Below are 72,089 nucleotides of genomic sequence, written 5' to 3' on the forward strand. Positions count from 1 at the left end.
GTAATAGTTTACTTTGGTGTGTGCAAATGCCATGGTTGTAGTAGCCACCTATGTAAGTGGATGTTTAATTTGGTTATACAACCATGTCCTTATAAGTGTGTATATAATGTTGTTGTTCTGTATGCAATCCCATCGCACAACACACATGTCTTATTAGCAGCAACCATCTGTGTTATTAGTGGTCTTCGCACACATTTCTGATTACAGACCTGTTTGCCACGTATCACACACATCTTGTTATATTGAACCGTTTCTGTTCTCTTGTCTCAACAAAAACAGTTCATCAGTGTGAACCGCATGCCGTATATCGCACACACCCTGAATCTGGCTGACCGTTTATTTTGTTATGCCTAATCACAAACAGTTCATCCGAGTGAACCGTATGCTGTATATCGCACACACCTTCATCTGGCTGCCCGTTTCTTTTGTTCCTCCTCATCGCAAATAGTTAAGTGGACTGAACCGTATGCCCTGCATCGCACACACAAATTAAATCTGAACCATGTTTGATGCATCCTCCATCGCAAACGTTTTGCACCTTTTTTGACGGTTTTTTACACCACCGTTTGCGATTATGGCATCACACACAGTTTCGTCGAAGGGTCTCTGATCGTAGTGTCGCGTTAGCAGCATCCTGCAGTAGTGTTTATCATCAGAATAGCATCTCTCGAAAGAAGATCTCATTGGAGCACCCAAACTTTTCTGCTGCCGCCACCTTAGGTTTCAGAATTTATTGCCTTTTCTGAACTGCCGTAGATCCAAAATTATAGCTCTAGTCTTTGAAATTTATTTGTCCCTTACTTAGCAAAAAATTCACTTCTAAATTTGAAACACCACAACTGCCATGGCGGCTTATATCATGAACCATGACCCGCCATATGACATTAGACCCCGTTGTAAGCCACAATCATACGCTTCATCATTTGTATAATCCGGCAATGCTCTCCGGCTTAACCATGCTTACTTATTTGTCTCCATAACTTAGTTCTGCACAATGTACCTTGATTTTTAAACTCTGGCCGGCTTAACAGCATAAAGTTAACCCAGCTAGCATCATTAGTCCCCGTTAAGCCGCAAATATGGATATCCACATAGTTCAGTATTCATCTTCCGGCTTAACACATCAACCATTCAAAGCATTTTACTTTTTGAACCATTGGTCCGGTCTAACATTATAGTTTTAAACCAGTAATGTTTCTTTGTCTTAGGCTTTCAATCTCCAAATGGGCAAAACTATCACTGCTTGCAATTGGGTTGTTTCCTGGGTCACCGAGGAAGACTTGAACGAATATGTTCAGACAGGTGTCCTTGGCCGAAAAGGACGTCATCCATTGGAGGGTCCCAGGCACCGAAACTCCTCCTGAGCCCAAATATGGTGAAGTAGTTGTCTTTATTGATCATATGCTTCGTGGCTTCAGCCCTAAACAACAAAAACAACAAAGCCTTTAGTCCCAAACAAGTTGGGGTAGGCTAGAGGTGAAACCCATAAGATCTCGCAACCAACTCATGGCTCTGGCACATGGATAGCAAGCTTCCACGCACCCCTGTCCATAGCTAGCTCTTTGGTGATACTCCAATCCTTCAGGTCTCTCTTAACGGACTCCTCCCATGTCAAATTTGGTCTACCCCGCCCTCCCTTGACATTCTCCACACGCTTTAGCCATCCACTATGCACCGGAGCTTCTGGAGGCCTACGCTGAATATGCCCAAACCATCTCAGACGATGTTGGACAAGCTTCTCTTCAATTGGTGCTACCCCAACTCTATCTCGTATATCATCATTCCGGACTCGATCCTTCCTCGTGTGGACACACATCCATCTCAACATATGCATCTCCGCCACACCTAACTGTTGAACATGTCGCCTTTTAGTCGGCCAACACTCAGCGCCATACAACATTGCGGGTCGAACCGCCGTCCTGTAGAACTGGCCTTTTAGCTTTTGTGGCACTCTCTTGTCACAGAGAATGCCAGAAGCTTGGCGCCACTTCATCCATCCGGCTTTGATTCGATGGTTCACATCTTCATCAATACCCCCATCCTCCTGCAGCATTGACCCCAAATACCGAGAGGTGTCCTTCTGAGGTACCACCTGGCCATCAAGGCTAACCTCCTCCTTACACCTAGTAGTACTGAAACCGCACATCATGTACTCGGTTTTAGTTCTACTAAGCCTAAACCCTTTCGATTCCAAGGTTTGTCTCCATAACTCTAACTTCCTATTTACCCCCATCCGACTATCGTCAACTAGCACCACATCATCCGCAAAGAGCATGCACCATGGGTATCTCCTTGTATATCCCTTGTGACCTCATCCATCACCAATGCAAACAGATAAGGGCTCAAAGCTGACCCCTGATGCAGTCCTATCTTAATCGGGAAGTCATCAGTGTTGACATCACTTGTTCGAACACTTGTCACAACATTATCATACATGTCCTTGATGAGGGTAATGTACTTTGCTGGGACTTCGTGTTTCTCCAAGGCCCACCACATGACATTCCGCGGTATCTTATCATAGGCCTTCTCCAAGTCAATGAACACCATATGCAAGTCCTTCTTTTACTCCCTATATCTCTCCATAAGTTGTCGTACCAAGAAAATGGCTTCCATGGTCGACCTCCTAGGCATGAAACCAAACTGATTTTTGGTCACGCTTGTCATTCTTCTTAAGCGGTGCTCAATGACTCTCTCCCATAGCTTCATTGTATGGCTCATCAGCTTAATTCCACAGTAATTAGTACAACTCTGAACATCCCCCTTGTTCTTGAAGATTGGTACTAATATACTCCGTCTCCATTCTTCTGGCATCTTGTTTGCCCGAAAAATGAGGTTGAAAAGCTTGGTTAGCCATACTATCGCTATGTCCCCGAGACCTTTCCACACCTCAATGGGGATACAATCAGGGCCCATCACCTTGCCTCCTTTCATCCTTTTTAAAGCCTCCTTGACCTCAGACTCCTGGATTCGCCGCACAAAACGCATGCTGGTCTCATCAAAGGAGTCATCCAGTTCAATGGTAGAACTCTCATTCTCCCCATTGAACAGCTTGTCGAAGTACTCCCGCCATCTATGCTTAATCTCCTCATCCTTCACCAAGAGTTGGCCTGCTCCGTCCTTGATGCATTTGACTTGGCCAATATCCCTCGTCTTCCTCTCTCGGATCTTGGCCATCTTATAGATGTCCCTTTCACCTTCCTTCGTGCCTAACTGTTGGTAGAGATCCTCATATGCCCGATCCCTTGCTTCACCAACAGCTCGCTTTGCGGCCTTCTTCGCCATCTTGTACTTCTCTATGTTGTCTGCACTCCTATCCAGGTATAGGCGTTTGAAGCAATCTTTATTCTCTTTAATCGCCTTCTAGACATCATCATTCCACTACCAGGTATCCTTATCTTCGCTTCTCCTTCCCCTGGACACTCCAAGCTCCTCCGCGGCCACCTTACGAATGCAAGTCGCCATCTTCGTCCACACATTGTTCGCATCTCCTCCTTCCTCCCAAGGGCCCTCCTTAATGACCCTCTCCTTGAACGCTAGAGCTACCTCCCCCTTGAGCTTCCACCACTTCGTTCTAGCGACTTTGGAACGCTTATCCCGCTGGACACGAATCCGAAAGCGGAAGTCAGCAACCACCAGCTTATGCTGGGGTACAACACTCTCTCCAGGTATCACCTTACAGTCTAGGCACGCACGCCTATCTTCTCTTCTCGAGAGGATGAAATCAATCTGGCTAGAGTGTTGGCCACTACTAAAAGTCACCAGATGTGATTCTCTCTTTCTAAAGAGGGTGTTAGCTACAATCATGTTGTAGGCTAGAGCAAAGCTTAAGACATCTTCTCCTTCTTGATTCCTGATGCCATAGCCAAAGCCCCCGTGCGCCCCTTTAAAACATGTGTTAGATGTACCCACGTGGCCATTGAGGTCTCCTCATATGAAGAGCTTCTCACCAATCGGTACACTCCTAACCATGTCTTCCAGGCCTTCCCAGAACTCCCTCTTGGTGTTCTCATTGTGGCCTACTTGCGGGGCATACGCGCTGATAACATTGAGAAGCAAGTCCTCAACTACCAGCTTGACCAGGATAATCCGGTCCCCACGTCTCTTGATGTCTACCACTCCATACTTGAGGCTCTTGTTGATCAAGATGCCTATGCCATTTCTGTTTGCAGCCGTCCCTGTGTACCACAGCTTGAAGCCGGTATCCTCCACCTCCTTCGCCTTCTGTCCTCTCCATTTGGTTTCTTGGACGCAAAGGATATCAACACCTCTCCTCACCGCTGCGTCAACTAGCTCCCGAAGCTTCCCTGTCAGAGACCCTACGTTCCAGCTACCTAAGCGAATCCTCCTAGGCTCGGCTAGCTTCCTTACCCTTCGCACTCGTCAAGTCAAATGCGAAGACCCTTGCCCATTTTCCACTACATCCGGGCGCCGATGTAGCGCGCCACCAAGGATGCGACGACCCGATCCTCGCTGACTTGCCACCGTATCCGGATCAAGATACAGCGAGCCACCTTGGGGGTGACAGCCCGGCCCTTGCCCATTTTCCACCACACTCGGGTTCCGATGTAGCGCGTCGCTGAGAGGGTTACGCCCCAACGGAATTCTTTTGGGTTTCATCTCCATAAGAGTGGCTGAGTTTTTACGTTGGCTCGCCAAGCCTATCACAACCCTCCTCCTTTACCCGGGCTTGGGACCGGCTATGTTGAGACAACATAGGCGGAGTTGAGGCTCTTGTTGATCAAGATGCCTACGCCATTTCTGTTTGCAGCCGTCCCTGTGTACCACAGCTTGAAGCCGGTATCCTCCACCTCCTTCGCCTTCTGTCCTCTCCATTTGGTTTCTTGGACGCAAAGGATATCAACACGCAAAGGATATCAACACCTCTCCTCACCGCTGCATCAACTAGCTCCCGTTCGTGGCTTCAGCCCTCTCGGCTCAAAATTCTCTCGCGGCGTGTTGCATTTCTTCAAGCTCCATCCACAAGAGATCGGCCCAAACTCCGTTTCAAACATTTGCAACTTCCAAGTATTCTACGAGGTATAACTTCAACAGGAGCCTACCGTAGAATTATTCAGGGAGTTTTATTATTTAAACCGGCAAAACGAATTAACAGATGGGCCCAGCCTAGAGCTAGGTAGCATTTCCATGCAGCGACGGAAATAAGCCACTTTCCCAGCCGCCACCTTGCCCAGTCATCCCAAAGACTGGAACCAGACTTGGTTTTATTGCAAGGACACTTCTCCTGAAGAGGAAAATCCTCTGTCGGGTTATCGCGCCAGCCGACTTAGCAACAGGCATCCCCTTCCAGATCGCATCAGTACATCAGAGCGAAAGAAGTATATACCAGTTTTTTCAAAGATCTGGGCCATGATGGCCAACGTCTTGACTAGAATTGATCTGGTTCGATGCTGGGTCGCCTGGAGAGTATTACCTCTAAGCCACCGTCCCGGTTTAATGCATGAATATACCGGCGAGTTATCAGATCCTCAATGCCACTGTCAAATTGAATTGACCGATGAAGACATCAATGACATGACCAAGTCTCGGCTAAATGAGAGCTTGGAAGATTGCAGTAAAGTCGGATTAAAACCCTTCTGCATTCTGAACAAGCCGCCAGCTGTAAGCTTTTAATCAAGTTCACACCGGAATCATGTTTTTCACTTGTACTGCCTGTTCATAATCATTCAATTTTTGCAGGTCGATTCACCTTTTTGGACCAAGAAGCTGCAGGATAAACTAGTCAAGAAGACCCGGACAAAGAGAAAGGCTATCAAAAAGCCTGCCAAGAAGAAAGCCAATCATCTCAAGTTATTTAACTTGGACGATCATGAAGATGATGAGTCAGAGGTAGAACTTGATTCCCTTGGATCATTCTTTGTACATCTTATTGACAATGACCATTATCAGGATGACACGGAGGCTAGCCGTGCAGATGATGAAGAGGTAATTACTCTTTCCTCCGGCTCAGACTCTCTGCCAACACAGAAAACCCGACAAGCAAGCCGAAAAGTAAGATTTTCTCACCCTTTAGCTTACTTGGATCCCAACTTTATTTTGAAGAAGCAGCAACATGAAGCATGCCACACAACCCGAAACAATGGTGGTGGAGTTTTATCCTCCGGCTTACCGAACACCCCAGCACCTCACAAACGTCGACAGGAGGTTTCAACCATTTTTGACTTATCTTATCCAAAGGCGGGTCTTTTTCGACAACCTCTTAACCCGTCTAATTCAAACTATCAGGGAACGTCTCATTCCTCCTCCGACGAATCAACTGGGACTCAAATCCCGACCTTCAAAACTGTGCCTGGGTGAGAACATTAAATCTTACCCACTTTTGAATTATGCACTTAATTGTCATATTAACTCTGTCTCATGCTTCTTTTTCAGCGCTATGGCCAAGCCCAGCAAGAAGCAGGAAATCAAGAAACCGGCTGAAGAGCCCAAGACTGTTGAACCTGAGCAACATGCCAGAACGGAGACTTTACAATAGGTGTCAGAAGCTGCCATGGACGACACTTCTCCAGAAGACCACCCCGTCACTCAAGACGCCATGGACGCTAATCCAGAAAACGATAAGCCGCCCAGTCCTCCTCAGCTGGCTCATGAGACTGATGATATGATGATTACTGGGATGTCTTATCAGGCCCCAGGCAACCCCATCGCCCTGTCTAATCACAATGCCAAAGAAGAATTCTCTGTTGTTGACAAAGGACAATGGAAAGTTGATTTGGAAGGCTATGCTCAATTTAGCGCTTAAGAAATTCACTCTGGTTATTTGAACCACCTTCACACCAGCCGTGATTTTGAAGCCGGCTTGGTCAACTTGATGAAGGAGCGCTTTGAGGTAATCCGGCACACTCCTCTTCACAAATATATTACTATTAGCCACCAAGTCTATAGAATATGATAGAATCGAATATACTGTAGACTTTTAGATAGCCACAAATAGATGAACATCATCACTACTAGCCCCTAAAGGCCGGCTTAAACTATCAAGCTAAGCCGGGACTTCAATTAGCAGTGATCAAATTTGCATCTGTAGCCCCCAAGGGCCGGCTTAATCAGTATGAATAAACCGGTACTTATCAGCATGGCTGAAACCAATATCCCAATATGTAGCCTTTATAAGCCGGATCATATCATTTTGCCCGGCTCATTAGATAAATTTTTCTTGAAAAGAGCAATAGGCATTAGCCCCCAAGTGCCAAGGAAAATACTTGTATTGTGCTTGGGACTTCAAAAATAATCATGATCATCATACCTTCCATGTTTGTCCATGTCCCAGGCCGAACTAACTGAAAAGGATTCGCAAATCAACGATCTGAGGGCCAATATTAAAACTCAGAAATCTGAGACGTCCAAGGCCAAGTCAGAACTGAAGACTACGTTGGAAAACATTGGGCAGTTGAAACAAAGCTTCAGCGCTGATAAAACCGTCTGGAAGACCGAGAAGGCAGCTCTATTAGAGAGAGCAAAGGATGCAGAGGCAGCTCTTAAACCGGTGACTGACGAGTTGTCCGGTTTAAAGCATCAGATCAATAGCATGACATCAGCCATCTTCGGTAAGTAGTAAAAATGAATCCTTTACCTCGGCAGGCATATCATAATCATGTGTCGGTCTATCAATAACTTTACTGATACATGCTCCCGAAGTGTCAAGTTGGGCTCAGACATGCACATCAAGCTTAAGGCTGTCTATACCCTTGTAGAACAGCTATACACTGGCGCTCAACGGACCATTGTTGTTGCTATTCATAAGAAACATCTGCCCACCCTCATCAAGGAAACATTGGAGAGATTATCGGTGCTGCCCCAAAGGTTCAACGATTTAAAGCGAGCATCTGCTAGAGCCGGCGCCTTGACTGCCTTAAGCCGGGCAAAGGCGTGGCAAGCAGATCTTGATCCAGAAGACTTGGCCAATGGTTTCCCGAGTGTAAAAGAAGATGGGTCTCCCTTCAGCACTGATGAATTTGCAGAAATAACAAGAGAAATGCATTAGTTAGTGAGAAAGCTGGCTGAAGAGACCAATCTATCGCAATACCAGGCGGCTTATGATATTGAGAACAAGAAGATGAAGGCGCCGGTTCATCAAGAGGTGGATCTCATCCCACCAACACGTAAGCACACCTTCGCTCCTCACATTCATCCATCAAATCTTATTGATGATGAGGCTGTGTTTAGAGCTTTGACTGGTATCAACTAGGCTACGTCTGACTTCTAGCCAATGGATAATCAAGGAGCTGAAGAAGAAGAAGAAATGCAGGATGATCCGGAGACTTCAACCCGCCAGGAGTAGAAATCTTAATTCATGAGCCAGTTTACCAACCATAGGATATGGATGCTATGTCTTCAAAAACACTTATCCTTTTGGGCCGTCAGATGCGATCTGTCGTGCCATCGTGCATGTTTTATTTACATAACACTGCCGATCCATCATTTGAAGATCTGCCACTTATGCTGATTCATATCATCAATTATGCAGACCATGTTTATCAATTTTCCTGCACGTAAACAGATAATGGGTGCCCTAGCGGTTTACCCCAGTGCGGGTCACAATACACCATATAAAAACCACTAATGACTAAATAGTCCATAACTAGGACCGGTTTATCAAAACCTCATATAATCATAACAAAATAAATACCATACCTGTGATATTTGTTTCATACTACCGGCTTATCATACACCGTGCAGTAAGGGTCGCAGCCCAAAGATGAGAGCACAATGCCCTCTTCACTTTATTCATACCGCCGGCTTATCACGCCATATGCAGCAAGGGTAACATCCTAAAGCTTGGAGCCAGAACTCCAAGCACAAAATCATCATATACTAGTGACTGAAAGTCCAAAGCCAGGCCGGGTCAACAAAATTCCGGATAGATTCATATATGAACCGTAAGGCAACATGGCCCAAATAAGTTTTGACCATATAATAGTGTGGCAACAAAAGATAAACATCAGAAAATATTTAGAGCCAAATAAATCAGAAAAATCAAGGTATTTCATAGGCTGCCAAGCCTCAAAGTCAAGTGCTATTCAAGGGACGCACAGCCACTGAGTTAAACCTTAATTCAAACCCGTAAGTCGGACCTCAGATGACCAATTTAACTTTGAAAATTTAGGGTCTTTATAAGATTGATTGTCAAGAGTACGATGAGTCATTCCAGGATTACCTGGTCGGGGTGGCAGGCAAACAAAGGCAGGATAACCCAGATTTTTGGTGAATACACCTAGCGTCCAAGCCTATTACAAGGGACAATAAATCTCTGTTCATTAACAAAGATCCCCCGAGTAATATTTCAGTCCAGGCACATAAGCCGAATCGATAGGGTAGTCATAGCTATGCTCAATAAGCAGGAAGCCCCCAATTATTTGATTATCATGGCGTACAAGCCGGATCAAGAGGGTAGTCATGGCTATGCTCAATAAGCAGGAAGCCCCCAAGTGATCGTATGGAGTGACAATAAAGACTCATATTCTCAGAAATGAAATGACAGAGGCCCTGAATTATCAGGGATGCCAGCTTTATTATATTCATCATAATATATACATTGACAAAATATGTACATCACAAGAGCCGGTGGCTCAGGTGTAATAAGGCCGAAGATGAGCAATATTCCATGGCCGGCGGGTCTCCTCCTCCGACGTGCGTGAGTCCTTGTGGTCTCGAACATCGATAAGGTAGTATGACCTATTGTTCAGATTTTTATTGACCACAAAGGGCCCTTCCCAAGGTGGGGATAACTTATGCATGTCAGTTTGATCCTGGATGAGCCAGAGCACCAAATCTCCTTCTTGAAAGGTCCTGGTTTTAACCCGGCGGCTATGATAACAACATAGATCTTGCTGGTAAATCGTCGAACAAGCCGCCGCACGGTCACGCTCCTCATCCAACAGGTCAAGAGCATCCTAACATGTGTTTTCATTATCAGCTTCAACATAAGCCGCCACACGGGGTGAGTCGTGATGGATGTCACTAGGGAGAACCGCCTCTTCTCCATAAACCATGAAGCAAGGCGTGTAACCCGTAGATCTGTTGGGGGTAGTATTGATGCTCCATAGCACTGAAGGCAATTCCTCCACCCAACAACCTGGCGTCCTCTGCAAAGGGACCATAAGCCGGGGCTTAATGACTCTCAAAATTTCTTGATTGGCTCTTTCAGCTTGGCCAGACTGGGGGTGAGCCACGGATGACACATCAAGACGAATATGCTCTCGTTGACAAAATTCTTTCATAGCACCTTTGGACAGGTGCTACCTCTTGAGCACTGCGTTCGTTTTCCCTTGAGGAGGAAAGGGTGATGCAGCAAAGTAGCGTAAGTATTTCCCTCAGTTTTTGAGAACCAAGGTATCAATCCAGTAGGAGGCCACACGCAAGTCCCTCGTACCTACACAAACAAATCAGAACCTCGCAACCAACACGATAAAGGGGTTGTCAATCCCTTCACGGTCACTTACGAGAGTGAGATCTGATAGAGATAATAATAATAAGATAAATATTTTTGGTATTTTTATGATATAGATTGAAAGTAAAGATTGCAAAATAAAATAGATTGGAAACTTATATGACAGAAAATAGACCCGGGGGCCATAGGTTTCACTAGTAGCTTTTCACAAGATAGCATAAGTATTACGGTGGGTGAACGAATTACTGTCGAGCAATTGATAGAAAAGCGAATAATTATGAGAATATCTAGGCATGATCATGTATATAGGCATCACGTCCATGACAAGTAGACCGACTCCTGCCTGCATCTACTACTATTACTCCACACATCGACCGCTATCCAGCATGCATCTAGAGTATTAAGTTCATAAGAACAGAGTAACGCATTAGGTAAGATGACATGATGTAGAGGGATAAACTCAAGCAATATGATATAAACCCCATATTTTTATCCTTGATGGCAACAATACTATAAGTGTCATTTCCCTTTCTGTCACTGGGATCGAGCACCGCAAGATTGAACCCAAAGCTAAGCACTTCTCCCATTGCAAGAAAGATCAATCTAGTAGGCCAAACCAAACTGATAATTCGAAGAGACTTGCAAAGATAACCAATCATGCATAATAGATTTCAGAGAGGAATCAAATATTGTTCATAGGTAGACTTGATCATAAACCCACAATTCATCGGATCTTGACAAACACATCGCAAAAAGAGTTACATCGAATAGATCTCTAAGAAGATCGAGGAGAAGTTTGTATTGAGATCCAAAGAGAGAGAAGAAGCCATCTAGCTAATAACTATGGACCCGAAGGTCTGAAGTAAACTAGTCACGCATCATCGGAGGGGCCTTGGAGTTGATGTAGAGGCCCTCCGTGATCATTGCCCCCTCCGGCGAAGTTGCGGAAAAGGCCCCAAGATGGGATCTCTTGGATACAGAACATTGCGGCGGTGGAAATAGGGTTTCATGGTGCTCCTCAATGTTTTCAGGGTATATGAGTATAGATAGGAGGAAGAAGTAGGTCGGTTGATCCACGAGGGGCCCATGAGGGGGAGGGCGCGTGATAGTGCATTTCCTCATATAATCTTTTTAGCCTTTTTGCACCACATTGTAATCATATTTTCACATTATTTACTTGAGAAATATTCAAATACCCCCATTATGCTACATTTACAACACTCCTCCATGTTTTGCAGAAAAGGGCGAAAAGGCCCAAAATCCTTCTATAATGGAGAGTGTCAAGAAACAGTGGTTGTTGTAACTTACGGAGGGACCCGGACGTGAAGAAAAGACACTAGTAGAAAAAGGGGCTTTGGTCCAGCCAGAAAAGAGCATTAATCCCGATTGCATTACGAACCGGGACTAATATGAGCATTAGTCCCGGTTCAAGCGGCGAGGGCACCATACAGGCATTACTCCCGGTTCAAATGGGACCTTTAGTCCCGGTTCGTGGCACGAACCGGTACTAAAGGGTGCGATGCCCATTAGTACCGGTTCGTGGCATGAATCGGTACTAAATGTCTCAACCCCATTAGCCTTTAGTACCGGTTCGTGCCACGAACCGGTACTAATGGTGCAATTTTCAAATCCTACCCCCCCCCTCGGTGCATCGCCTTTTCAGTTTTGTAAAAAGCAAAAGAAAATGATAGAAACTTCAAAATTTAAAATCCTTCGAGATGTAGTTATGTTACTACATCTACTAGTTAGGAAAATTTTAAAACTTAAATTTGGACATGTTTTGCAAAAAGTGTAGGGAAAATGTAAAACGGCTATAACTTTTGCATACGATGTCGGAAAAAAACGTATAATATATCAAAATGTTCGGAACGAAAATCCGCATCCGATGGAGACCTCCTATGGCCTGTTTGCAAATTTTTAGAATCCTCAAATTCTAAAAGGAAAAAAAGTTATGCTCAAATTTCAGTTTTTTTTGAATTTTTGTTAAATCTGGTCAAACTATGGTCAAACTACTTATTCAAGAAGTATTAGTGTTACTAAATAATTATTCAAGAATATTAGTGTTACTAAATAATTATTCAAGAATATTACTAAATAATTGTTTCAGTTTTTCTGAATTTTGGTCAACTATGGTCAAACTGTGGTCAAACTACTTATTCAAGAAATATTAGTGTTAGTAAATAAGTATTGATTTTTAGAACAATAGTTTCAAACTCAAATAGTGAAATGTGTGACTTCATGCTAAAGCTAAATTCCTGAGGGTTAATAGGATTGACATCTCACTATTGTCAGGAAAACAACAAGTGCAGACTTGGAAACGAGGGAGAATAGAACCCGGAAGTTAAGCGTGCTCAGGCTGGAGTAGTGAGAGGATGGGTGAACGTTCGGGAAGTTAGATGATTTGGAATGATGAGGGGTGATTAGAGATTAAAGGTTAAATTGAGCAGTGATGAGGGGTGATTAGAGATTAGAGGTTAAAATAATTTAGAAATTTGAAATTAAAAAAATCAAAAAAAATCATAAAATTTCCTTTAGTACCGGTTGGTGTTACCAACCGGGACTAAAGGTGGACCTCCATGCAGCGGCCACGTGGAGGGCCTTTAGTCCCGGTTCCAGTTAGAACCGGGACTAAAGGGGGAGGCTTTAGTACCGACCCTTTAGTCCCGGTTCCAGAACCGGGACTAAAGGCCCTTATGAACCGGGACTAAAGGCCCTTATGAACCGGGACTAAAGGCCCTTTTTCTACTAGTGAGAAGTAACCAGAGGGGTCAAGCTAAAGTTGGAAGATCATCTTGTGAAGAGAGAAGAGAAGTGGAAGGGCAAAAGAGCAAAACTAGCAGATCAGAGGAGGAGGTCAAATCCCTAGCGGCAACCATCGATCCCCTTTGGGCCTGGCATCTCCATCTCTCTCCCCCGACTCCCTCTCCACCTGCGGCCACCGCTGCAGCCAGGCCGGCGTGGCGGCGCGCCACCGCGCCAACAGCACCCCCCACCACTAGCTGCTGCTCCACCACTTCATCATCGCCATCCATCCATCCATCACCCAGCGCCACCGCTGCACCATCCACCATCAGCGCCGCCACCTAAACCCCGAACCACCAGCAACCCACGCCGGCGCCATCCACCACTTCCACTTTTCCCTCTCTCTCTCTCTTGCTGCTCCTCCCTCTTGCTTCGCCCCTGTTGCTTCTCTTCTTCCCCACGCCTCTACTGCTTCTCTCCCTTGCCACGTCCCTGGCCCTTCTTGTCTTCCTACTGATGCTTCTTCCTTCTCCAACCTCCTACTGTTGCCTCCTTCTTCTCTTGCTCTGTTGCTCCTCCTAATCTTCTCTGAACCAGAAAACTGCTACTCCTCTCAACCTCCAACTTGCTGCTGCTCCTCTCACGCCCCTGCTGCTACTTATCTCTTCCACCTGCTGCTGCTCCTCCCTCACGCCCCATCTCTAGCTGGTTGCTACTTCTCTTGACCTTCCCTTAACCCAACCTGCTGCTACTACTTCTCCCTCAACCTCCTGCTGTTTCCTTCTCTGAACCTGCTGCTGATTCCCAACCTCCTGCTCCTCCTCTCTTGTTGCGCTCCTTCTACGTCTTCACCCTCAACCTCCTGGTGCTTCCATCTCCCTCTCTCTAAATTTCTGTAGACTTGAGATCGAATGTAATATTCATATTTGACTAGTGCTTGCAACTTTCTATTGGTTCATACTCGTAACTATATAATAATGCTATGACATGTTCAGTTTCAGACATGTGCTTGTTTAGTACAATAGTACTGATTTTGTTCATCGGCGAGTATTAGAACAGTGCCCTGTAATACCACATTCGTATTTTTGTAAGTGTGTGTTCATCTAATTTGTTCCATTTTATAGTCCATGTGTTAGCTCTAGTACCAGTGTTATATAAATATACATATATGTGTGTGTTATGTTCATGTCCTTTAACTTCTCTTGTCATTGATAATAGCTTGTATTAGTATCTTAATTTCTCAAGCATTACGAAAATACCAAAAAGATTGTTGAAGATAATCTGAACCTCCCTTTGCTTCTTTATCATTTCCTTTGTTGATGATCCTTGTTAGAGTTAGGTTTATTTCCTGTCTTCATCACACAATATCATGTTACCTAGCTTTAGCCGAGCATAGCCGCCGTCGCCTAGTCCCTGTGGAGAACACGACACTCGCAGTTTGGGCATGAAAACCCATTGTACTTACATTTGATCATTTTGGCGCCGTTGCCGGGGACTAGCGTCATGCGATTGTGTTAGGCTATAGACTAGGTTTTTCTTCTTTTTCTAGTTTGTCCCATATATTCGTGATATATCTCTAACCACTAACCCCTGTTCTAGCTAGTATCTTTTTGTTTTCTTTTCCTTTTACGGGTTAGTGCTATCTACTCGGTTATGGCATATTATTCAGATTGTCTCGGAGATGCAAGGAACACTACAAACTGCACAGAAACTATTCAAGAACTGATAAGTAAGATTTCCCATCGATTAGATGATTTAGTTCGGCAGCGAGAAGTAGTTTTTGAGGATAGTCCTAGCTCTTATGATCCTTATTCTAGAGGTCATCCTTATGTTGCTCCTACATGCCATATTTGTGGATTTTAGGGCCACTCACCCGCTGAATGTCAGCGTGGTTACTCTCACTCTCCCGATTGTTATGGCATGAGCTTCGCCCCAGAGCCTAGCTCATACCAAAACAATTACTCATATGGGTGGCCTGAGAACCAGAATATGTCATATGGGAGAAACAACCTTGAGATCTCACCGTTTGGTTCTAGTAATCATATGCAGGGATTTAGGTATGAAGAGGAGAGCAACAACTATGCACCACAACAATTTTATTCACCTCCTACTCATATACCTCAACACCAGGAGATGTGTCCAATGGAGTTAAATGGTCCTCCACTTGGTCAACCAACAACTCCATCACCTGTTGAGCAATCTCATGCACAAGTGCCCACACAAGATGACTTTGATGATATACACAAGCTCACATTGCTTAGTCTCGAGTTCACTTGGAGTGCTGAAGATGATCCAATTAGGCCGGTGATACTAGAGGAAATGAAGAAGATCAAGAGTGGAAAAGAGCTAGTGGAAGAAGTAAGGAAGATTGAGAAGAACATCAACGCTGGCAGTACTATCTCTTCCCTCCTTGAGTTGAGTGTTGCTGGGATATCCCTTGAGGTGTGTGAGGTTCCAACACCTTCACATTCAACTGAGCAAGATAGCGAGAGTCCAGAGGAAGAGATACTTCAGATCCAAGAAGAAATTCTCAAAGCCAAGGCACAAGATGATCCAGAGCTTGAATAACCAAATGAACAAGTTGAAGATCCAATGTCTACCACTCCCGAAGAAGGAGAGAAGCTGTTGTAGTTGAATATGAAGAACCAGAAATTCATTTGCCTATTGTCATACAAGAGCGTGATGTAGCAGGTTTATCTAATCCTCTTGATGACATGCGTCCATATGATCTGTTTGCCACTATTTTGCATTGCATGATACCATCAATTAAGCTAGACTTGAAAAAAATGTTTGCTTGAACATGATCATACATACTATGTTATTGGCATTTCTCTCATTTATGATGATGACACTTATTTTCCTCATGCTAGACCTATGCTTAATGATAAATATCATCCTCATGTTAGTATTGCGCTTGCTGATTTTATCATACTCATCATGTTCTATATTCCTATGCTTATACAATTGGATATTCGATTGACGACTTAGAGGGCATCTACCCTATCACTTGTAGTCGTTGTTTGTGTGAGTCCTATTTCAGGTTTCTGCTTGTGCATGAATCAATACATGCTGACCAGGTTCGAGGTGACATCCCTTGGGATCCCGGTGGAGTCAGAGCATGGCGATGAGGAGAATCAAGGGGCACACAGGAAGAAGAGTGAAGATGGAGCATGCACGAGGAAGCAAAGGAGAAGAGCTGCAGCTTAGAGAGTGATCAAGCGAGTGCTACATGATCAAAGCATGATGAGTTGTTTCATGACCCCAATCTGAATATATCATTCATTGATAATGTTTAAATCATTTGATATTTGAGTTGCTTAGGCCATTTCTTAAATGATATCCCACTGATTTTTTTGACATATTGTGCTTGATGTGAACATGAGAACTGATTGTTGAATGCCTTGTAAACTAGTGATTTATACAATGATTGCTTTGCTGAAATTAGTGAGAACTATTAGGTTTGAGTGCTCAAATCCCTAGTGCACTAGTAAACTTTATCACTTTCTGCATTTACTTTGATACACCTAGATCACTATGTTCAGATGATGTATTTGTGCCAAGTGTGTTCCCATTGAGAGCAATCACTCACCACTATGGACTAGCATGCTATGTTCCCTGGATCGGTAGTATGTGAGCCAGACCTGGATGAGTGATGATTCTTGTTCCCTTTTTGTATTCATTTGTTAAATTAGTAATAATGAATAAATAATTATCTGATCTTACCTAACAGTAGCATGTCATGTTCCCTGGATCGGTGGCTTGTGAAATCTGGTTGGATCGGATAGGAGTTAATTATATTAAAAAATGCTATAATTGTCGAACCAGGTGTATACCATGTTCTTGGGATCGGTGGTATGTTCCTTTGGGGAGACAAACAAAAAAACTTATAATTGGTCGAGCCAGGTGTATACCATGTTCTCAGGATCAGTGGTATGTTCCTTCGGTGCGACTGATAAAATATTATCATTACTTCCTTCAAATTTAATAAGTGGTTCAACCACAATGTTATATTTCTGCAAATAAGTGATTTAATTCAAGTTCCTTTTGTTCTCAGGATCATGCTCTCTTTATGAACCATTTGGCACAGTCATCACTTAAACTTGTTGATCTTCTTTTATCATTGTAAAAGTTTAAAATGGTCATGCTTACTAGTATCCTACTGCTTTGTAGCACTCTTAACCATTGATTTTCACTAGCAAAGTTCAAAGCATGCTTTGTTTGGAGATCTACTTCACTTGGCATTCTCTAGTCAGCTCACTGTTCACAATCTTGCTCTTGTCATATTCCTTTGCTCGAGGACAAGCAAAGATTTAAGTGTGGGGGAACTTGATAGTGCATTTCCTCATATAATCTTTTTAGCCTTTTTGCACTACATTGTAATCGTATTTTCACATTATTTACTTTAGAAATATTCAAATACAACCATTATGCTACATTTACAACACTCCTCCATGTTTTGCAGAAAAGGGCGAAAAGGACCAAAATCCTTCTATAATGGAGAGTGTCAAGAAACTATGGTTGCTGTAACTTACGGAGGGACCCGGCCGTGAAGAAAAGAAGTAACCAGAGGGGTAAAGCTAAAGTTGGAGGGATCATCTTGTGAAGAGAGAAGAGAAGTGGAAGGGCAAAAGAACAAAACTGGCAGATCAGAGGACGGGATCAAATCCCTAGCGGCAACCATCGATCTCCTTTGGGCTTGGCATCTCCATCTCTCTCCCCCGACTCCCTCTCCACCTCCGGCCACCGCTATGGCCAGGACGGCGTGGCGGCGCGCCCCCGCGCCAACAGCACCCCCCACCACTAGCTGCTGCTGCACCACTTCATCATCACCATCCATCCATCCATCACCCACCACCACCGCTGCACCATCCACCATCAGCGCCGCCACCTGAACCCCGAACCACCAGCAACCCACGCCGGCGCCATCGACCACTTCCACTTTTCCCTCTCTCTCTTGCTGCTCCTCCCTCTTGATTCGCCCCCGCTGCTTCTCTTCTTCCCCACGCCTCTACTGCTGCATCTCCCTTGCCACGTCCTTGGCCCTTCTTGTCTTCCTACTGCTGCTTCTTCCTTCTCTAACCTCCTGCTGCTGCCTCCTTCTTCTCTTGCTCTGCTGCTAGAGCCTCTACTAATCTTTATTATATATAGCTCACGGACTCGATTACATAGAGACATCATAAAGCAAACTCAAAACTAGATCATGCCATGAACTTTATTCTACTAGATCAAGATACTACTAATAGGATCGAACTAAGAAAAACGGTAAAGATAGGAGTTGTGATTGTGATACGATATGATACCGGGGCACCTCCCCCAAGCTTGGCAGTTGCCAAGGGGAGTGCCCATACCCATGTGATTATGTCTCCTTGGTTGGTGAAGAAGGTGGCGGTGACGGATAATCGCACATCGAGCGTAAGAGGTCCTCCAGCTTGCGAATAATGCCCTTGAGTGCAACAATATGCTCCTTCAACAAAATATTTTCTTCTCTGAGATACTTGTTTTGTATACGAGCTAACTCAATCATCTTGAAAGCTTCGATCTCAGTTGGGGTGAGAAGATTGTGATCAAGTTGGAGGGTGTCTTTTGCTGCTAGAGCTTGATCCTCCGTGGCCTTCTTGATCCTTTCATCCTTGTTGACCCTCGTGGGTTCTTCCCTCTTCAGATCTATCTTCATTAGCCAAGCATCATTGTCACCATTTTTGGAGGAGGGAGACGACATGATGCCTATCCTGGAAAACCCTGACAGAAAACAACTTGAAACAGGAGCAGAGGAGGTTTGCGTGATACGGGAGTCAAAACCTTCAGGAGGTTATATAATGAATTTTTACCGACCAAAATACGTATCGTGCAAGAAAACGGAGTCCGAAAGGCACACGAGGTGCTCACGAGGTAGGGGGTGCTCCCAGGGGGGTAGGGCGCGCCCACCACCCTTGTGGGGCCCTCGTGTCCTTCCCGGACTGCTACTTATTTTTTATTTTTCTAAATATTCCAAAACGGAGAAATATTGCCTTAAAAATTGTTTTGGAGTCGGTTTACTTACCGTACCACATACCTATTCCTTTTCGGGGTCTGAAACGCTCCGGAAAGTGTCTCTTATGTATTCCTCCGGGGTTACGGTTTCAATAATATTGGTTTCAACATTTATGGGATTACCTGAGATATAATGTTTGATTCTTTGACCGTTTACCACCTTCGGATTTGTGCCTTCAAAGTTGTTGATCTTTATGGCATCGGAACGATAGACCTCTTCGATAACATAGGGGCTTCCCATTTAGAGAGAAGTTTTCCTGCAAAAAATCTTAAATGAGAGTTGTATAGCAATACATAATCACCTACATTAAACTCATGCTTTTGTATCCTTTTGTCATGCCATATTTTAACTTTTTCTTTAAACAACTTGGCATTTTCATAAGCTTGGCTTCTCCATTCATCAAGTGAGCTAATATCAAATAACCTCTTCTCACCGGCAAGTTTAAATCATAGTTAAGCTCTTTAATAGCCCAATATGCCTTATGTTCTAGTTCGAGAGGTAAGTGACATGCTTTTCCATAAACCATTTTATACGGAGACATACCCATAGGATTTTTGTATGCAGTTCTATAAGCCCATAATGCATCATCAAGTTTCTTGGACCAATTCTTTCTAGACCTATTAACAGTCTTTTGCAAAATTAATTTGAGCTCTCTATTGCTCAACTCTACTTGACCACTAGACTGAGGGTGATAAGGAGATGCAATTCTATGATTAACATCATATTTAGCAAGCATTTTACAGAAAGCACCATGAATAAAGTGTGAACCACCATCAGTCATTAAATATCTAGGGACTCCAAACCTTGGAAAAATAACTTCTTTAAGCATTTTAATAGAAGTGTTATGATCAGCACTACTAGTTGGAATAGCTTCTACCCACTTAGTAACGTAATCAATAGCAACTAGAATATGTGTGTACCATTAGAGGCAGGAAAAGGTCCCATATAATCAAAGCCCCAAACATCAAATGGTTCAATAACAAGAGAATAATTCATAGGCATTTCTTGACGTCTACTAATATTACCAATTCTTTGACATTCATCACAAGACAAGACAAACTTATGGGCAGCCTTGAAGAGAGTAGGCCAATAGAAACCAGATTGCAATACCTTATGTGCAGTTCTATCTCCAGCGTGGTGTCCTCCATAAGACTCGGAATGACACTTGCGTAGGATCTGTTCCTGTTCATGCTCAGGTACACAACATCTAATAACATCATCTACTACTTCTTTATAAAGATGTGGGTAATCCCAAAAGTAATGTCTCAAATCATAGAAGAACTTTTTCTTTTGCTGGTATGTGAAGCTAGGTGGTATAAACTTAGCAACAATATAATTAGCGTAATCAGCATACCATGGAGTACTACGAGAAGTACTTATAACATTTAATTGTTCATCAGGAAAGCTATCATTAATAGGTAGTGGGTCATCAAGAATATTTTCTAACCTAGACAAGTTGTCTGCAACGGGGTTCTTAGCTCCCTTTCTATCAACAATATGCAAATCAAATTCTTGTAGCAAGAGAACCCATCTAATAAGTCTAGGTTTAGCATCTTTCTTTTCCATAAGGTATTTAATAGCAGCATGATCTGTTTGAATAGTTACTTTAGAATCAACAATATAAGATCTGAACTTATCACAAGCAAATACAACTGCTAAAAGCTCTTTTTCAGTAGTAGCATAATTTCTTTGAGCATTGTCTAGAGTCTTACTAGCATAATGAATAACATTTAATTTCTTATCAACTCTTTGCCCTAGAACAGCATCTACAGCATAATCACTAGCATCACACATAATTTCAAAGGGTAGGTTCCAATCAGGTGGCTGAACAATAGGTGCAGTGACTAATGCTTTCTTAAGTATTTCAAATGCTTCTACACAATCATCATCAAAGACAAATGGTATGTCTTTTTGCAATAAATTAGTCAGAGGCCGAGAAATTTTTGAGAAGTCCTTAATGAATCTCCTGTAAAATCCGGCGTGACCAAGGAAACTTCTTATACCTTTGATGTCCTTGGGACATGGCATATTTTCAATAGCATCGACCTTGGCTTTATCGACTTCAATACCTCTTTCAGAAACTTTATGCCCCAAGACAATACCTTCATTAACCATAAAGTGGCACTTTTCCCAATTCAAGACAAGATTAGTTTCCTCACATCTCTGCAAAACTCGATCAAGATTGCTCAAGCAATCATCAAAAGAGGAACCACATACGAAAAAGTCATCCATGAAAACCTCACAAATCTTTTCACAAAAGTCAGAGAATATAGCCATCATGCATCTTTGAAAGGTAGCAGGTGCATTACATAAACCAAAAGGCATACGTCTATAAGCAAAAGTAGCAAAAGGGCATGTAAAAGTAGTCTTTGATTGATCTCTAGCTGACACAGGTATTTGAGAGAAACCAAAATAACCGTCTAGAAAGCAATAGTGTGTATGTTTGCATAATCTTTCTAGCATTTGATCAATAAAAGGTAAGGGGTAATGATCTTTCTTCGTAGCTTTATTTAATTTGCGGAAATCAATTACCAACCTATAACCTGTGATAATTCTTTGTGGAATCAATTCATCTTTATCATTAGGAACAACAGTAATACCTCCCTTCTTAGGGACACAATGGACAGGACTTACCCACTCACTATCAGCAACGGGATAGATTATACCTGCCTCCAGAAGTTTTAGTATTTCTTTTCTTACCACTTCTTTCATTTTAGGATTCAGACGTCGTTGAGGATCACGAATTGGTTTGGCATCTGCTTCCAAATTTATTTTATGTTGACATAGAGTGGGACTAATGCCCTTAAGATCATCAAGAGTATATCCAATAGCAGCACGATGCTTCTTCAGAGTTTTCAATAATCTTTCTTCTTCATGCTCTGAAAGGTTAGCACTAATAATAACAGGATATATCTTCTTTTCATCAAGATAAGCATATTTAAGATTATCAGGCAAAGGTTTAAGCTCAAACTCGGGATCACCCTTGGGTGGAGGAGGATCCCCTAAGATTTCAACAGGCAAATTGTGTTGCAGAATAGGTTCCTGTTTAAAGAATACTTCATCTATTTCCCTTCTTTCATTCATGAACATATTATTTTCATGGTCTAGCAAATAGTGTTCTAAAGGATCACTAGGAGGTGCGGCAATAGAAGCAAGACCAATAATTTCATCCTTACTAGGTAATTCTTCCTCACGATGTTGTTTACTAAATTTAGAGAAATTAAACTCATGAACCATATCATCCAATCCAATAGTAACAACATTCTTTGTGCAGTCTATGGTAGCATTGACAGTATTTAAGAAGGGTCTACCAAATATAATGGGACAAAAGCTATCTTGTGGGGAACCTAGAACAAGAAAATCAGCAGGATATTTAGTTTTCCTACACAAGACTTCAACATCTCTAACAATTCCAATTGGTGAAATAGTATCTCTATTGGCAAGTTTAATAGTAACATCAATATCTTCTAACTCAACAGGTGCAATTTCATTCTTAATTTCTTCATATAAGTCAATAGGTATTACACTAGCACTAGCACCCATATCACATAAGCCATGATAACAATGATCTCCTATTTTAACAGAAATAACAGGCATGCCTACCACAGGTCTATGTTTATCTTTATCACAAGGTTTAGCAATTCTAGCAGTTTCACCTTCGAATTGAATAACATGCCCATCAATATTATCAGACAAGAGATCTTTAACAATAGAAATATTAGGTTCTACTTTGACTTGCTCAGGAGGTGTATAAGTTCTAATATTGCTTTTACGAACAACAATTGAAGCTTTAGCATGATCATTTATCCTAACAGGGAAAGGTGGTTTCTCAATATAAGAAGTAGGAACAATAGGATCATTATAAGTGACAGTCTTTTCTTCAACTTTAATAGGTGAATCTACTTTTACTTCTATGGGAGGATGATATTTAAACCGCTTCTCCTTAGGGAGATCAACATAAGTAGCAAAATATTCACAGAAAGAAGCTACTATCTCAGAGTCAAGTCCATATTTAGTGCTAAACTTACGGAAAATATCAGTATCCATAAAAGATATAACACAATCAAACTTAGGTGTCATACCTGACTCCTTACCTTCGTCGAGGTCCCAATCTTCAGAGTTGCATTTAATTCCATCCAATAAATTCCATCTGAATTCAGTAGTCTTCATCATAAAAGAGCCAGCACAAGAAGTATCGAGCATGGTGCGATTGTTGTTAGAAAGCCGAGCATATAAATTTAGAATAATCATTTCTCTTGAGAGCTCATGATTGGGGCATGAATATAACATTGATTTAAGCCTACCCTAAGCTTGAGCGATGCTTTCTCCTTCGCGAGGCCAGGAATTATATATATAATTGCGATCACGATGAACAAGATGCATAGGGTAATACTTTCGATGAAATTCCAGCTTCAATCTTTTATAGTCCCATGATCTCATATCATCACATAGCCTATACCATATCAATGCGTCTCCCTTCAAAGATAAAGGGAAGACCTTCTTCTTAGCAACATCATCGGGTATACCTGCAAGCTTAAATAATCCACAAACTTCATCCACATATATTAAGTGCTCATCAGGATGCTTTGTTCCATCTCCTGTAAAAGGGTTAGCTAGCAGTTTTTCCATCATAACCGAAGGAAATTCAAAAGGAGTTTCATTTTCAATAGGTTCAGTAGGTTGAGGAGCAACTCTTTGCTCTACTGGACGGGGTGAATATACCCCGAACAAGCCCCTTAGAGAATTACTTTCCATAGTAACAAGTGATAGTAAATTTCAGCACACTATATAAATTTTTCCTTACCAAATTCCACCTACCAAAGGTGCTACACTCCCCGGCAACAGCGCCAGAAAAGAGTCTTGATGACCCACAAGTATAGGGGATCTATCGTAGTCCTTTCAATAAGTAAGAGTGTCGAACCCAACGAGGAGCAGAAGGAAATGATAAGCGGTTTTCAGCAAGGTATTCTCTGCAAGTACTGAAATAAGTGGTAACAGATAGTTTTGTGATAAGATAGATCGTAACGAGCAACAAGTAACAAAAGTAATTAAAGTGCAGCAAGATGGCCCAATCCTTTTGTAGCAAAGGACAAGCCGGAACAAACTCTTATAATAGGAAAAGCGCTCCCGAGGACACATGGGAATATCATCAAGCTAGTTTTCATCAGGTTCATATGATTCGCGTTCGATACTTTGATAATTTGATATGTGGGTGGACCGGTGCTTGGGTGCTGTTCTTACTTGAATAAGCATCCCACTTATGATTAACCTCTATTGCAAGCATTCGCAACTACAACAAAAGTATTAAGGTAAACCTAACCATAGCATGTAACATATGGATCCAAATCAGCCCCTTACGAAGCAACGCATAAACTAGGGTTTAAGCTTCTGTCACTCTAGCAACCCATCATCTACTTATTACTTCTCAATGCCTTCCTCTAGGCCCAAATAATGGTGAAGTGTTATGTAGTTGACGTTCACATAACACCACTAGAGGCTAGACAACATACATCTTAATATCAAACGAATACCAAATTCACATGACTACTAATAGCAAGACTTCTCCCTTGTCCTCAGGAACGAACGTAATTACTCACAAAGCATATTCATGTTCATAATCAGAGGGGTAATAATATGCATATAGGATCTGAACATATGATCTTCCACCAAATAAACCAACTAGCATCAACTACAAGGAGTAATCAACACTACTAGCAACCTACTAGCACCAATCCCGGACTTTGAGACAAGAATTGGATACAAGAGATGAACTAGGGTTTGGAGATGAGATGGTGCTGGTGAAGATGTTGATGGAGATTGCCCTCTCCTGATGAGAGGAGCTTTGGTGATGACAATGGTGATGATTTCCCCCTCCCGGAGGGAAGTATCCCCGGCAGAACAGCTCTGCCGGAGCTCTAGATTGGATCCGCCAAGGTTCCGCCTTGTGGCGGCGGAGTCTCGTCCCGAAAAGTTCCTTCCTATTTTTTTCTCATTGAAAGACTTCATATAGGAGAAGATGGGCGTCGAAGAGCCACCAGGGGGACCATGAGGTAGGTGGCGCGCCCTAGGGGGGGCACCCTCGTGAGCAGGGTGTGGGCCCCCTGGCCTTCATCTTTGGCGAGGATTTTTCTTTATTTATTTTAAGACGTTTCGTGGAGTTTCAGGACTTTTGGAGTTGCGCAGAATAGGTCTCTAATATTTGCTCCTTTTCCAGCCCAGAATTCTAGCTGCCGGCATTCTCCCTCCTTATGTAAACGTTGCAAAATAAGAGAGAATAGCCATAAGTATTGTGACATAAAGTGAAATAACAGTCCATAATGCGATAAATATCGATATAAAAGCATGATGCAAAATGGACGTATCACATACTATGTTCCCTGGATCGGTAGTATATGAACCGACCTGGATGAGTGATGATTCTTGTTCCCTTTTGTATTCAATTTTTAAATTAGTAATAATGAATAAATAATTATCTGATCTTACCTAACAGTAGCATGTCATGTTCCCTGGATTGGTGGCTTGTGAAATCTGGTTGGATCGGATAGGAGTTAATTATATTAAAAAATGCTATAATTGTCGAACCAGGTGTATACCATGTTCTTGGGATCAGTGGTATGTTCCTTTGGGGAGACAAACAAAATAACTTATAATTGGTCGAGCCAGGTGTATACCATGTTCTCAGGATGAGTGGTATGTTCCTTCGGTGCAACTGATAAAATATTATCATTACTTCCTTCAAATTTAATAAGTGGTTCAACCACAATGTTATATTTCTGCAAATAAGTGATTTAATTCAAGTTCCTTTTGTTCTCAGGATCATGCTCTCTTTAGGAACCATTTGGCACAATCATCACTTAAACTTGTTGATCTTCTTTTATCATTGTAAAAGTTTAAAATGGTCATGCTTACTAGTATCCTACTGCTTTGTAGCACTCTTAACCATTGGTTTTCACTAGCAAAGTTCAAAGCATGCTTTGTTTGAAGATCTACTTCACTTGGCATTCTCTAGTCAGCTCACTGTTCACAATCTTGCTCTTGTCATATTCCTTTGCTTGAGGACAAGCAAAGATTTAAGTGTGGGGGAACTTGATAGTGCATTTCCTCATATAATCTTTTTAGCCTTTTTGCACCACATTGTAATCATACTAGGGGTTGGGGCGCGCCCATGGCACGCCTCCTGAGACGTGCTGCTGCGGTGCCAGATAGGCAGCCGCCTTTTCCATTGTCTTTTTCTCTAATCGATAGCACATATGCATGTACAACTGAGACATACTTGGATGAATGGCAGTAATGTAGCCCAAATCCGTTGGAGTGGAAGTATATTAAACTTGAGGAGTAGCAGCAGGTTATATTTTCGGTTTGGTTTGAATATGCATTACATACGATGACTTGTCCACATGCTCCTATCCATCAAGTCGTTGTATTTCAGCCCCGAGACTTGCTGCTGCAGTTCATCTACGTATAGAACTTTGCGATGAATTCATCCGCCTTCACGTCCACACTGGCATCCTCATCGCCCTCCACCGCACCCACCGAGCCAACACTCGCCTTCATCATCGCCTGCTCGAGCAGTTGCTCATCTGTGCCATCATCGACCCACACGTGGGCGTCGCAGAAAAGTAGATGTCAACACCATAGAAGCCGGGGATGTCCAAGACAGAAGGCGCGATGTAGGGGATAAACTGGAGTTGAGGGGTTCGAAACCAGAACGTTGGCGTCTCATCAATTGTTCCCACTCGACATGGTACATTCTAGTTCATTGTACATTTTCGTAGAAATTTAAATAAGAGTATTAGAACAATTCAGGAAAAAAACTTTATATTCTGCAAGATTATTTCATCCATTCTACAAGCATGTGCAACATAGTTTGCAGACATAAAATAAATTAAGTCTACAGAGATGATGAGTACAAACCTTCTTCTGGCTCGATTTGATGACCACGTCCATATTCTTTTCCATTCCCTAGTTGTGAAAATATTGCTCTGCAAAGGGAAGATATAGGTAAACAGTGAGATACAATTCATTTGCCTTATATTAACTCCATAGGAACACACTCTAGTGGTATTTTTATATAAAGGCATTTATGTTCCGAGGTTTAGATTGTCTGCTACTCTGTATTTCGTTTTGCAGTACTTCTAAACACAATTTGTGTGATGCCTTCAACAAGCACCATCTTTTTCTTAAGATTTCTAACAAAAATTATGTATAAATATGAGAAGAAATCTCCAAGCCTAACACTGGCATGATAAGTGACAAATGCATCATATCTATCTATTATGTATTTTTCCTCTCTTTTCTCTTTGGGGTATCAAGACAAGTGGAATCAAGGCGGCGGCCACATTGTCAGATGTTCGCAGGGAGATGACCAAGGTGCTGCCTCTGGATCTTGTGTGAGCGTCACCAACAGACACAGCAGCGGTGCCGATTGTGGCGTCCGAGTCTCCAATGGTGAGCCCGACGAAGTGGAAGGGTCCGAAGAGGACTTACATGGAGATATGCATACTCCGGCCGATCATCTAGATATGCATTACTTACAAGGAGAGAGTGTGATAAATGTTGACACTTGATGTTTAAGTTACAACTTCGTTCAAGCTCAAAAATTAATGTGCAGTAAAAAGAAAGGGAAAGTTTCAGAACTTTAGAGTCTCTATCCTTCGGATAATAGGTAGATGGAGTGCGAGGTGATCACCACTGTCCAACTGGCTTGGTGACTGAATTCCTGATGAAACAAAGAGTTACAACAATAATGCATGAATTAACATACCTTGAAATGCGATTTGCAAATGTTTGTCATTCAAAGTTGCTTTGATGCCATTCGCATATGGCCCTTCCATCGTTTTAATTGCCCAATGGGGAATGCCATTTAAGATACAGTATGTCCTAATCAAACCCAATATACCTGCAGTTTTAGTCTTTTAGAGAAGAATGAAGCAGCCAAATATAAATGACCAAAAATCTCAAATTATCCATATGTCTGTTCTTGAAACACATAACCTGAACGAGAAATTTAAGTCCACCTCAAGCGGAGTAACATGCAGTGGAGTAACCATTATATATTCAGATGTATTGGACAACAAACAAGCAAACTATTTTAAAATTAATCAAAAAGGTATTATCAGTAGATACATATACAATCTCCCAAGCATCATTTTTCCACATTAATCTCACCAAGCATCATTTTTTCAGATTAATCTCACCAAGCGAAAGAGCAAATTGAAAGCATGAGTGGGGAGGCAAAGTAATAGAGAGACGAAGAGAGTAATACATGTGTACAGGTAGCAGCACCATCATCACCAACATGTACGTTGTAGAGGGGGGCATGACCTTAAACTGATTTTAGAAGAAAAAATCCCGCCTTGATGACATTCTCTGGAAATATACCCAGCCCCTGCAGCATGATCCTGGTCGCCCTGCTTGCTTGCATGGTACCTCCTGCACCTACCATATGTATGAAGATAATTCAATTATAAACCTGTCAAAACCCGATGTGGTTAGATATATGTAGATAAGACTGTTGGTTTGAAGTAAGAGTTGGCTACATAGCAAACTCTGGTTAATTTGGCAAGGGATTCTCACTTATTATTATGAAATATAAAAAATATTAGGAAATTAAGATCAACCTTCTGAACAGGAAGTCGCAATGTCGGCTGTTGGCTTAGGAGCTGGTGGTAAATATGGTACAATATAATTCATAGAAGCTGTAGGCACATATTTCTTCTAGAAAATTTGTCGACAAAGAAAAATTCTGAACATAAAACCTACAACTACCTACCCTAAATGCAAACTATCTGAAAGACATTAATCACTCTGAAATTCCAGCTCCTTTGTGTTGGCTAGCCGATAGCTTTTGTTACATAAATTTCCAAAGGAATAAGCTAAGATTTCTCATCTATTTGCATTTGGTGTTTTCTCCTCCATAGGTCACAATATACAATGTTCAGTTTATACCCATGCATTAATGAAATATTTAAGGAAATGGTACATACTTCATCCCAGAATTTTCCTCAAGTAATATAGATGAAGTATATATACCTTTATTACTATGTCGACTCCTATACGAATCAGAAACAACCACATTATTTCCTAATCTCTGTTGTACATGCCGCTTTCTTCCTGATATTGGCACTTCATCATCATTGCCTATATCAGGAATAGTTTGCCTTTTGACAACCTGCAATCCAAGAAAATAAAGTTGAATAATTGGTGCAGCATTCTAAAGCCTTAAAAGAAATTTAAAAAAAACAAGCAAACAAGATATTAGTATCCATGCCAACATTCATAGCACAGAATGACCTGAAAAGGGGGTCTGTTACCAACTTCAAAATAGTTACTGCTTCTAAAAAACTCCCAAAAACATAACCAGCCATGGAATGGTAAGCCAAAAATTGTAAAAGTGCAAACATGCATGAACGAGATGGAATTAACACGCATTCTTCTATCACCTTCAAATTAACATAATACAAGCTCTGAACTTTGGACTTGCAATAATGATAATAGTCAATACAGTCAGCAGAGATCAACCAATCATAATTGGACAACAGGGCATGCCTTGAAGGCCTGGACGATAATTACAAGAAAACATCCCCAATACAGTGGTTTCCCCAATACACTTCAGCTTCCAATAATGAACGACATCCAAAGACTCCTCTTGATACACCCATGAGGATTAAAAATAGCCCATTACTTAAACAGATTCAAGATGATTCAGTGCCGAGAAAGAAACATATATACAACTTAATTAGCTAACTAATGACAATACTGAATGGAAGCTCAAGTGTAAGCTTCCTTTGCTAAGTATAGAAATAATCAAATATGGCAGGGAAACAATCAGAACATCAATGGGCGACTCCGTCGACCAACATAGGCAAAAGCTAGGCAGAAATCGTATCACATAATTGTTGGTAAAAGGAATGCCGGTAGAGTGTCAGGAGATGTTGCTCCAAGCATATGATATCCCATCACATGGATATCCTTTGCTATCGAGTATAGTGCAAAAAATCAATATTTAAAATGTTGTCTGCTTACAATTGCTTTGATGACAGACTATATATCAGAAACATGATTTGATGCACTGCTCAGCATAGGTACTGGGGACATTTATCGGCTGCCACTATGCTATCTGCACAAACAAAACACAGAGCAGAATCGAAGCAGAGGAGGAGGCAGCTGTATAGAGGAGATGCATCGACGTCAGCGACTCCGATGATAAGCCAAATGTAGTTCACCGATGAACATATGTTATGGCTCAATGTCCGGATGGGTGAAAAGATTAACAATTAGAATAGACTACTGAATGCAAGCGGTGGCCTACCTGAGTACATCCGAGCTCGCTCCACCCCAACGCCTGCAACACGTCCATGGCCACCCTCCACCAGAAAGCGACATCACCTTCTGCAGGCCCCGCCGGCGGGCTGTACGTCGACATGATTTTTCATTGGTTTCCTTTGGTAGCACTCTCGTATAGAACATGTTCCTTGTTTTCTCTTTTTTACTTGCGTGGGAGACCAGGACTAATGGCGACTAATCCTAAGAATATTAGAGATGCTTTCTGTCATTTTTTCACGTAAGAGACAGACAAAGAGAGATTAGTCATACCAGATGTATTTTCGTTTTGATCGGGTCATCGAATTGGCTGCAACCGATGTTCTTCTCGTGCCGCCGACGCCGCATCCACCGCTCCCCACGCCTCGATCCAACGGACCCCGCATCGGCCGTTCCCCTGCCTCGAGCCAGCGCCACCATCGCCGGGAAGCTCGCCTCTGCACCCGAGGCGGATGGGATGCGTGGGAGGGGGCGGGGGAAGGGGGAGGCGGCTGTGGTGGGAGGAGGAGGACGAGGCGGCGGCTAGGTTCCTGAAGTGGGAGTAGGGGGAGGGGGGACGCGGGCTCGTTCAGTCGCTAGCTGCTTCGCTCGCTCGCTCGCTGTTTCCCATCGCTATTTTTCTATCGGGGAGGTGTTATCTGGGCTGGTATTTTTCTATCGGGGAGGTGTCGAGAGCCACTATAGAAATCCGAAGTGGCACGCTCGAGAGAACGCCCTTGTAGCGACTGTTAAAGGGTTGTATTTTCACATTATTTACTTCAGAAATATTCAAATACCCCCATTATGCTACATTTACAACACTCCTCCATGTTTTGCAGAAAAGGGCAAAAAGGCCCAAAATCCTTCTATAATGGAGAGTGTCAAGAAACTGTGGTTGCTGTAACTTACGAAGGGACCCGGCCGTGAAGAAAAGAAGTAACCAGAGGGGTCAAGCTAATGTTAGAGGGATCATCTTGTGAAGAGAGAAGAGAAGTGGAAGGGCAAAAGAGCAAAACTGGCAGATCAGAGGAGGGGATCAAATACCTAGCGGCAACCAAAGATCCCCTTTGGGCCTGGCATCTCCATCTCTCTCCCCCGACTCCCTCTCCACCTCCGGCCACCGCTGCGGCCAGGCCGGCGTGGCGGCGCGCCACCGTGCCAACAGCACCCCCCACCACTAGCTGCTGCTCCACCACTTCATCATCGCCATCCATCTATCCATCACCCAGCGCCACCGCTGCACCATCCACCATCAGCGCCGCCACCTGAACCCCGAACCACCAGCAACCCACGCAGGCACCATCCACCACTTCCACTTTTCCCTCTCTCTCTTCCTGCTCCTCCCTCTTGCTTTGCCCCTGCTGCTTCTCTTCTTCCCCACGCCTCTACTGCTGCATCTCCCTTGCCACGTCCCTGGCCCTTCTTGTCTTCCTACTGCTGCTTCTTCCTTCTCGAACCTCCTGCTGCTGCCTCCTTCTTCTCTTGCTCTGCTGCTCCTCCTAATATTCTTCGAACCAGAAAACTGCTACTGCTCTCAACCTCCAACTTGCTGCTGCTGCTCCTCTCACGCCCCTGCTGCTACTTCTCTCTTCCACCTGCTGCTGCTCCTCCCTCACGCCCCTTCTCTAGCTGGTTGCTGCTGCTCTTCACCTTCCCTTACCCCAACCTGCTGCTACTACTTCTCCCTCAACCTCCTGCTGTTTCCTTCTCTGAACCTGCTGCTGATTCCCAACCTCCTGCTCCTCCTCTCTTGTTGCGCTCCTTCTACGTCTTCTCCCTCAACCTCCTGCTGCTGCCACCTCCCTCTCTCTAAATTTCTGTAGACTTGAGATCGAATGTAATATTCATATTTGACTAGTGCTTGAAACTTGCTATTGGTTCATACTCGTAACTGTATAATAATGCTATGACATGTTCAGTTTCAGACTTGTGCTTGTTTAGTACTGTAGTACTGATTTTGTTCATCGGCGAGTATTAGAACAGTGCCCTGTAATACCATATTCGTATTTGTGTATGTGTGTGTTCATCTAATTTGTTCCATTTTATAGTCCATGTGTTAGCTCTAGTACCAGTGTTATATAAATATACATATATGTGTGTGTTATGTTCATGTCCTTTAACTTCTCTTGTCATTGATGATAGCTTGTGTTAGTATCTTAATTTCTCAAGCATTACGAAAATACCAAAAAGATTGTTGAAGATAATCTGAACCTCCCTTTGCTTCTTTGTCATTTCGTTTGTTCATGATCCTTGTTAGAGTTAGGTTTATTTCTTGTCTTCATCACTTTTTGTTTTCTTTTCCTTTTGTAGGTTAGAGCTATCTACTCGGTTATGGCATATTATTCAGATTGTCTCGGAGATGCGAGGAACACTACAAACAGCGCGGAAACTATTCAAGAACTGATAAGTAAGATTTCCCATCGATTAGATGATTTAGCTCGGTAGCGAGAAGTAGTTTTTGAGGATAGGCCTAGCTCTTATGATCCTTATTCTAGAGGTCATCCTTATGTTGCTCCTACATGCCATATTTGTGGATTTCAGGGCCATTCACCCGCGAAATGTCAGCGTGGTTACTCTCACTCTCCCGATTGTTATGGCATGAGCTTCGCCCACAGCCTAGCTCATACCAAAACAATTACTCATATGGGTGGCCTGAGAACCAGAATATGTCATATAGGAGCAACAACCTTGAGATCTCACCGTTTGGTTCTAGTAATCATATGCAGGGATTTAGGTATGAAGAGGAGAGCAACAACTATGCACCACAACAATTTTATTCACCTCCTACTCATATACCTCAACACCAGGAGATGTGTCCAATGGAGTTAAATGGTCCTCCACTTGGTCAACCAACAACTCCAGCACCTGTTGAGCAATCTCATGCACAAGTGCCCACAAAAGATGACTTTGATGATATAGACAAGCTCACATTGCTTAGTCTCGAGTTCACTTGGAGTGTTGAAGATGATCCAATTAGGCCGATGATACTAGAGGAAATGAAGAAGATCAAGAGTGGAAAAGAGCTAGTGGAAGAAGTAAAGAAGATTGAGAAGAACATCAACGCTGGCAGTACTATCTCTTCCCTCCTTGGGTTGAGTGTTGCTGGGATATCCCTTGAGGTGTGTGAAGTTCCAACACCTTCTCATTCAGCTGAGCAAGATAGCGAGAGTCCAGAGGAAGAGATACTTCAGATCCAAGAAGAAATTCTCGAAGCCAAGGCACAAGATGATCCAGAGCTCGAATACCCAAATGAACAAGTTGAAGATCCAATGTCTACCACTCCCGAAGAAGGAGAAGAGCTGTTGTAGTTGAAGATGAAGAACCAGAAATTCATTTGCCTATTGTCATACAAGAGTGTGATGTAGCAGGTTTATCTAATCCTCTTGATGACATGCGTCCATATGATCTGTTTGCCACTATTTTGCATTGCATGATACCATCAATTAAGCTAGATTTGAAAAAATGTTTGCTTGAACATGATCATACATACTCTGTTATTGGCATTTCTCTCATTTATGATGATGACACTTATTTTCCTCATGCTAGACCTATGCTTAATGATAAATATCATCCTCATGTTAGTATTGTGCTTGCTGATTTTATCATACTCATCATGTTCTATATTCCTATGCTTATACAATTGGATATTCGATTGACGACTTAGAGGGCATCTACCCTATCACTTGTAGTCGTTGTTTGTGTGAGTCCTATTTCAGGTTTCTGCTTGTGCACGAATCAATACATGCTGACCAGGTTCGAGGTGACATCCCTTGGGATCCCGGTGGAGTCAGAGCATGGCGATGAGGAGAAGCAGGGGGCACACATGAAGACGAGTGAAGCTGAAGCATGCACGAGGAAGCAAAGGAGAAGAGCTGCAGCTTAGAGAGTGATCAAGCGAGTGCTACATGATCAAAGCCCGGTGAGTTGTTTCATGACCCCAATCTGAATATATCATCCATTGATAATGTTGAAATCATTTGATATTTGAGTTGCTGAGGCCATTTCTTAAATGATATCCCACTGATTTTTTTGACATATTGTGCTTGATGTGAACATGAGAACTGATTGTTGAATGCCTTGTAAACTAGTGATCTATACAATGATTGCTTTGCTGAAATTAGTGAGAACTATTAGTTTTGAGTGCTCAAATCCCTAGTGCACTAGTAAACTTTATCATCTTCTGCATTTACCTTGATACACCTAGACCACTATGTTCAGATGATGTATTTGTGCCAAGTGTGTTCCCATTGAGAGAAATCACTCACCACTATGGACTAGCATGCTATGTTCCCTGGATCGGTAGTATGTGAACCAGACCTGGATGAGTGATGATTCTTGTTCCCTTTTTGTATTCATTTGTTAAATTAGTAATAATGTATAAATAATTATCTGATCTTACCTAACAGTAGCATGTCATGTTCCCTGGATCGGTGGCTTGTGAAATCTGGTTGGATCGGATAGGAGTTAATTATATTAAAAATGCTATAATTGTCGAACCAGGTGTATACCATGTTCTTGGGATCGGTGGTATGTTCCTTTGGGGAGACAAACAAAAAAACTTATAATTGGTCGAGCCAGGTGTATACCATGTTCTCGGGATCGGTGGTATGTTCCTTCAGTGCGGCTGATAAAATATTATCATTACTTCCTTCAAATTTAATAAGTGGTTCAACCACAATGTTATATTTCTGCAAATAAGTGATTTAATTCAAGTTCCTTTTGTTCTCAGGATCATGCTCTCTTTAGGAACCATTTGGCACATTCATCACTTAAACTTGTTGATCTTCTTTTATCATTGTAAAAGTTTAAAATGGTCATGCTTACTAGTATCCTACTGCTTTGTAGCACTCTTAACCATTGATTTTCACTAGCAAAGTTCAAAGCATGCTTTGTTTGGAGATCTACTTCACTTGGCATTCTCTAGTCAGCTCACTGTTCACAATCTTGCTCTTGTCATATTCCTTTGCTTGAGGACAAGCAAAGATTTAAGTGTGGGGGAACTTGATAGTGCATTACCTCATATAATCTTTTTAGCCTTTTTGCACCACATTGTAATCATATTTTCACATTATTTACTTTAGAAATATTCAAATACCCCCATTATGCTACATTTACAACACTCCTCCATGTTTTGCAGAAAAGGGCGAAAAGGACCAAAATCCTTCTATAATGGAGAGTGTCAGGAAACTGTGGTTGCTGTAACTTATGGAGGGACCCGACCGTGAAGAAAAGAAGTAACCAGAGGGGTCAAGCTAAAGTTGGAGGGATCATCTTGTGAAGAGAGAAGAGAAGTGGAAGGGCAAAAGAGCAAAACTGGCAGATCAGAGGAGTGGATCAAATCCCTAGCGGCAACCATCGATCCCCTTTGGGCCTGGCATCTCCATCTCTCTCCCCCGACTCCCTCTCCACCTCCGGCCACTGCTGCGGCCAGACCGGCGTGGCGGCGCGCCACCGCGCCAACAGCACCCCCCACCACTAGCTGCTGCTCCACCACTTCATCATCGCCATCCATCCATCACCCAGCGCCACCGCTGCAACATCCACCATCAGCGCCGCCACCTGAACCCCGAACCACCAGCAACCCACGCTGGCGCCATCCACCACTTCCACTTTTCCCTCTGTCTCTTGTTGCTCCTCCCTCTTGCTTCGCCCCTGGTGCTTCTCTTCTTCCCCACGCCTCTACTGCTGCATCTCCCTTGCCACGTCCCTGGCCCTTCTTGTCTTCCTACTGCTGCTTCTTCCTTCTACAACCTCCTGTTGCTGCCTCCTTCTCTTGCTCTGCTGCTCCTCCTAATCTTCTCTGAACCAGAAAACTGCTACTGCTCTCAACCTCCAACTTGCTGTTGCTGCTCCTCTCACGCCCCTGCTGCTACTTCTCTCTTCCACCTGCTGCTGCTCCTCCCTCACGCCCCTTCTCTAGCTGGTTGCTGCTGCTCTTCACCTTCCTTACCCCAACCTGCTGCTACTACTTCTCCTTCAACCTCCTTTTGTTTCCTTCTCTGAACCTTCTGTTGATTCCCAACCTCCCGCTCCTCCTCTCTTGTTGCACTCCTTCTACGTCTTCTCCCTCAACCTCCTGCTGCTGCCATCTCCCTCTCTGTAAATTTATGTAGACTTGAGATCGAATGTAATATTCATATTTGACTAGTGCTTGAAACTTGCTATTGGTTCATACTCGTAACTGTATAATAATGCTATGACATGTTCAGTTTCAGACTTGTGCTTGTTTAGTACTGTAGTACTGATTTTGTTCATCGGCGAGTATTAGAACAGTGCCCTGTAATACCATATTCGTATTTGTGTATGTGTGTGTTCATCTAATTTGTTGCATTTTATAGTCCATGTGTTAGCACTAGTACCAGTGTTATATAAATATACATATATGTGTGTGTTATGTTCATGTCCTTTAACTTCTCTTGTCATTGATGATAGCTTGTGTTAGTATCTTAATTTCTCAAGCATTACGAAAATACCAAAAAGATTGTTGAAAATAATCTGAACCTCCCTTTGCTTCTTTGTCATTTCCTTTGTTGATGATCCTTGTTAGAGTTAGGTTTATTTCCTGTCTTCATCATGCAATATCATGTTACCTAGCTTTAGCCGAGCATAGTCGACGTCGCCTAGTCCCTGTGGAGAACACGACACTCGCAGTTTGGGCGTGAAAACCCATTGCACTTACACTTGATCAGCGCGCCCAGGGGGTAGGCGCGACCCTCCTCGTTCGTTTCATGACGTCCACTCCGAGTCCTTTGGATCACGTTTGTTCCAAAAATCATGTTCCCGAAGGTTTCATTCCGTTTGGATTCCTTTGATGTTCCTTTTCCGCGAAACACTGAAATAGGCAAAAAAACAACAATTTGCACTGGGCCTTGGGTTAATAGGTTAGTCCCAAAAATAATATAAAAGTGTAAAATAAAGCCCATTAACATCCAAAACAGATAATATAATAGCATGGAACAATCAAAAATATAGATACGTTGGAGACGTATCAAGCATCCCCAAGCTTAATTCATGCTCGTCCTCGAGTAGGTAAATGATAAAAACAGAATTTTTGATGTGGAATGCTACCTAACATAATTCTCAATGTAATTCTTTTTATTGTGGCATGAATATTCAGATCCGAAAGATTCAAGACAAAAGTTTGATATTGACATAAAAGATAATAATATTTCAAGCATACTAACTAAGCAATTATGTCTAACCCGTAGGGGGCGGCGGCCAAGGGGATGGCTTGCCCTCCAAGCCAAGTGGAGGCGCCCCCCACCCCTAGGGTTTCTAACTCTAGGCGCAGGGGGAGGCCCAAGGGGGGCGCACCAGCCCACCAGGGGCTGGTTCCCTTCCCACTTCAGCCCATGGGGCCCTCCGGGATAGGTGGCCCCACCCGGTGGACCCCGGGACCCTTCCGGTGGTCCCGGTACAACACCGGTGATCCCCGAAACTTTCTCGGTGGCCGAAACTGGTCTTCCTATATATAAATCTTTACCTCCGGACCATTCCGGAACTCCTCATGACGTCCGGGATCTCATACAGGACTCCGAACAACTTTTGGGTTACCGCATACTAATATCTCTACAACCCTAGTGTCACCGAACCTTAAGTGTGTAGACCCTACGGGTTCGGGAACCATGCAGACATGACCGAGACACCTCTCTGGCCAATAACCAACAGCGGATCTGGATACCCATGTTGGCTCCCACATATTCCACGATGATCTCATCGGATGAACCATGATGTCGGGGATTCAATCAATCCCGTATTCAATTCCCTTTGTCAATCGGTACGTTACTTTGCCCGAGATTCGATCGTCGGTATCCCAATACCTTGTTCAATCTCATTACCGGCAAGTCACTTTACTCGTTCCGTAACACATCATCCCATGACCAACTGCTTAGTCACACTTAGCTCATTATGATGATGCATTACCGAGTGGGCCCAGAGATACCTCTCCGTCATACGGAGTGAAAAATCCCAGTCTTGATTCATGCCAACCCAACAGACACTTTCGGAGATACCTGTAGTGTACCTTTATAGCCACCCAGTTACATTGTGACGTTTGGTACACTTAGAAAAGCTCTAGCAGACGAACTACACGATCTTGTGCTATGCTTAGGATTGGGTCTTGTCCATCACATCATTCTCCTAATGATGTGATCCCGTTATCAATGACATCCAATGTCCATGGTCAGGAAACCATAACCATCTATTGATCAACGAGCTAGTCAACTAGAGGCTTACTAGGGACATGTTGTGGTCTATATATTCACACATGTATTATAATTTCCGGATAACACAATTATAGCATGAACAATAGACAATTATCATGAACAAGGAAATATAATAATAACCATTTTATTATTGCCTCTAGGGCATATTTCCAACAGTCTCCCACTTGCACTAGAGTCAATAGTCTAGTTACATTGTGATGAATCGAACACCCATAGAGTTCTGGTGTTGATCATGTTTTGCTCGAGGGAGAGGTTTAGTCAACGGATCTGTGACTTTCAGGTCCGTATGCACTTTACAAATATCTATGTCTCCATTTTGAATATTTTCACGAATGGAGTTGAAGCGACGCTTGATATGCCTGGTCTTCCTGTGAAACCTGGGCTCCTTGGCAAGGGCAATAGCTCCAGTGTTGTCACAGAAGAGAGTCATCGGGCCCGACGCATTGGGAATAACTCCTAGGTCGGTAATGAACTCCTTCTCCCAGATTGCTTCTTGTGCTGCCTCCGAGGCTGCCATGTACTCCGCTTCACATGTAGATCCCGCCATGACGCTTTACTTGCAACTGCACCAGCTGACTGCCCCACCATTCAAAATATACACGTATCCGGTTTGTGACTTGGAGTCATCCAGATCTGTGTCGAAGCTAGCATCGACGTAACCCTTTACGACGAGCTCTTCATCACCTCCATAAACAAGAAACATATCCTTAGTCTTTTTCAGGTACTTTAGGATATTCTTGACCGCTGTCCAGTGTTCCATGCCGGGATTACTTTGGTACCTTCCTACCAAACTTACGGCAAGGTTTACATCAGGTCTGGTACACAGCATGGCATACATGATAGACCCTATGGCCGAGGCATAGGGGACGACACTCATCTTTTCTCTATCTTCTGCCGTGGCCGGGCATTGAGCCGTGCTCAATCTCGTACCTTGCAACACAGGCAAGAACCCCTTCTTTGACTGATCCATATTGAACTTCTTCAATATCTTGTCAAGGTACGTACTCTGTGAAAGACCAATGAGGCGTTTCGATCTATCTCTATAGATCTTGATGCCTAATATGTAAGCAGCTTCTCCAAGATCCTTCATTGAAAAACACTTGTTCAAGTAGGCCTTTATGCTTTCCAAGAATTCTATATCATTTCCCATCAATAGTTTGTCATCCACATACAATATGAGAAATGCTACAGAGCTCCCACTCACTTTTTTGTAAACGCAGGCTTCTCCATAAGTCTGTGTAAACCCAAACGCTTTGATCATCTCATCAAAACGAATGTTCCAACTCCGAGATGCTTGCACCAGCCCATAGAGTTGGAGCTTGCACACCTTGTCAGCATTCTTAGGATCGACGAAACCTTCCGGCTGCATCATATACAATTCTTCCTGAAGGAAACCATTAAGGAATGCCATTTTGACGTCCATTTGCCATATCTCATAATCATAGAATGCGACGATTGCTAACATGATTCGGACGGACTTCAGCTTCGCTACAGGTGAGAAAGTCTCATCGTAGTCAACCCCTTGAACTTGTCGATAACCCTTAGCGACAAGCCGAGCTTTATAGATGGTCACATTACCATCCGCGTCTGTCTTCTTCTTAAAGATCCATTTATTTTCTATGGCTCGCCGATCATCGGGCAAGTCAATCAAAGTCCATACTTTGTTTTCATACATGGATCCTATCTCAGATTTCATGGCTTCCAGCCATTTGTCGGAATCTGGGCCCGCCATCGCTTCTTCATAGTTTGAAGGTTCACCATTGTTTAACAACATGATTTCCAGGACAGGGTTGCCGTACCACTCTGGTGCGGAACGTGTCCTTGTGGACCTACGAAGTTTAGTAGCAACTTGATCTGAAGTTTCATGATCATCATCATTAACTTCCTCTCTAGTCGGTGCAGGCACCTCAGGAACATTTTCTTGAGCCGCGCCACTCTCCGGTTCAAGAGGCAATACTTCATCAAGTTCTACTTTCCTCCCACTTACTTCTTTCGAGAGAAACTCTTTCTCTAGAAAGGATGCATTCTTGGCAACAAAGATCTTGCCTTCGGATTTGAGGTGGAAGGTATACCCAATAGTTTCTTTAGGGTATCCTATGAAGACACATTTTTCCGATTTGGGTTCGAGCTTTTCAGGTTGAAGTTTCTTCACATAAGCATCGCATCCCCAAACTTTTAGAAACGACAGCTTAGGTTTCTTCCCAAACCATAATTCATACGGTGTCGTCTCAACGGATTTCGATGGAGCCCTATTTAAAGTGAATGCGGCAGTCTCTAAAGCATAGCCCCAAAATGATAGCGGTAGATCGGTAAGAGACATCATAGATCACACCATATCCAATAGAGTGCGATTACGACGTTCGGACACACCATTACGCTGAGGTGTTCCAGGCGGCATGAGTTGTGAAACTATTCCACATTTCCTTAAGTGTGTGCCAAATTTGTGACTCAAATATCCCCCCCCCCACGATCTGATCGCAAGAACTTGATTTTCGTGTCACGTTGATTCTCAACCTCACTCTGAAATTCCTTGAACTTTTCAAAGGTCTCAGACTTGTGTTTCATTAAGTAGACATACCCATATCTACTCAAGTCATCAGTGAGGGTGAGAACATAACGATAGCCACCGCGAGCCTCAACACTCATTGGACCGCACACATCAGTATGTATGATTTCCAATAAGTTGGTTGCTCGCTCCATTGTTCCGGAGAACGGAGTCTTGGTCATTTTGCCCATGAGGCATGGTTCGCACGTGTCAAATGATTCATGATCAAGAGACTCCAAAAGTCCATCTGCATGGAGTTTCTTCATGCGTTTGACATCAATGTGACCAAGGCGGCAGTGCCACAAGTATGTGGGACTATCATTATCAACTTTACATCTTTTGGTATTCACACTATGAATATGTGTAACATCACATTCGAGATTAAATAAGAATAAACCATTGACCAGCGGGGCATGACCATAAAACATATCTCTCATATAAATAGAACAACCATTATTCTCGGATTTAAATGAGTAGCCATCTTGTATTAAACGAGATCCTGATACAATGTTCATGCTCAAAGCTTGCACTAAATAACAATTATTAAGGTTTAAAACTAATCCCGTAGGTAAATGTAGAGGTAGCGTGCCGACGGCGATCACATCGACCTTGGAACCATTCCCGACGTGCATCGTCACCTCGTCCTTTGCGAGTCTCCTCTTATTCCGCAGCTCCTATTTTGAGTTACAAATATGAGCAACCGCACCGGTATCAAATACCCAGGAGCTACTACGAGTACTGGTAAGGTACACATCAATAACATGTATATCACATATACCTTGGGTGTTGCTGGCCTTCTTGTCCGCTAAGTACTTGGGGCAGTTCCGCTTCCAGTGACCACTTCCCTTGCAACAAAAACACTTAGTCTCGGGCTTGGGTCCATTCTTTGGCTTCTTCCCGGCAGCTTGCTTACCGGGTGCGGCAACCCCTTTGCCGTCCTTCTTGAAGTTCTTTTTACCCTTGCCTTTCTTGAACTTAGTGGTTTTATTCACCATCAACACTTGATGTTCCTTTTTGATTTCTACCTCCACTGATTTCAGCATCGAATATACCTCAGGAATGGTCTTTTCCATCCCCTGCATATTGAAGTTCATCACAAAGCTCTTGTAGCTAGGTGGGAGCGACTGAAGGATTTTGTCAACGACCGCATCATCCGGGAGATTAACTCCCAGCTGAGACAAGCGGTTGTGCAACCCAGACATTTTGAGTATGTTCTCGCTGACGGAACTATTCTCCTCCATCTTACAACTGTAGAACTTGTTGGAGACTTCATATCTCTCGACCCGGGCATGAGCTTGGAAAAATATTTTCAGCTCTTGGAACATCTCATATGCTCCGTGTTGCTCAAAACGCTTCTGGAGCCCCGGTTCTAAGCTGTAAAGCATGCCGCACTGGACCAGGGAGTAATCATCAACACGGGACTGCCAAGCATTCATAACGTCTTGGTTTGCTGGGGGTGGTGCTTCACCTAGCGGTGCTTCAAGGACATATGCTTTCTTGGCAGCTATGAGGATGATCCTCAAGTTCCGGACCCAGTCGTATAGTTGCTACCATCGTCTTTCAGCTTGGTTTTCTCTAGGAACGCGTTGAGGACAACATTAGCGTGGGCCATTTGATCTACAAGACATATTGCAAAAATTTTAGACTATGTTCATGATAATTAAGTTCATCTAATCAAATTATTAATGAACTCCCACTCAGATAGACATCCCTCTAGTCATCTAAGTGATACATGATCAGAGTCAACTAGGCCGTGTCCGATCATCACGTGAGACGGACCAGTCATCATCGGTGAAATATCTTCTATACGACTCATGTTCGACCTTTCGGTCTTCCGTGTTCCGAGGCCATGTCTGTACATGCTAGGCTCGTCAAGTCAACCTAAGTGTATTGCGTGTGTAAATCTGGCTTACACCCGTTGTATGCGAACGTTAGAACCTATCACACCCGATAATCACGTGGTGCTTTGGAACAACGGACCTTAGCAACAGTGCACAGTTAGGGGGAACACTTTCTTGAAATTATTACGAGGGATCATCTTATTTATGCTACCGTCGTTCTAAGCAAATAAGATGTAAAACATGATAAACATCACATGCAATCAAATAGTGACATGATATGGCCAATATCATTTTGCTCCTTTTGATCTCCATCTTCGGGGCACCATGATCATCGTCGTCACCGGCATGACACCATGATCTCCATCATCATGATCTCCATCATCGTGTCTTCATGAAGTTGTCTCGTCAACTATTACTTCTACTACTATGGCTAACGGTTAGCGATAAAGTAAAGTAATTACATGACGTTTATGTTGACACGCAGGTCATAAATAAATTAAGACAACTCCTATGGCTCCTGCCAGTTGTCATACTCATCGACATGCAAGTCGTGATTCCTATTACAAGAACATGATCAATCTCATACATCACATATATCATTCATCACATCCTTTTGGCCATATCACATCACACGGCATATGCTGCAAAAACAAGTTAGACGTCCTCTAATTGTTGTTGCAAGTTTTTACGTGGCTGCTATAGGTTTCTAGCAAGAACGTTTCTTACCCACGCCAAAACCACAACGTGATATGCCAATTTCTATTTACCCTTCATAAGGACCCTTTTCATTGAATCTGATCCGACTAAAGTGAGAGAGACAGACACCCGCTAGCCACCTTATGCAACTAGTGCATGTCAGTCGGTGGAACCTATCTCACGTAAGAGTACGTGTAAGGTCGGTCCGGGCCGCTTCATCCCACGATGCCGCCGAATTAAGATAAGACTAGTAACGACAAGTAAATTGACAAAATTGACGCCCACAACAACTTGTGTTCTACTCGTGCATAGAAACTACGCATAGACCTAGCTCATGATGCCACTGTTGGGGAACGTAGCAGAAATTTAAAATTTTTCTACGCATCACCAAGATCAATCTATGGAGTCATCCAGTAACGAGGTAAGAGGAGTGCATCTACATACCCTTGTAGATCGCGAGCGGAAGCGTTTAAGAGAACGGGGTTGATGGAGTCGTACTCGTCGTGATCCAAATCACCGATGACCGAGCGCCGAACGGACGGCACCTCCGCGTTCAACGCACATACGGTTGGGAGAGATGTCTCCTCCTTCTTGATCCAGCAAGGGGAGAGGAGAGGTTGATGGAGATCCAGCAGCACGACGGCGTGGTGGTGGAAGCAGCGGGATCTCGGCAGGGCTTCGCCAAGCACCAATGAGAGGGAGAGGTGTCACGGAGGGAGAGGGAGGCGCCAGGGACTTGGGTGCGGCTGCCCTCCCTCCCCTCCACTATATATAGGGGCCAGGGGGGTGCCGACCCCTCTAGATCCCATCTAGATGGGGGGGCGGCGGCCAAGGGGATGGCTTGCCCCCCAAGCCAAGTGGAGGCGCCCCTACCCCTAGGGTTTCTAACCCTAGGCACAGGGGGAGGCCCAAGGGGGGCGCACCAGCCCATGGGGCCCTCCGGGATAGGTGGCCCCACCCGGTGGACCCCCGGGACCCTTCCGGTGGTCCCGGTACAATACCGGTGACCCCCGAAACTTTCGCGATGGCCGAAACTGGTCTTCCTATATATAAATCTTTACCTTCGGACCATTCCAGAACTCCTCGTGACGTCCGGGATCTCATCCGGGACTCCGAACAACTTTCGGGTTACCGCATACTAATATCTCTACAACCCTAGCGTCACCGAACCTTAAGTGTGTAGACCCTACGGGTTCGGGAACCATGCAGACATGACCGAGACACCTCTTTGGCCAATAAGCAACAGCGAGATTTGGATACCCATGTTGGCTCCCACATATTCCACGATGATCTCATCGGATGAACCACGATGCCGGGGATTCAATCAATCCCGTATTCAATTCCCTCTGTCAATCGGTACGTTACTTTGCCCGAGATTCGATCGTCGGCATCCCAATACCTTATTCAATCTCGTTACCGGCAAGTCACTTTACTCGTTCCGTAACACATCATCCCGTGACTAACTTCTTAGTCACACTGAGCTCATTATGATGATGCATTACCGAGTGGGCCCAGAGATACCTCTCCGTCATACGGAGTGACAAATCCCAGTCTTGATTCATGCCAACCCAACAGACACTTTCGGAGATACCTGTAGTGTACCTTTATAGCCACCCAGTTACGTTGTGACATTTGGTACACCCAAAGCACTCCTACGGTATCCGGGAGTTGCACAATCTCATGGTCTAAGGAAATGATACTTGACACTTAGAAAAGCTCTAGCAGACGAACTACACGATCTTGTGCTATGCTTAGGATTGGATCTTGTCCATCACATCATTCTCCTAATGATGTGATCCCGTTATCAATGACATCCAATGTCCATGGTCAGGAAACCGTAACCATCTATTGATCAATGAGCTAGTCAACTAGAGGCTTACTAGGGACATGTTGTGGTCTATATATTCACACATGTATTATAATTTCCGGATAACACAATTATAGCATGAACAATATAAAATTATCATGAACAAGGAAATATAATAATAACCATTTTATTATTGCCTCTAGGGCATATTTCCAACAAACTTCACAACACAAAACTTAAACAGAAAATCTCATGAGCTCCCTTAGCAAAAGAAAACAAACCACCACTTCAAGGTACTGTGATGAACTCATTCTTTATTTATATTGGTACTAAACCTACTGTATTCCAACTTTTCTATGGTTCATAAACTCAATTACTAGCCATAGATTCACCAAAATAAGCAAACAACACGCAAAAAATAGAATCTATCAAAAACAGAACAATCTGTAGTAATCTGTTGGTTTCGAATACTTATGGAACCCCAAAAATTCTAAAATAAATTGATGGAAGTGAGGAATTTACTTATTAATCATCTTTAAAAATAATTAGCTAAATAGCACTCTCCAGTAAAAAATGGCAGCAAATCTCTTGAGCTCTAAAGTTTCTGTTTTTTACAGCAAGATCGCAAAGACTTTCCCCAAGTCTTCCCAAAAGTTCTACTTGGCACAAACACTAATTAAAAACATAAAACCACATATAAACAGAGGCTAGATGAATTATTTGTTATTAAACAGAACCAAAAAGCAAAGAACAAAAATAAAATTGGGTTGCCTCCCAACAAGCACAATCATTTAACGCCCCTAGCTAGGCATAAAAGCAAGGATAGATCTAGGTATTGTCATGTTTGGTATGCAATCCATAAGTGGCCCTCATAATAGATTCATAAGGTAATTTAATTTTATTTCTAGGAAAGTGTTCCATGCGCTTGTTTAACGGAAATTGAAATATAATATTCCATTCTTTCATATCAATAATTGCACCAATCGTTCTAAGGAAAGGTCTACCAAGAATAATAGGACATGAAGGATTGCAATCAATATCAAGAACAATGAAGTCTAAGGGCGCATAATTCCTATTAGCAACAATAATAACAACATTAATTCGTCCCATAGGTTTCTTAATGATGGAGTCCTCATGATGCAAATTTAAAAAACAATCATCAAATTCACGGAAACCTAGCAAATCGCACAAAGTTTTAGCACGATCTTTCAGAGAAAAAGGGAATAGCTTCAGTTTAACAATATAATTATCCACATCTTTCTTCTTTTGCATACCACACAAATCAACAAAGTTGTTTAGATGGGTAGCGGCATCTTCACTAGGAAGGCCAGAAAACGGATCTTTCATGACCAGATTCAGCAAAGCAGCATTAATTTCACAAGATTCAGCATCGGTAAGAGGAGCAATCGGAGTGCTAATAAAATCATTATTGTTGGTATTGGAAAAATCACACAATTTAGTATTATCTTGAGCCATCATGACAAGCAAGCAATCCAACACACAAGCAAACAAGAAACAAGCAAAAAGAGGCGAGCTGGAGAAGGGAAGGGGAACGGAAAAACAGGGCGAATAAAACGGCAAGGGTGAAGTGTGGGAGAGAGAGGCAAATGGCAAACAATGTAATGCGAGGGATAAGAGTTTGTGATGGGTACTTGGTATGTCTTTACTTGTGCGTAGACTCCCCGGCAACAACGCCAGAAATCCTTCTTGCTACCTCTTGAGCACTGCGTTGGTTTTCCCTTGAAGAGGAAAGGGTGATGCAGCAAACTAGCGTAAGTATTTCCCTCAGTTTTTGAGAACCAAGGTATCAATCCAGTAGGAGGCCACACACAAGTCCCTCGTACCTACACAAACAAATAAGAACCTCACAACCAATGCGATAAAGGGGTTCTCAATCCCTTCATGGTCACTTACGAGAGTGAGATCTGATAGAGATAATAATAATAAGATAAATATTTTTGGTATTTTTATGATATAGATTGAAAGTAAAGGTTGCAAAATAAAATATATTGGAAACCTATATGATGGAAAATAGAACCGGGGCCATAGGTTTCACTAGTGGCTTCTCTCAAGATAGCATAAGTATTACAGTGGGTGAACAATTACTGTCGAGCAATTGATACAAAAGCAAATAATTATGAGAATATCTAGGCATGATCATGTATATAGGCATCACGTCTGTGACAAGTAGACCGACTCCTGCCTGCATCTACTACTATTACTCCACACATCGACCGCTATCCTGCATGCATCTAGAGTATTAAGTTCATAAGAACAGAGTAATGCATTAGGTAAGATGACATGATGTTGAGGGATAAACTCAAGCAATATGATATAAACCCCATCTTTTTATCCTCGATGGCAACAATACAATACATGTCGTTTCCCTTTCTGTCACTAGGATCGAGCATCGCAAGATTGAACCCAAAGATAAGCACTTCTCCCATTGCAAGAAAGATCAATCTAGTAGGCCAAACCAAACTGATAATTCGAAGATAACCAATCATGCATAAAAGATTTCAGAGCACAATCAAATATTGTTCATAGATAGACTTGATCATAAACCCACAATTCATCGGATCTCGACAAACACACCGCAAAAAGAGTTACATCGAATAGATCTCCAAGAAGATCGAGGAGAACTTTGTATTGAGATCCAAAGAGAGAGAAGAAGCCATCTAGCTAATAACTATGGACCCGAAGGTCTAAAGTAAACTACTCGCACATCATCGGCGGGGCCATGGAGTTGATGTAGAGGCCCTCTGTGATCGTTGCCCCCTCCGACGGAGCTCCGGAAAAGTCCCCAAGATGGGATCTCTTGGGTACAGAAGGTTGCAGCGGTGGAAATAGGGTTTCGTGGTGCTCCTCGATGTTTTCAGGGTATATGAGTATATATAGGAGGAAGAAGTAGGTCAGTTGAGCCACGAGGGGCCCACGAGGGGGGAGGGCGTGCCCAGGGGGTAGGCGCGCCCCTCCTTGTTCATTTCTTGATGTCCACTCCAAGTCCTCTAGATCACGTTTGTTCCAAAAATCACGTTCCCGGACGTTTCATTCCATTTGGATTCGGTTTGATATTCCTTTTCTGCGAAACACTGAAATAGGCAAAAAACATCAATTTGCACTGGGCATTGGGTTAATAGGTTAGTCCCAAAAATAATATAAAAGTGTAAAATAAATCCCATTAACATCCAAAACATATAATATAATAGCATGGAACAATCAAAAATTATAGATACGTTGGAGACGTATCAAGCATCCCCAAGCTTAATTCCTGCTCGTCCTCGAGTAGGTAAATGATAAAAACAGAATTTTTGATGTGGAATGCTACCTAACATAGTTCTCAAATCATATAGTTTGGTCATGCTCCATTTTCGTCACACAAGAATGCTCTCATCATGCACAACCCCGATGACAAGCCAAGCAATTGTTTCACACTTTAGTAATCTCAAACTTTTTTCAACTTTAACGCAATACATGAGCGCGAGCCATGGATATAACACTATTGGTGGAATACAATATGATGATGGGGGTTATGTGGAGAAGACAAAAAAGGAGAAAGTATCACATCGACGCGGCTAATCAATGGGCTAGGGAGATGCCCATCAATTGATGCCAATGCAAGGAGCAGGGATTCCCATGCAACGGATGCACTAGAGCTATAAATGTATGACAGCTCAACAAAAGAAACTAAGTGGGTGTGCATCCAACTTGCTGTTGGGTTTCGTAGTAATTTCAAAAAATTTCCTACGCACACGCAAGATCATGGTGATGCATAGCAACGAGAGGGGGAGAGTGTGATCTACGTACCCTTGTAGATCGACAACGGAAGCGTTAACTTGGTTGATGTAGTCGTACGTCTCCACGGCCCGACCGATCAAGCACCGAAACTACGGCACCTCCGAGTTCTAGCACACGTTCAGCTCGATGACGATCCCCGGACTCCGATCCAACAAAGTGTCGGGGAAGAGTTCCGTCAGCACGACGGCGTGGTGACGATCTTGATGTACTACTGTCGCAGGGCTTCGCCTAAGCACCGCTACAATATTATCGAGGACTATGGTGGAAGGGGCACCGCACACGGCTAAGAATATGATCACGTGGATCAACTTATGTCCTTAGGGGTGCCCCTTGCCTCCGTATATAAAGGTTCAAAGGGGGGGGCGTCCGGCCAAGAGGAGGCGTGCCAGGAGGAGTCCTACTCCTTCCAGGAGTAGGACTCCCCCCTTTCCTAGTTGGAATAGGATTCGCGGAGGGGGGAAAAGAGGAGAGAGAGGAGGAAGGGGGCCGCCCCCTCTCCTTGTCCTATTCGGATCAAAGGGGGGGAGGGGCGCGCGGCCCATCTCTGGCCACCTCTCCTCTCTTCCACTAAGGCCCACTAAGGCCCATATACCTCCCGGGGGGTTCCGGTAACCTCCTGGTAATCCGGTAAAATCCCGATTTCACCCGGAACGCTTCCGATATCCAAATATAGGCTTCCAATATATCAATCTTTATGTCTCGACCATTTCGAGACTCCTCGTCATGTCCGTGATCACATCCGGGACTCCGAACAAACTTCGGTACATCAAAATGCATAAACTCATAATATAACTGTCATCGTAACCTTAAGCGTGCGGACCCTACGGGTTCGAGAACAATGTAGACATGACTGAGACACGTCTCCGGTCAATAACCAATAGCGGAACCTGGATGCTCATATTGGCTCCTACATATTCTACGAAGATCTTTTATCGGTCAGACCACATAACAACATACGTTGTTCCCTTTGTCATAGGTATGTTACTTGCCCAAGATTCGATCGTCGGTATCCAATACCTAGTTCAATCTCATTACCGGCAAGTCTCTTTACTCGTTCCGTAGTACATCATCTCGCAACTAACTTATTAGTTGCAATGCTTCAGTGATGTGCATTACTGAGAGGGCCTAGAGATACCTTTCTGACAATCGGAGTGACAAATCCTAATCTCGAAATACGCCAACCCAACATGTACCTTTGGAGACACCTGTAGAGCTCCTTTATAATCACCCAGTTACGTTGTGACGTTTGGTAGCACACAAAGTGTTCCTCCGGCAAACGGGAGTTGCATAATTTCATAGTCATAGGAACATGTATAAGTCATGAAGAAAGCAATAGCAACATACTAAACAATCGGGTGCTAAGATAATGGAAGGGGTCATGTCAATCAGATCATTCAACTAATGATGTGATCCCGTTAATCAAATGACAACTCTTTGTCCATGGTTAGGAAACATAACCATCTTTGATTAACGAGCTAGTCAAGTAGAGGCATACTAGTGACACTCTGTTTGTCTATGTATTCACACATGTATTATGTTTCCGGTTAATACAATTCTAGCATGAATAATAAACTTTTATCATGATATAAGGAAATAAATAAGAACTTTATTATTGCCTCTAGGGCATATTTCCTTCAGTCTCCCACTTGCACTAGAGTCAATAATCTAGATTATACTGTAATGATTCTAACACCCATGGAGCCTTGGTGCTGATCATGTTTTTCTCATGGAAGAGGCTTAGTCAACGGGTCTGCTACATTCAGATCCGTATGTATCTTGCAAATCTCTATGTCTCCCACCTGGACTAGATCCCGGATGGAATTGAAGCATCTCTTGATGTGCTTGGTTCTCTTGTGAAATCTGGATTCCTTCGCCAAGGCAATTGCACCAGTATTGTCACAAAAGATTTTCATTGGACCCGAAGCACTAGGTATGACACCTAGATCGGATATGAACTCCTTCATCCAGACTCCTTCGTTTGCTGCTTCCGAAGCAGCTATGTACTCCGCTTCACATGTAGATCCCGCCACGACGCTTTGTTTAGAACTGTACCAACTGACAGCTCCACCGTTTAATGTAAACACGTATCCAGTTTGCGATTTAGAATCGTCCGGATCAGTGTCAAAGCTTGCATCAACGTAACCATTTACGATGAGCTCTTTGCCACCTCCATATACGAGAAACATATCCTTAGTCCTTTTAAGGCACTTCATGATGTTCTTGACCGCTGTCCAGTGATCCACTCCTGGATTACTTTGGTACCTCCCTGCTAGACTTATAGCAAGGCACACATCAGGTCTGGTACACAGCATTGCATACATGATAGAGCCTATGGCTGAAGCATAGGGAACATCTTTCATTTTCTCTCTATCTTCTGCAGTGGTCGGGCATTGAGTCTGACTCAACTTCACACCTTGTAACACAGGCAAGAACCCTTTCTTTGCTTGATCCATTTTGAACTTCTTCAAAATCTTGTCAAGGTATGTGCTTTGTGAAAGTCCAATTAAACGTCTTGATCTATCTCTATAGATCTTTATGCCTAATATGTAAGCAGCTTCACCGAGGTCTTTCATTGAAAAACTCTTATTCAAGTATCCCTTTATGCTATCCAGAAATTCTATATCATTTCCAATCAGTAATATGTCATCCACATATAATATCAGAAATGCTACAGAGCTCCCACTCACTTTCTTGTAAATACAGGCTTCTCCAAAAGTCTGTATAAAACCAAATGCTTTGATCACACTATCAAAGCATTTATTCCAACTCCGAGAGGCTTGCACCAGTCCATAAATGGATCGCTGGAGCTTGCACACTTTGTTAGCTCCCTTTGGATCGACAAAACCTTCCGGTTGCATCATATACAACTCTTCTTCCAGAAATCCATTCAGGAATGCAGTTTATACATACATCTGCCAAATTTCATAATCATAAAATGCGGCAATTGCTAACATGATTCGGCCAAACTTAAGCATCGCTACGGGTGAGAAGGTCTCATCGTAGTCAACCCCTTGAACTTGCCGAAACCCTTTTGCGACAAGTCGAGCTTTGTAGATAGTAATATTACCGTCGGCGTCAGTCTTCTTCTTGAAGATCCATTTATTCTCAATTGCTTGCCGATCATTGGGCAAGTCAACCAAAGTCCACACTTTGTTCTCATACATGGATCCCATCTCAGATTTCATGGCTTCAAGCCATTTTGCGGAATCTGGGCTTACCATCGCTTCTTCATAGTTCGTAGGTTCATCATGATCTAGTAGCATGACTTCCAGAACTGGATTACCGTACCACTCTGGCGCGGATCTCACTCTGGTTGATCTACGAGGTTCAGTAGTATCTTGTTCTGAAGTTTCATGATCATTATCATTAGCTTCCTCACTAATTGGTGTAGGTGTCACAGAAACAGTTTTCTGTGATGCACTACTTTCCAATAAGGGAGCAGGTACAGTTACCTCATCAAGTTCTACTTTCCTCCCACTCACTTCTTTCGAGAGAAACTCCTTCTCCAGAAAGTTTCCGAACTTAGCAACAAACGTCTTGCCTTCGGATCTGTGATAGAAGGTGTATCCAATAGTCTCCTTTGGATATCCTATGAAGACACATTTCTCCGATTTGGGTTCGAGCTTATCAGGTTGAAGCTTTTTCACATAAGCATCGTAGCCCCAAACTTTCAGAAATGACAACTTTGGTTTTATTTGCCAAACCATAGTTCATAAGGCGTCGTCTCAACGGATTTTGATGGTGCCCTATTTAACGTGAATGCGGCCGTCTCCAAAGCATAACCCCAAAACGATAGCGGTAAATCAGTAAGAGACATCATAGATCGCACCATATCTAGTAAAGTACGATTACGACGTTCGGACACACCATTACGCTGTGGTGTTCCGGGTGGCGTGAGTTGCGAAACTATTCCGCATTGTTTCAAATGTACACCAAACTCGTAACTCAAATATTCTCCTCCACGATCAGATCGTAGAAACTTTATTTTCTTGTTACGATGATTTTCAACTTCACTCTGAAATTCTTTGAACTTTTCAAACGTTTCAGACTTATGTTTCATTAAGTAGATATACCCATATCTGCTTAAGTCATCTGTGAAGGTGAGAAAATAACGATATCCGCCACGAGCCTCAATATTCATCGGACCACATACATCTGTATGTATGATTTCCAACAAATCTGTTGCTCTCTCCATAGTACCGGAGAACGGCGTTTTAGTCATCTTGCCCATGAGGCACGGTTCGCAAGTATCAAGTGATTCATAATCAAGTGGTTCCAAAAGTCCATCAGTATGGAGTTTCTTCATGCGCTTTACACCGATATGACCTAAACGGTAGTGCCACAAATAAGTTGCACTATCATTATCAACTCTGCATCTTTTGGCTTCAACACTATGAATATGTGTGTCACTACTATCGAGATTCAATAAGAATAGACCATTCTTCAAGGGTGCATGACCATAAAAGATATTACTCATATAAATAGAACAACCATTATTCTCTGATTTAAATGAATAACCGTCTCGCATCAAACAAGATCCAGATATAATGTTCATGCTTAACGCTGGCACCAAATAACAATTATTTAGGTCTAATATTAATCCCGAAGGTAGATGTAGAGGTAGCGCGCCGACTGCGATCACATCGACTTTGGAACCGTTTCCCACGCGCATCGTCACCTCGTCCTTAGCCAATCTTCGCTTAATCCGTAGTCCCTATTTCGAGTTGCAAATATTAGCAACAGAACCAGTATCAAATACCCAGGTGCTACTGCGAGCATTAGTAAGGTACACATCAATAACATGTATATCACATATACCTTTGTTCACCTTGCCATCCTTCTTATCCGCCAAATACTTGGGGCAGTTCCGCTTCCAGTGACCAGTCTGCTTGCAGTAGAAGCACTCAGTTTCAGGCTTAGGTCCAGACTTGGGTTTCTTCTCTTGAGCAGCAACTTGCTTGCTGTTCTTCTTTAAGTTCCCCTTCTTCTTCCCTTTGCCCTTTTTCTTGAAACTAGTGGTCTTGTTGACCATCAACACTTGATGCTCCTTCTTGATTTCTACCTCCGCAGCTTTCAGCATTGCGAAGAGGTCGGGAATAGTCTTATTCATCCCTTGCATATTATAGTTCATCACGAAGCTCTTGTAGCTTGGTGGAAGTGATTGGAGAATTCTGTCAATGACGCTATCATCCGGAAGATTAACTCCCAGTTGAATCAGGCGATTACAATACCCAGACATCTTGAGTATATGCTCACTGACAGAACTGTTCTCCTCCATCTTGCAGCTATAGAACTTATTGGAGACTTCATATCTCTCAATCCGGGCATTTGCTTGAAATATTAATTTCAACTCCTCGAACATCTCATATGCCCCATGACGTTCAAAACATCGTTGAAGTCCCAGTTCTAAGCCGTAAAGCATGGCACATTGAACTATCAAGTAGTCATCAGCTTTGCTCTGCCAGACGTTCATAACATCTGGTGTTGCTCCAGCAGCAGGCCTGGCACCCAGTGGTGCTTCCAGGACGTAATTCTTCTGTGCAGCAATGAGGATAATCCTCAAGTTACGGACCCAGTCCGTGTAATTGCTACCATCATCTTTCAACTTTGCTTTCTCAAGGAACGCATTAAAATTCAACAGAACAACAGCACGGGCCATCTATCTACAATCAAACATACATAAGCAAGATACTATCAGGTACTAAGTTCATGATAAATTTAGGTGCAATTAATCATATTACTTAAAGAACTCCCACTTAGATAGACATCCCTCTAATCCTCTAAGTGATTACGTGATCCAAGTCAACTAAACCATGTCCGATCATCACGTGTGAAAGTGCAACTATCCCTAGGTGGTTTTGGTAATTCATAACAACATATAGCTCATTGAGCTAATGCTATTCCAAGATGATTATTTCAGGAAAGCTCAATGATTGTCATGGCATGGATGTGAAAGTGGAACCCTCAAAATGCTAAGGACAAAGGATTGGCTCAAGCTCAAAAGCTCAAGACTCTTCATTTTATATTTTAGTGATCCAAGATCACATTGAGTCTTTAGGAAAAGCTAATACTATTAAGGAGGGATGAGGTGTTGCTTAATGAGCCTCTTGCTTCATGTGCTTAGTGATATGCTCCAAAACCCTCAACTACTTTCCCATATCCACATATGACCTAAACCCTAAGCCAAACTCGGTCCTACCGATTCTTCCTATCCGGCGCCACCGAGTTTCACTTGTCATTAGCCACTGCCAAACCCTAGCAATCCGGTTCTACCGATAAGGATCTCGGTCTCACCGAGATGGGGTTGCAAACTCTCTGTTTCCCTTTCGTAACTTTTCGGTCCCACCAAAAGAGCGAATCGGTCCCACCGAGATTGCAATGTAAACTCAGTGTTTCCCCTTTGTAACTTTTTGGTCTCACCGAGTTCCACTCGGTCTCACCAAAAGAGCAAATCGGTCCCACCGAGTTTGCCTGACCAACTCTCTGGTTAGCTAATTACCAAATTCGGTCTCACCGAGTTTGTGTAATCGGTCTCACCGAGATTACGTTATGCCCAAACCCTAACCGAATCGGTCCTACCGAGTTGCATGTCAGTCCCACCGAAATTCCTAACGGTCACTAGGTTTACTATTTCGGTCAGACCGAGTTTTCTGATTCGGTCCCACCGAGATTGGTAAATTGTGTGTGAAGGTTGGATTTTGTGTGGAGGCTATATATACCCCTCCACCTCTTTCTCATTCGTAGAGAGAGCCATCAGAACACACACATCATTCCAACTCATATGTTCTGAGAGAGAACCACATACTCATGTGTTGAGACCAAGACATTCCATTCCTACCATATGAATCTTGATCTCTAGCCTTCCCAAGTTGCTTTCCACTCAAATCTTCTTTCCACCAAATCCAAATCCTATGAGAGAGAGTTGAGTGTTGGGGAGACTATCATTTGAAGCACAAGAGCAAGGAGTTCATTACCTACACACCATTTGTCACTTCTTGGAGAGTGGTGTCTCCTAGATTGGCTAGGTGTCACTTGGGAGACTCCGACAAGATTGTGGAGTTGAACCAAGGAGTTTGTAAGGGCAAGGAGATCGCCTACTTCGTGAAGATCTACCGCTAGTGAGGCAAGTCCTTCGTGGGCGATGGCCATGGTGGGATAGACAAGGTTGCTTCTTCGTGGACCCTTTGTGGGTGGTTGCTTCTTCGTGGACCCTTCGTGGGTGGAGCCCTGTGTGGACTCGCGCAACCGTTGCCCTTGGGTGGAGCCCTGTGTGGACTCGCGCAACCGTTACCCTTCGTGGGTTGAAGTCTCCATCAACGTGGATGTAGGATAGCACCACCTATCCGAACCACAGGAAAAACATCCGTGTCTCCAATAGCGTTTGAATTCTCCAAACCCTTCCCTTTACATTCTCGCAAGTTGCATGCTTTACTTTCCGCTGCCTATAAACTCTTTTCATGCTTGCTTGAATTATGTGATGATTGCTTGACTTGTCCTAAATTAGCTAAAATCTGCCAAGAACTAAAATTGGGAAAAGGTTAAGTTTTTATTTGGTCAAGTAGTCTAATCACCCCCCCCTCTAGACATACTTCCGATCCTACAAGTGGTATCAGAGCTTTGGTCTCCATTTACTTGATCTCCATAGCTTTTGGTGGTCATAGCCTTGGTTTCACAACCTAGGAGAGTATGGCGTCTAGCGAGGGAAATTATCACCGTAGGGGTCCTTACTTTGATGGTACTAATTTTGCTAGTTGGAAGCATAAAATGAAAATGCATATTCTTGGACATAACCCCGCTGTTTGGGCTATTGTGTGTGTTGGTTTGCAAGGTGACTTCTTTGACGGGAGAGAACCAAACCGTGAAGCTACTGCGGATGAGTTGAAGATGTTGCAATACAATGCTCAAGCTTGTGATATTCTCTTCAACGGATTGTGCCCCGAAGAATTCAACAAAATCAGCCGCCTTGAGAATGCAAAGGAAATTTGGGACACTTTGATTGATATGCACGAAGGTACCGACTCCGTCAAGGAATCCAAGTTGGATGTGCTTCAAAGCCAACTTGACAAGTTCAAGATGAAGGATGGTGAAGGTGTCGCTGAAATGTACTCTAGGCTTGCTCTCATCACAAATGAGATTGCCGGCTTAGGAAGTGAAGAGATGACCGATAGATTCATCATCAAGAAGATCCTAAGAGCCTTGGATGGAAAATATGATACCGTGTGCACATTGATCCAAATGATGCCCAATTACAAAGATCTCAAGCCAACGGAGGTGATTGGAAGAATTGTTGCTCATGAGATGTCACTTAAGGATAAAGAGGAACTTCACAACAAATCAAGTGGTGCCTATAAAGCCTCATGTGAAGCCCCTACATCATCAAGTGTGAAACAAGACTTCAATGAAGAATTAAGCTTAATGGTGAAGAACTTCAACAAGTTCTACAAGAGTAGAAGCAAAGATAGAAGCTCCAAGTCAAGGTCCTACAATGACAAAAGATCTTCTAGTCGAGAGCGAAACTGTTACAATTGTGGAAGACCCGGACACTATTCCAATGAGTGTACGGCTCCCTACAAGAGAAGAGAAAATTCTCCAAAAAGAAGAAGCAAAGGATCACCACCAAGAGAGAGAAGGAGTAGAGATGATCGTTATGAACGAAGATACTCACGGAGAAGCAAGGATTCGGAAAGGAAGGAAAAATCATCAAGGAGCTACACAAGACGAAGACATCAAGCTCATGTTGGTGAATGGGTATCCAGCTCCGACTCCGACAGCCACTCCGAGAGAAGTTATCACTCCGACTCCGAAGATACTCAAGATGAAGGTGTTGCCGGTCTAGCACTTGTGTCAACCAACTCCTACGACATATTTGACTCACCAAATGAAGGAATTGGAAGATGCTTCATGGCCAAAGGTCCTAAGGTAACACACCCCGAGTATGTTGATTTCAATAGTGATGAAGATGACTTGTTAGGTGATGATTTGCTTGGTGACAACTCTAGTGATGAATACTATGATGAAAGACCAATTAATCATGCTAATCAAGATAAAACGAATGACAATGATAAGAAGAAGATTGAGGCTCTAACTAAAGAACTAAAAACTCTTAAGTTAGCTCATGACACTATCTTCGAAGATCATCGAGAACTTTTAAGAGCTCATGAGAAACTACGCTTTGAAAAGCTCAATCTTGAGCAAGAGCATGAGTTCTTAAAGGCAATCAATGATGATCTCCGCAAGAAAAGTTCTTCTTACATTGCCAAGCGTTTACTCTTATCCACTTACATGCCTCAAGTCAAGTCTAACAAGAAAGATTCTTCCTCTAGTAGTAACAATGATCATGCTAAATCCAATATTGTTGCTTCTAGTAGTTCTCTTGATTCCACTAATGATTCTCTTAGCCAAGTTACACTTGATCAATAAAATAGCTTATTGAAGGGAATTATAGAGAAAGGAGTGTACAAAAGCCTTGCCGGGAGTAAGCAATTCGAGGAAATTGTGCGCAAGCAAGGAATGCACCGGAAGAATCAAGGTGTTGGTTTTGAACGAAAGTTCAATGCCAATGGAGTTGAATGGGAAGAAGATCAATACCCCAAGACAAAGTTTGTCCCTCAACAAGAGAAGTATACTTCTTTCAAGGGGACACAAGCTCAAGATGATCTTCCACCATAAGACTACGAGCAAAAAGGCAAGGACAAGCTTCAAGAGGAAATTGATGCATTTGAAGAAGCTCCTAAGACCATAGTCAAGTGGATCCCCAAGACTACTTCAAGTTCCACTTCATCAAGTACGACTACAACTCCAAGGATTCCCATCAAGATGATGTGGATCCAAAAGAAGAAGAACTAGAGAGTTCTTGAGGGTGACTCCGCCAACATACTTCACTCTTATCATTTTGGCAAGAACAAGTGCAATCAACTTCCACATCTTGCACTATTTCAAGGAGTCACAAACCCTCTTGTTGGTAAGACAAGGGACAAGGTAACCTAAAAGTTTTCATGGACATCATCTTTTGTGTGCATCACTCTATGTCTATGGATATCCTTGTTTGTTCCTTGTGGGACTAACCCATGTAGGTATTGAAAGTGCAATTCACTCAAATGGATAGCTCCAAGAGATCTACATCAACATTGAGCATCCACATCTTCAATATCTACATAAAGTCATCATCGACAAAACCCAAGGTTAGTTCATCCCTCTTAGGGGGGATATCACATCTAGGGGGAGCTTTACTCTAAGACTTGAGCTAAGGCAACTCTAAAGATGTGAACACAACAATGCTTTATGTAAAAGTGGTAACCCCACTTGAGCTTAAACGATGAGTATGACCTATGATCAAGTGTTCTCACTTGACTCCTAAGTCAATATACTCATATATAGATGACCTAGTCATCGCAAATTGCTTGATAGATGCTAGAATTGGTTGTGCATGCCTTGCCACATATTTCATTTGCCATCTTATTGTGTGAGCATGCTGATTGCATATTTTACTCATTCGAGGACATCCACTTGTTGTTTTGATTGCTTGGTTTTATCCTCTTTTGCCAAGTGGATGGACAAGAATGCCTAAGAACCTCCTCTAGCTATCTATGATTTTCTCGTCTCAAACTCTATTCATGCTGCATCACAAAATTTGATCAAGTCAGATTCGAACCACTCTGTGTGAGGAGCGCTCGGAGTCCCCGATTCGTCATAGACTTAAACTTCCAAAACCTCTTTATGATTCTCGGTCTGACCGATACTCCACTTTCGGTCCTACCGAGATCATTAAGTTGATCTAGGTTTTCGATCTCGGTGCAACCGATTTGAACCTTTCGGTCACACCGAGTTTCAATAACTACACGCAGTTATGAATCTCGGTGCCACCGAGTTGTTCCACTCGGTCACACCGACAGGGTCGGGCTATATATAGTCACGGGCAAAATTTGGAAATTTCTCCGAACCCCTTCGCCCGCGCGATAGCCTGCTCTGCCCTCGAGGTCTCCGGATCGTCTTCTTGCCGCCAGCAGCCTCCAGTCGCTGGTCTCCGTCGCCGTCAACGGGAATTCTGCCCCGCCATTGCCGCCGTAGCAAGTCCCCGCCGAACTAGGGTATGGACTTGATCTTTGTGCTATTCCTCAATCTGATTCCTAGCACATTGTGATCATATTGTTTCTAGCCACGTTTGAGAAACTTCTATCCAGTCAAAACGCTCATAGATTAGGTTTGATTCGAAAATTCTAGGTTTAGGTTTCCGCCGAAACTATCTCGGACCCACCGAGTTGAAAAACTTGGTCCCACGGATTTGGCTTATGCCATTGCACAAGTGAGACTCGGTCTGACCGAGAATTACTTATCGGTGTGACCGATTTTTGAACTCAGTGAAATCCTAGCAGTCTCGGTGCCACCGAACTGTGACTCGGTCCTACCGAGTTCACTAGTTTAGGTTCCAAAACTGCTTCGGTATCACCGAGTTTGAAAATCGGTAGATCCAAGATGATTTCAGTGGGAAACTAAAACTAAGTTTTTGGATCATTATTTTTGCAAAAATCTCTGCATTTTGTGATGCTCATCCACTCTATCTCCTCTATAATCTATTCACAGGGTCAGCAGTCAGTTTGCATCATGTCAGACCAGAGTGACAGCCAAAACTTGTTAGAGCAGCAAGTGCAGTTGAGTGAGGGCACTAGCCCCTCAAGTTCCTCAGATGATGGCAGCAGGAGCACACCCAGCAACCTGCCTAAAGCTGCCACTAGACAAAGGAAAAGAAAACTTTATACTCTGAAGATGAGGACTATGTGGCAAAGGAAGAGGCCACTTCCAAAAGAATTGAGCCAGCTCAAGGCACTAAGCCAGGTCTGAAAATCAAAAGGCCAGCAGGAAGGCAGCCCATGTCAAAGGCTAGAGCCTCAACTAAGAAGCCCACTTCCCAAGAGCCAGCTGCAGCTGAGGGTAAGAAAAGGAAGGAGAGGGTGAAGAAGACTGTGGCTAGGGTGCTTGGCAAAGCTTCCATCATGGAAGATGAAGAGGAAGAAGAGGCAGCTGCACCAGCGCCCAAGGCACCCAAGCTAATGGGAGATGCCATAAGGTCAGGGGGAGCTGCATCCAAGCCCAAGGAAGCACCTAAGGCTGCATCTAAGCCTAAGAGTGCACCAAAGAGAAACACAAGAAGCATCCCAGCCACTGAAAAGAACAAGGCCCCAGTGCCTGAGACTGTTGCTGAGGATGAGGAAGAGAATGTCCTTCGGAAGCTCAAGCCCAAGATCCCAGACCACAACGATGCTCATCCTGTGGCTGAGGATATGAAGCTCAGGAGAGACTCAGGGCTCAGGAAATGGAGAGAAGCAGACCCATATGCTTCTAGGAGAAGGACTGCAGTGGACTACAGGTTTCATACCAAGGAGCAGCAGGATTTCTATGAGACAGTGCTACTTGACAAGAAGCCAATTGTATGTGACATGAGATGGGTTGACTGGACCTATATCAAGGACAATGAAGAGTACTACCCTGGAGTATTTGACAGCTTTAGTGCGTGTGGAGTTGCAGACTTTGTTGGGCAGAAGCTCACAAAGTGGAACGAGGAGCTAATCATGCAATTCTACTCCACAGCACACTTTTATCCGGATGGCAGGATCACATGGATGTCAGAGGGTACAAGGTACCACTCTACTGTTGAGGAATGGGCGAAGCTGATCAATGCCCCAGAGGAGCAAGCAGATGACTTGGACATTTATGCCAAGAAAAAGATGGACCACAACTCCATGTCCAACATGTACAAGGAGATTCCCAATGAAGCACTTGACACGTTCAAATTTGGCTCAGTGCATTATCTGCTATCAGGATTGCCTACGATCAACTGGATCCTTAGGCACACCCTTCTGCCCAAGTCTGGAGATCACAAGATGATCAGAGGTCACACGATCAATTTGCTTCATGTCTTTGACGTGCCTCAAAAATTCAAAGTCATGAGCCTCATAGTGGAAACAATCAAAAGGACTGCGGCAGATCAGAAGAGGAGCTGTGGATATGCCCCTCAGATTCAGGAGCTCATCAACTCCAAGATGGGCACGGGCGTATATTTGTTGGATAAGGAACACCTGCCCATCCGTCCAGATTTCGAAGATAATCAAGTTGTTATGACTGAGAATGAACCATCATTTGCCCATGCACAAGCTCAGAAGGAGAAGGCAAAGAAGGAGAAAGCTGCCAGGATGCCTACTCAAGCGGAGGCATCTGATTACTTCCTGAAAACCAAACAAGAGCAGCTTGGTTACCTGATTGCGTCCACCCCACGGATTGAGCAGAGTATAGCCACCCTGACTCAGAACCAGACAAGTTTAGAGAGGATCATGGAACAGAGGTTCTATGACTTGGACATCAAGGTGACAGAGATACAGACTGCCGTGGAGCAGCTCCAGGAGGACATGAATGAGAGGAGAGGCAGGACCACGACTGATGCTTTTGCGAGGGTGCCACGAGGTCCGAGGTCGTCTGCACTGCCAGTTGCTGACACCAGAGCTACAACGTCTGCACCAGCCACAGCCTCAGTTCCACCAGCTCCAGCATCCACTTCAGCCTCGACTCCGACCACGTCTACTGAAGGCTTCGTCCTTGGAGTGCTTTGGACTCCACCACCACCTGAAGATCAAGCGTGAGCGTCGATCTAGTGCTATGCATTTTCTAGGAACTTTTTGGTAACTTGTTGCCAAAGGGGGAGAAGATGTATAGATCATAGGCTTCGAGAGAGAGAGTGTTGCTTTTCTCTCTTGCTTTATTTGGTGGTTTTTCGAACACTTGTTTGCTTTTGTGTGCTTTTGAGATACTACGTCATTATTTGTGAGACATTGATGATCATGTGTTTGATCATAAGCTACACTTAATGTTTGCTTAATGCTTGCTTAAATATTATCATTCTATCTATCGTTTGTGATCATTCACTATTCTTGGTGATGAGTGCATGTATTTCAATCTTATCATTTTTGAGCGCTCCACCAAGATGTATGTGACATGGAAGAGTAACCCATGACTCTAACTCTTTGTGCATTTGCAGTCCAAAGCAAATTTTAAATATGCACAAATTTAGGGGGAGCTCTTACTTGTCACATACTTCTCAAAGCGATGATATATTTCATGCTTATTATCATTTGTCGAAGCTTTGATCTATATGTTGTCATCAATTACCAAAAAGGGGGAGATTGAAAGTGCAACTATCCCTAGGTGGTTTTGGTAATTCATAACAACATATAGCTCATTGAGCTAATGCTATTCCAAGATGACTATTTCAGGAAAGCTCAATGATTGGCATGGCATGGATGTGAAAGTGGAACCCTCAAAATGCTAAGGACAAAGGATTGGCTCAAGCTCAAAAGCTCAAGACTCTTCATTTTATATTTTAGTGATCCAAGATCACATTGAGTCTTTAGGAAAAGCCAATACTATCAAGGAGGGATGAGGTGTTGCTTAATGAGCCTCTTGCTTCATGTGCTTAGTGATATGCTCCAAAACCCTCAACTACTTTCCCATATCCACATATGACCTAAACCCTAAGCCAAACTCGGTCCTACCGATTATTCCTATCCGGCGCCACCGAGTTTCACTTGTCATAAGCCACTGCCAAACCCTAGCAATTTGGTTCTACCGATAGGGATCTCGGTCTCACCGAGATGGGATTGCAAACTCTCTGTTTCCCTTTCGTAACTTTTCGGTCTCACCGAAAGAGCGAATCGGTCCCACCGAGATTGCAGTGTAAACTCTATGTTTCCTTTTTGTAACTTTTCGGTCTCACCGAAAGAGCAAATCGGTCTCACCGAGTTTACCTGACCAACTCTCTGGTTAGCTTATTACCAAACTCGGTGGGACCGATTTGCTCTTTAAGTTCCCCTTCTTCTTCTTCCCTTTGCCCTTTTTCTTGAAACTAGTGGTCTTGTTGACCATCAACACTTGATGCTCCTTCTTGATTTCTACCTCCGCAGCTTTCAGCATTGCGAAGAGCTCGGGAATAGTCTTATTCATCCCTTGCATATTATAGTTCATCACGAAGCTCTTGTAGCTTGGTGGAAGTGATTGGAGAATTCTGTCAATGACGCTATCATCCGGAAGATTAACTCCCAGTTGAATCAAGTGATTACAATACCCAGACATCTTGAGTATATGCTCACTGGCAGAACTGTTCTCCTCCATCTTGCAGCTATAGAACTTATTGGAGACTTCATATCTCTCAATCCGGGCATTTGCTTGAAATATTAACTTCAACTCCTGGAACATCTCATATGCCCCATGACGTTCAAAACATCGTTGAAGTCCCGGTTCTAAGCCGTAAAGCATGGCACATTGAACTGTCGAGTAGTCATCAGCTTTGCTCTGCCAGACGTTCATAACATCTGGTGTTGCTCCAGCAGCAGGCCTGGCACCCAATGGTGCTTCCAGGACGTAATTCTTTTGTGCAGCAATGAGGATAATCCTCAAGTTACGGACCCAGTCCGTGTAATTGCTACCATCATCTTTCAACTTTGCTTTCTCAAGGAACGCATTAAAATTCAACGGAACAACAGCACGGGCCATCTATCTACAATCAAACATACATAAGCAAGATACTATCAGGTACTAAGTTCATGATAAATTTAGGTGCAATTAATCATATTACTTAAAGAACTCCCACTTAGATAGACATCCCTCTAATCCTCTAAGTGATTACGTGATCCAAGTCAACTAAACCATGTCCGATCATCACGTGAGATGGAGTAGTTTCATTGGTGAACATCACTATGTTGATCATATCTACTATGTGATTCACGCTCGACCTTTCGATCTCCGTGTTCCGAGGCCATATCTGTATATGCTTGGCTCGTCAAGTATAACCTGAGTATTCTGCATGTGCAACTGTTTTGCACCCGTTGTATTTGAACGTAGAGCCTATCACACCCGATCATCATGTGGTGTCTCAGCACGAAGAACTTCCGCAACAGTGCATACTCAGGGAGAACACTTCTTGATAATTAGTGAGAGATCATCTTATGATGCTACCGTCAATCAAAGCAAGATAAGATGCATAAAAGATAAACATCACATGCAATCAATATAAGTGATATGATATGGCCATCATCATCTTGTGCTTGTGATCTCCATCCTCGAAGCACCATCGTGATCACCATTGTCACCGACGCGACACCTTGATCTCCATCGCAGCATCGTTGTCGTCTCGCCATTATCATGCTTCCACGACTATCGCTACCGCTTAGTGATAAAGTAAAGCATTACAGCGCGATTGCATTGCATACAATAAAGCGACAACCATATGGCTCCTGCCAGTTGCCGATAACTCGGTTACAAAACATGATCATCTCATACAATAAAATTTAGCATCATGTCTTGACCATATCACATCACAACATGCCCTGCAAAAACAAGTTAGACGTCCTCTACTTTGTTGTTGCAAGTTTTACGTGGCTGCTACGGGCTTAAGCAAGAACCAATCTTACCTACGCATCAAAACCACAACGATAGTTTGTCAACTTGGTGCTGTTTTAACCTTCGCAAGGACCGGGCGTAGCCACACTCGATTCAACTAAAGTTGGAGGAACTGTCACCCGCTAGCCACCTTTGTGCAAAGCACGTCGGGAGAACCGGTCTCGCGTAAGCGTACGCGTAATGTCAGTCCGGGCCGCTTCGTCCAACAATACCGCCGAACCAAAGTATGACATGCTGGTAAGTAGTATGACTTATATCGCCCACAACTCACTTGTGTTCTACTCGTGCATATAACATCAACACATAAAACCTGGGCTCGGATGCCACTGTTGGGTTTCGTAGTAATTTCAAAAAAATTCCTACGCACACGCAAGATCATGGTGATGCATAGCAACGAGAGGGGGAGAGTGTGATCTACGTACCCTTGTAGATCGACAACGGAAGCGTTAACTTGGTTGATGTAGTCGTACGTCTCCACGGCCCGACCGATCAAGCACCGAAACTACGGCACCTCCGAGTTCTAGCACACGTTCAGCTCGATGATGATCCCCGGACTCCGATCCAGCAAAGTGTCGGGGAAGAGTTCCGTCAGCACGACGGCGTGGTGACGATCTTGATGTACTACTGTCGCAGGGCTTCGCCTAAGCACCGCTACAATATTATCGAGGACTATGGTGGAAGGGGGCACCGCTACAATATTATCGAGGACTATGGTGGAAAGTTGCATGGCAATATATTTCGGAATGGCTATGGAAATGCCATAATAGGTAGGTATGGTGGCTGTTTTGAGGAAGATATAAGGAGGTTTATGTGTGATAGAGCGTATCATATCACGGGGTTTGGATGCACCGGCGAAGTTTGCACCAACTCTCAAGGTGAGAAAGGGCAATGCACGGTACCGAAGAGGCTAGCAATGATGGAAGGGTGACAGTGCGTATAATCCATGGACTCAACATTAGTCATAAAGAACACACATACTTATTGCAACAATCTACAAGTCATCAAAAACCAAGCATTACGCGCATGATCCTAGGGGGGTAGATTGGTAGGAAAAGACCATCGCTCGTCCCCGACCGCTACTCATAAGGAAGATAATCAAATAACACCTCATGTTTCAAATTTGTTACACAACGGTCACCATACGTGCATGCTATGGGACTTGCAAACTTCAATGCAAGTATTTCTCAAATTCACAACTACTCAACTAGCACACTCTAATATTACCACCTTTATATCTCAAAGCAATTATCAAGTATCAAACTTATCCTAGTACTCAATGCACTTTTTATGAAAGTTTTTATTCTATCGATCTTAGATGCCTATCATATTAGGACTAAATTCATAACCAAAGAAAATTACCATGCTGTTCTAAGGGATCCTCAAAATAATATAAGTGAAGCATGGGAGATCAATAATTTCTATAAAATAAAACCACCATCGTGCTCTAGAAGAAATAAGCGAAGCACTAGAGCAAAATTATCTATCTCCAAAGATATAAGTGAAGCACATAGAGTATTCTAATAAATTCCGATTCAAATCTAGTGGTTTCTCTTAAGATAGCCTAAGTATTACAGGGGGTGAACTAATTACTGTCGAGGAATTGATAGAAAAGCGAATAATTATGAGAATATCTAGGCATGATCATGTATATAGGCATCACGTCCGTGACAAGTAGACCGACTCCTGCCTGCATCTACTACTATTACTCCACACATCGACCGCTATCCAGCATGCATCTAGAGTATTAAGTTCATAAGAACAGAGTAACACATTAGGTAAGAAGACATGATGTAGAGGGATAAACTCAAGCAATATGATATAAACCCCATCTTTTATCCTCGATGGCAACAATACAATACGTGTCGTTTCCCTTTCTGTCACTGGGATCAAGCACCGCAAGATTGAACCCAAAGCTAAGCACTTCTCCCATTGCAAGAAAGATCAATCTAGTAGGCCAAACCAAACTGATAATTCGAAGAGACTTGCAAAGATAACCAATCATGCATAAAAGATTTCAGAGAAGATCCACATAGTGTTCATAGATAGACTTGATCATAAACCCACAATGCATCGGATCTCCACAAACACACCGCAAAAAGAGTTACATCGAATAGATCTCCAAGAAGATTGAGGAGACCTTTGTATTGAGATCCAAAGAGAGAGAAGAATCCATCTAGCTAATAACTATGGACCCGAAGGTCAGAAGTAAACTACTCACACATCATCAGAGGGGCTATGGAGTTGATGTAGTGGCCCTCCGTGATTGTTGCCCCTTTCGGTGGAGCTCCGGAAAAGGCCCCAAGATGGGATCTCTTAGGTACAGAAGGTTGCGGCGGTGGAAATAGGGTTTCGTGGTGCTCCTCGATGTTTTCAGGGTATATGAGTATATATAGGAGGAAGAAGTAGGTCGGTTGAGCCATGAGGGTCCCACGAGGGGGGAGGGCGTGCCCCCTGCCTCGTGGACTCCTCGTTCGTTTCTTGACATCCACTCCAAGTCCTCTGGATCACGTTTGTTCCAAAAATCACGTTCCCGAAGGTTTCATTCCGTTTGGATTCCATTTGATATTCCTTTTCCGCGAAACACTGAAATAGGCAAAAAAATAGCAATTTGCACCAGGCCTTGGGTTAATAGGTTAGTCCCAAAAATAATATAAAAGTGTAAAATAAAGCCCATTAACATCCAAAGCAGATAATATAATAGCATGGAACAATCAAAAATTATAGATACGTTGGAGATGTATTAACAAGTTAGTGCCATTATCAGTTATTATGCTGTGAGGAAAGCCAAAACAGAAAAATCACCTTTTTGATGAACTGAACCGCTGTTGCCGCGTCACACTTGCTGATCGGCTCTGCTTCAACCCACTTTGTGAACTTGTTAACCGCCACCAAAAGGCGGGTCTTTTTGTCTTTGGTCCTTTTGAAAGGTCCAACCATATCTAGCCGCCAGACCACAAACGGCCAAGTAATTGGAATCATCCTCAATTCTTGAGCCGGCACATGAGCTCGTCTTGAAAATTTCTGACAACCATCACATTTACTGACCAAATCCTTTGCGCCAGCATGAGCCGTCAGCCAATAAAACCCATGACGGAAATCCTTGGCTATGAGAGATTTAAAGCCGGCATGATGACCACAATCTCCTTCATGAATCTCTCGTAGAATCTCATGGCCCTCCTCATGAGAAACACAACGTTGAAACACCCTTGTGACACCGCATCGGTGCAACTCTCCATTGACAATAGTCATTGAATTAGACCATCGGGTTATTTGCCTGGCCAAAGTTTCATCTTCAGGTAATTCGCCCTGGGTCATATAAACCAAATATGGAACTGTCCAATCATGAATAGCATGAAGAGTCGCCACCAATTGTGCCTCCGGGTCAGGAATAGCAAGATCCTCCTTCGTAGGCAATTTGACTAAAGGGTTATGCAGAATATCCAGATAAACATTAGGTGGCACCGGCTTACGCTGGGACCCTAGTCGACTCAAAGCATCAGATGCCTCATTTTTCCTTCGATCAACGTGTTCCACTTGATAACCTTTGAAATGACCAGCAATAGCATCAACCTCACGGCGTAGGCCGCTATGAGTGGGTCCTTAGAATCCCAAGTGCCTGAGACTTGTTGAGCCACTAAATCTGAGTCGCCAAAGCACCTTACCCGGCTTAAATTCATCTCTTTAGCCATCCTAAGACCATGGAGTAAGGCTTCATACTTAGCTGCATTGTTAGTGCAAGGGAACATCAACCTTAAAACATAACAAAATTTATCACCTTGTGGGGAAGTCAAAACAACTCCAACCCCCGAGCCTCTTCCAATTGTCTGGATCCATCGAAGTGAATAGTCCAATAAGTGATATTTGGATTTTCCTCGGGCATCTGCAACTCTTTCCAATCATTGATGAAATCCACAAGTGCTTGAGACTTGATGGCTGTGCGAGGCATATATTTCAAACCACGGGGTCCAAGCTCAATGGTCCACTTAGCTACCCGACCTATGGCTTCTCTGTTTTGAATAATATCCCCTAAAGGAGCAGAACTAACCACAATGATGGGATGACCAAGGAAATATTGCTTGAGCTTTAGACTAGCCATGAACACCCCATATACTAGCTTCTGCCAATGCAGATACCTCTGCTTGGACTCAATGAGTACCTCACTAATATAGTAAATCGGCCGCTGAACTAGATACTCCTTGCTTGATTCCTTCCTTTCCACAAAAAGTCTCATGCTGACAGCTCGGCTATTGGCAGCCACATATAACAACAAGGGCTCCTTATCAATAGGAGCAACAAGGATCGGCGGCTCAGCTAGCTGTTTCTTCAAGGCTTCAAACACCTGATCAGCAGCATCACTCCTGACAAAGTGGTCCATCTTCTTCATCATCTGATATAGAGGGATAGCTTTTTCTCCCAACCGGCTTATGAACCGGCTTAAGGCCGCAATACGACCCGCCAGACGCTGAACATCATTGATACACACCGGTTTAGACAGGGTTGTAATAGCCTTAATCTTCTCTGGGTTAGCTTCAATGCCTCTTTCAGAAACCAAAAAACCCAAGAGCTTGCCTGCTGGCACATCAAACACACACTTGCCCGGGTTAAGCATAATTTTCTAGACCCGAAGATTGTCAAAGATCTCCGTCAAGTCATCTATCAAGGTTTCCTTCTTCCTAGACTTCACAACAATATCATCCACATAAGCATGAACGTTGCGTCCAATCTATTCGTGAAGGCAATTTTGAACACACTGTTGGTAAGACGCCTGGGCACTCTTGAGCCCAAATGACATAGAGACATAACAGGAGGCTCCAGAGGGAGTGATGAAAGATGTCTTCTCCTGGTCCTTAACTGCCATCTTGATCTGATGATACCCAGAATAAGCATCCAAAAAACATAAAAGCTCACAACCCGCCGTAGCACCAATAATCTGATCAATATGAGGGAGAGCAAAAGGATCAGTCGGACAAGGCTTATTAAGGTCCGTATAATCCACACACATTCCCCAAGTGCCATTCTTCTTAAGTACCAACACTGGGTTAGCCAACCATTCCAGATGACAAACTTCAACAATGAACTCAGCTGCCAAGAGCCGGGCCACTTCTTCACCAATGGCCTTATGTCTCTCTTCATTAAAGCAACGAAGGAATTGCTTCACCGTCTTAAACTTTGGATCAATTTAAGAGTGTGCTCAGCGAGTTCCCTTAGTACACCTGGCATATCCGAAGGCTTCCATGCAAAGATGTCCCGGTTCTCACGGATGAACTCGATGAGTGCGCTTTCCTATTTCGTGTCCAAATTATCACTGATACCGAACTGCTTGGATGAATCTCCAGGAACAAAGTCAACTAGCTTAGTGTTATCTACCGACTTAAATTTCAACAGAGGGTCATGCTCTGTGGTTGGCTTCTTCAAAGGTGTCATATCCGCCGGGTCAACATTATCTTTGTAAAACTTCAGCTCTTCTGACGCACAAACAGACTCAGCGTAGGCAGCATCACCCGCTTCACACTCCAAAGCTATCTTCCGGTTCCCATGTACTGTGATGGTACCTGAGGGAGTCCTGGATTAGGGGGTGTTTGGATAGCCAGACTATACCTTCATCCGGACTCCTGGACTATGAAGATACAAGATTGAAGACTTCGTCCCATGTCCGGAAGGGACTTTCCTTGGCGTGGAAGGCAAGCTTGGCGATACGGATATGTAGATCTCCTACCATTGTAACCGACTTTGTGTAACCCTAACCCTCTCCGGTGTCTATATAAACCGGAGGTTTTAGTCCGTAGGACAACATACACAACAACAATCATACCATAGGCTAGCTTCTAGGGTTTAGCCTCTCCGATCTCGTGGTAGATCTACTCTTATACTACCCATATCATCAATATTAATCAAGCAGGACGTAGGGTTTTACCTCCATCAAGAGGGCCCGAACCTGGGTAAAACTTCGTGTCCCTTGCCTCCTGTTACCATCTGGCCTACACGCACAGTTCGGGACCCCCTACCCGAGATCCGCTGGTTTTGACACCGACATTGGTGCTTTCATTGTGAGTTCCTCTATGTCGTCGCCGTCAAGCTTGATGGATCCTACGATCATCAATAGCGATGCAGTCCAGGGTGAGACCTTCCTCCCCAGACAGATCTTCGTCTTCGGCGGCTTCGCACTGCGGGCCAATTCACTTGGCCATCTGGAGCAGATCGAAAGCTATGCCCCTGGCCGTCAGGTCAGATTTGGAAGTTTAAACTACACGG

The 72,089-nt window shown here is 43.4% G+C and overlaps 1 protein-coding gene and 2 pseudogenes across 3 annotated transcripts; 2 read left to right on the forward strand and 1 right to left on the reverse strand.

Moving 5' to 3' along the window:
• The first annotated feature begins 13,232 nt into the window (after positions 1–13,232).
• LOC147965659 (uncharacterized) lies at positions 13,233–16,569 on the forward strand (annotated as a pseudogene).
• A 9,890-nt stretch (positions 16,570–26,459) lies between these two features.
• Positions 26,460–31,090, reverse strand: LOC147965660 (uncharacterized). 2 transcript variants are annotated; one of them, XM_087526872.1, is made up of 7 exons: positions 30,777–31,090; positions 30,493–30,707; positions 29,214–29,352; positions 28,447–28,619; positions 27,946–28,080; positions 27,096–27,163; positions 26,460–26,932 (listed from the first exon to the last, which is right to left on the reverse strand). In XM_087526872.1, exons 2-4 carry the CDS (start codon positions 30,604–30,606, stop codon positions 28,507–28,509), a joined length of 366 nt encoding a protein of 121 aa, XP_087382998.1. In that variant the 5' UTR covers positions 30,607–30,707; positions 30,777–31,090; the 3' UTR covers positions 26,460–26,932; positions 27,096–27,163; positions 27,946–28,080; positions 28,447–28,506. The 2 variants fall into 2 exon arrangements, with proteins under 2 accessions (XP_087382998.1, XP_087382999.1); XM_087526873.1 differs by having other exon boundaries at positions 28,447–28,653.
• Positions 31,091–31,399: 309 nt separating this feature from the next.
• On the forward strand, positions 31,400–36,786 carry LOC125514000 (uncharacterized; annotated as a pseudogene). Its single transcript, XR_015608466.1, has 3 exons — positions 31,400–32,889; positions 33,024–34,401; positions 35,620–36,786. The product of XR_015608466.1 is annotated as an uncharacterized LOC125514000 (transcript).
• The last annotated feature ends 35,303 nt before the right edge of the window (positions 36,787–72,089 follow it).

This window comes from Triticum urartu, chromosome 6A (assembly GCF_056163025.1).
Source record: "Triticum urartu cultivar PI428250 chromosome 6A, HENAU_Tu73, whole genome shotgun sequence".
Classification (NCBI taxonomy): domain Eukaryota; kingdom Viridiplantae; phylum Streptophyta; class Magnoliopsida; order Poales; family Poaceae; genus Triticum; species Triticum urartu.

What these genes read in the sequence shown, in the direction of transcription:
- LOC147965660 (XM_087526872.1), bottom strand. Translation starts at nt 30,606, where the DNA reads ATGTCGACGTACAGCCCGCCGGCGGGGCCTGCAGAAGGTGATGTCGCT. An exon ending in GCGAGCTCGGATGTACTCAG is followed by an intron (nt 29,353 to 30,492) that starts GTAGGCCACCGC and finishes CTTGGATTGCAG; the next exon opens with GTTGTCAAAAGGCAAACTAT. An exon ending in GAGTCGACATAGTAATAAAG is followed by an intron (nt 28,620 to 29,213) that starts GTATATATACTT and finishes TACATATGGTAG; the next exon opens with GTGCAGGAGGTACCATGCAA.